At 36.7% G+C, this 72089-nt stretch overlaps 1 protein-coding gene and 1 pseudogene across 1 annotated transcript in view; both read left to right on the forward strand.

Annotated features, from left to right (window-relative positions):
• Positions 1–25807: 25807 nt before the first annotated feature.
• On the forward strand, positions 25808–50974 carry LOC149174964 (translocase of chloroplast 120, chloroplastic-like; annotated as a pseudogene).
• A 20009-nt stretch (positions 50975–70983) lies between these two features.
• LOC149174965 (cysteine-rich receptor-like protein kinase 24) overlaps positions 70984–72089 on the forward strand; it is a 3093-nt gene continuing 1987 nt past the window's right edge. Inside the window, exon 1 of the mRNA XM_089421017.1 lies at positions 70984–71912. Within this exon, the coding sequence (XP_089277143.1) occupies positions 71318–71912 (595 nt within the window). The 5' untranslated portion in view covers positions 70984–71317. The remainder of the gene's footprint in view (positions 71913–72089) is intronic.

Here is a 72089-nt window from a genome sequence, read left to right on the forward strand (position 1 = left end):
GTATATGTATATGTATATGTATATGTATATATATATATATATATATGTAATATATATATATATATGTATATATATATATATATATATATATATATATCTATATATATATATATATATATATATATATATATATATAGAGATATATATATAGAGAGAGAGAGAGAGAGAGAGAGAGAGATAGATATAGGTTGATATAAATTATGTTATTCCACATTAATATCTAAATATTTATGGTTGAGAGAGAGTAATCTTTTTTAATATCTTCTAGGTTAATGCCAACAACAAATTGAGTGAGCAATATGATTATTGATATTTTATAATGCTTTTAATTAAAACTAACCAAATAGATATAGTCAATTTTGCTTTTAACAACAAACTTAATGAACATAATGAAAGTTAGATAATTGATATTTTATAAGGCTTTTAATTAAAACTTATCACATAAGTATATTATTTTTGTTTTTAATAATATTTGAGATTGTTTTTATTTAAAAACTATTTCATTTTTATTTTAAAAAGAACATATGTCAACTCAAGGTTGAGCAAAGAAAAGAAATCACACATCTTCCTGAAACGAGAGTGTAGAATGCATCTTAAAAAAAACCAATAATTTTTAAAGTATTAAAAAAATTATATTTTATAAAAATTAATATTCAAAATAATATTACCTTTATAAAGTAATAATTTTTTATAAAATTTTAAAATATAATTTTTTTATTTAAATTTTCTAAAATATTGTTTTGTTTAAATAATTTTTCTTAAATAATAATTAATAAAAATCACAAAATTACTAAAAATTAAATTTTTAAATAATACTAATATTTATAATTTTATTTTTACATCTAACTTTTCCATTAGCCAATATTTAAATTTTCAATCAAGATTCGACTCAATAAAAATAAATAAAAAATCACTAATTTAGTAGCCCTCAGTTAGTGAAAACATTAAAATTAAAATAAAAGTGGCTGCCAACGCATATCAACTTTCTGTGTCCCCATAAATTTTATAAAACATAAATAAAAAATCACTATTTTAGTAGCCATTAGTGAGTGAAAACATTAAAATTAAAATAAAGGTTGCTGCCAACGCATATCATCAGCTTTGAGTGTCAATAAATTTTATTAAACATATTTGCCTCGATTTTCAAAGACGGATGAGAATGGTGATAAGAAATATAATCTATATAAAATGTACTTTTATATATTTAAAAAAAATTAAGAATTATAAATAATAACGTATGTCGATGTAACATAGTTTATAATTTATCATCATTCAATTAATGTTTAAAAAAAAATAGACTAAGCCAAAAAAAATTACTATATATACTATAAGTTTTAATAAAATTAACTAATCTATCATAATATGAATTAAATGATGTTCCGGTGATAAGGTATTTTGTTAAGACACTTTGTCATTATTTAAAAATGTGGGCAAAATCCGAGTCATGTTAAACTCTCATGAGTCATCTTAAGACTCACATAACCTAGCAAAGAATAAAAAAATAAGTTAAACTAGCATTTGCACCACATGTTGCAAAGAAAACTCCATAAGGCAATGGTATAGGAAACAATAACATACAAGAAATAAGTCAACATTTTATGCAATTTTGTTTCTTTACTAGTGTTCCTTTTTTATCATAAACTGTGTTTCGTTTTTATCATGAACTAGGTTCTATTATCTAACAGATCATCTTCATTGATTTTTACACTTCATTGATAAAGTACAAAATGAGAGTCCTCGCAAAGTGGAGAGATGGTATCATATACAAAATCAGAGTCCTAGAAAATTTTAGATTTATACCTTGTTATCTTAAATTTGTGGTTATGCTGTCAATGATTCAAGCCATTTCAACAGAAACAAAGTTGAGATTTATAACTTGTTATCTTAAAATTGTGGTTATGTTGTTCATGATTCAAGCCATTTCAACAAAAACAATTTGAGTGGATCGATTCCATCGGGGGTTTTCCATGAGACTATGACCCTTTAATCATGCATAACTAAGTATTGTGAGTTATTCATTAAGATTTCCTCTTGCTTGGAGGGCAGGTAAGGTGCACAACAATATAGTCTTTGTGACGTGGAGATATTCTAGTCATAAAAAAGAACAGTGAAAATTGAAGCCATTTACATAGATACATGGTTAACCATGGTCAACCATAGAATTTCACTTCTTTTACATCTATGCATCTTATTTAGATTTGTCTATTCCATGTCGCCATTATTAAGCCATTTACATAGATACACGATCAACCATGGTCAACCATAGAATTTCATTTCTTTTACATCTATGCATCTTATTTAGATTTGTCTATTCCTATGTCACCATTATTCCTCAATTTATGCTTTACGGCGTTTCTTTTGCAACATATGGTGCAAGTGCTAATAATATAACTATGTAAAAAAAAACTTCAGTGTTTGCTAGACTTTTCATTGCCATCTTTAATGTTTAGTGGACTATCCAGTGTTTGCTAAACTTTCCCTTACCATCTTTAATGTTTAGTGGACTATCCAGTGCCATTCAGATTATATTTAGTGAATCCAAAACAATCTAACTTTCAAAACACCTCATCTAAATTTATGGAATAATGATTAACTAACTGCTCGCAATTTTATATATTTTAATATAAAATTATGGAAAAAACATTTCATTAAAAATGTAACGAAGTTTTCAAATTTTCGATGACGTTCCTAACCATTAAACTATAAAATTTTAGTGTGACATTTCATTAGGTTGGCAGAGAAAGAACATCATTAACTACTACTCGATCATTTTTATATTATGATTGTTGTGTCATCCACGTGTGAACTCAACGTCATTGACAAGGTTCCACACAGGGTGGTAGTTTTCGGCAGTGCCACCCATATGGATTGGTGGGTGGAGATTCCCGCTATCACCCCTATGCACTATTGACCTTAAATACTTTTGTCATCATTTGATGTGTTTACAATCATAGAAGTCATATCAGTGGCCTTAATTCAAGCATTCGCTGTCCCTGCAGCATTAATTATTTCTGTTCTAGTAAATGTAATGCATGGGCTTACCATAGTTTTTGAATATATGATTGGGTGTTTCATAAATTTGTTTATTGCATTAGCACTTGGGTGTATGAGCTTCATTCAGGAAGAAATCAGTGCTATACTGAGACTGTTGGGTACTGTGTTTGCTGAATTTTTAGATTATCTGTGCACTACCCTCCATGCATTGCAGACCTTGTTGGGGAAATCCTGTGGAATGTCATAGAGATGTTGGTTCAGTCACTATTGACCATATTGAACTATTTAGTAGATGCAGTGGCCTCTTTTATAGGTAGTTCATAAGGCTATGGAATGATGTAACTCTATGGAGGTCTTCATCAACAACTTATGAATTTTCTATAATATATCACAAATAACTTGATGAAGGTTTTCATTTGGATTCAAACTAAAGTTTGTATATATGGATTGCAATCCTTTGATTGGCCTTCTAGCTCACAGAATCGATCATGAAAATTTGATCCTTTAAATATAAGGATATGCACCAGCTTTATTTGTTCCTAGAAAGCTTTACTAGGCTGGTCCCTAGTCTTTGAGCTGCAATTTCAATGCCTTACTAGGAAGATAAGGACCTGCACCATATTTCGTTCTTGCTCTTTTGCAGGCCTCTATTGGTGTTGAATGCTATGATTACAATCCACGGAAAATCATTGGGTGGGCCCTAAACAATGTAAACTTTGAAACGGGAACTGATACTGTTACCTGTTTCGTAAAGATAGCAAAAAAGTGACCTGATTTTGAAAAGGGGTGATGCGGAACACACAAGTTTTTTTTAGAGCATAGTTGTTGGCACTTTAATTTTTTTTATGTACATTGCGTTTTAGAATGGTAGTGATTTTCATGCTGATTTAAAAAAGTGGTAATTCTGCATCAGACCCCTTTTTTAAAAGACCTATTTTTTTACTTCAAATTTTCTGATGTATGAAATGTAAATAATTATTTTGTAAATTTAATAATTTTTGAAGTGGTCATTTTCTTCATATTTTTTTTTTTTTAATTTTAATTTTTTTGTAGTGAGGTTTTTATTGTTTTGCGTTTCTAAATTAGAAGGTTGATATTTTGAATATTTGATATTCTACATATTTATACATCCTTAATTTTTTCAATCCACATGAAATAATTGTTTCTAAAAAACAATATTTTTTAACAATGGACATAAAAATAACCATTTTTAACATAAATATAACTAAAAATCTACACGTTTTGATAATTTTTTGCTAGAATTGACACGTCAAAATCACAATTTTTATACGAAAATTTTAACTAAAAATGGTTAAATAATAGTTTTTTTTATGAATTTCATGTCAAAAAAATAATAATAATCACTTTTTTTTCAAAAAATAATGATTATCTTAAAATTTAACGTGAAAATCACATATTACAGATATTGAACGCGTAACAACCTTAATTGAGTGCTTATTCTTCTCATAAAATATCAAAGTCAAAACATTATAAGTATAACTACTTAATAGTTACAAAAAATGAGCTTGATTTCCAAGCATAACTTAAATTTAATCAACAATGTCGCGTAATCCAAACTCTTCGTCTTCTAGAGTTGCATCATTGTCTTCTTCCACAATATTTTTTGCTTCCTTTTGCTCATTTTCCTCTTCTAATGGATCTTTGATGTTTGCAAATCTCCCAATGTATGTCTTTCCAAACATTCCATGTAATGGTAGCTGGGGTGCCTTTGCCTTTTTTTGCCACACGTGATTCACTAAAGTCCCCTTTCTTCAACACAATTTCTTGCATTCCATCTGGAAGAAATTGAAGAGCATTAATTATTTGGTGAATGAAATTGCATCGTATTGGATCTTTTTCAATTGTAATGAAATTTCTTCCTTTTTTAAGGCAACATGCTAGTGTTGTACCTAATTACCAAGCACAAAAGAAATAATGAAGTAAATTAGTACAATGACATATTAATTAAAAAATAACATATTGAAATTCAATTCCATATAATAAAACTTACCTGAGCCAGAAAATAAATCCAGAACCCAATCTCCTTCATTTGAACATATGTCTATAAGATAGTTAATCAATAATTGTGGTTTTTGATAAATGTTAACTATCTCTCCTTTTGGTTCTTTGTCTTCATATGTTAGTTTTCTTACAATAGCATCATAAGTCAGTATTTGGCTATGACTCTTTCTGTCTACCCGATTAAAAATCATAGACATATGGCTATGATCTTTTATCCAACTATCAATATGAATGAACTCACAATCATTTATAAATTGTTGATCTTCATGGTTAAGAAGATTTGACTTTTGCCTGCAACATGAAATAATAATAGTTCACTTAACATGTACATAAATGAATTTTTCAACATTAATCAAATATACATTTTAAACGTCTTACCATGTAAGTTGCATCCTTGAATTTGTTTTCCCCTTGAAGCTTGACAATATCATTGCCAATTGTGTGTCTGAATGAAATGTCACAAATCTCCATAATGGTGATGACGCGACTTCTACAAATCCCGCAACCACTTTACTAAAAGCTTGATAAGTATAAGGGTCACTATCATAGTCAATGTTTGGAATATTGAAATCATGGGGAATATCTGCAATAACTAGGACGTAATCCCTTTTAGGTATGAGTTTAGCAATGTCTTCACAATCGCCTTGTATTACTTGATATTGAATAGTGTCTAGCCCATTCCAAATGAAATGATTAAGAGTTGGATCAAGTTAAACATTCTTAATACGTTGCTTCCTCAGTTTTCAATCTTTATTTTTCAATAAAGATTTTGAAACTATCTGGTGCTCCATTATCATCCTTCCTCATATTTTATAAAATAAACAAATATATGTGTAAGTTATAAATTAAAAATAGTACACAGATGAATAAAAATGAATGTATAAATCAAGATACCTTTTTAAATGCAAGATAAAAATCTTTTAATGTTGATGTAGAACTTGAATCTGGATCGTTGCGTACAACATCATCCCAGCTATCTTAATTCAAAAATCTAACCATTTGTTCTTGAATTTTCATGTAAACTTTGTGACTGCATAGATAAAGTAACAAAAAGTTAATATAATGATATGTATAACAAATACTACCAAGAACAACATGTTTTATTTAAAAGAAAATTATAATCTAGAAATAAATAAAAATAATTCAACAAACTTACTTTTGAAATTCTTGAGACATTTCCTCCAATGATAATTCCCCTGACCTCACACGAGATAATATTGTTTTGAAATTTTTTTCATCTTTCACTCCTTGCATTGCTCTCCAAGGTGTGATAGTCATATCATCTAGAAGCTGCTTCATTTCAGGAGCTGATTTACTGCTGCTACATATCAATGGCTTAGACTTTTTGACCCTCTGGTTTTTAATGCTAATGTCTTCCCACATGCTAAAAATCTCATTAATCAACTTCCAAACATCTCTAGTTCTAAATGCCAATTGGAAAATGTTATCAACACCTCTGAATAAATCACTAATTTTGTTGCCTTTTCCACCTTTTGAATTGGTTTTCTCTTCAATTTGATAGCCTATTTCCATACAACATTCCTTTTGAAAATCTGCAGTAACATTTATCCTATCCCCACCACATTTTTCTTGAAATTCACTATGAATAAATCTAACCCTTTGGATGAAAATCATAGATATCCTATATTCATTATCTGAATTATGATCCCATGCCACTAACTTTGCTTCTGTATCTAATAAACTAGCATAAGTGATACATTTCATTGTTTCAAAACATGGGTTATTAGGATATTCCTCCATCAATTCTCTTTGAGCTTCTACATAATGGTTCCCCCCAAGCACATAATAATTGTATTCAAAACATTTTGACTTATCAAATGCTTCTTTGTTGGGAACTTGAAGTGGATCAACAAGAAGCACATAACTAACCACATGAGCATATGGATTGTACCTCATCAATGTCTTCAAGTTGTGAACATGCAGATGATGTGGCTTTCTGACTTGATATTGACATTGTTCTTCACTTGCCTTATAGGTTTGTCTGACATTAAGCTGAAATGTATGACCACTATCAATTAAGTTTCTCTTTGTCAAGTTCTGTCAAATGGCATTTTGTTTTGTTTTGGTAATGCCATCCTCTAAATTAGCTCCTGGTGTAATGATTTCTCTGCTTTCTTTTGAAGTTTCACTAGGTTCTTGACTGCTGGTAATGACTACTTCAAAATCTTCAACTTTACTTTTCTTCCTCATAACATTCTCAACAGATTTATTCTTGGGAATTGTTATTTTTGGTCTTTTATGGCTCTTCTTGGTTCCAATGTCATCTTTAGTAACGGCAACATATGCTTCACTGTCAGTTTCAACTTCATCATCCTCAAAAGTAACTTGTCTACCCTTGCTAGATTTATCCACCAGAGGCCTTTTTTTCTGATCCTTTCGATGTAGTTTTGTAGCATCATCAATTACTACATTTTTATTTTTCTCCATATCTTCTTCTGACACTGAGTAAAAGCTGCTCACAACTTTCATGATATCATGCTCTATGAAATGAATGCCTCACAACTGAATTGAACAACTTTCAACAAAATTCTACCAAACAAAATATCATATGTCAATAAAAACAAAGTTAAAAAAATATAGAGAGACACTTTCAAGAACGCAAAATACAAAAATAAATAACAATACTTATGATGTTTTGTTTCATCTCATTTACGATTTGTTTACACAACTTTGTAGATACCTCTCTCATGTCATACAATGAATATGATAGTCTATATTTAATCCTTCATGTGACTTGGGAGATTTTGTAAGTATGTAAACAACTTCAGTGTCCGGTACAGAACACATATCTATGACTCTTCCCATCACCTCATAAATTCCATTATCATTCGATATATCAGTATATAGATATATATTCACATTTTGGCTTTCTCTTTCTTTCACATACCAGACTCTTGATGGAAATTTCACCTATTTTGAATTCTTCTAGTCTGAAATAATCTTCTTATCATTTGAAGCACTTGAAAGATTTGTAGCCATGAGCTCAGGTGGAGTTCGTTCACCAATGTTTTTTGAAGATGCACCCTTAAGAGTCTTTGGTCCAGAAAGATTCATAGAAATCTTCTTTTATGCCATTCCTGAAAAATAGAAACACATAAATCAGTAAATAACAAAAATATATTAACTTAAATTAACAACAAAAATATATCATAAATTTTTTATTTGTATAATCAGATAATTGAAATTAAAAAAATATTAACACTAAGAAATTGCCTGCCACCCCGCGCGGGTAGGTGGGTCATCGGGGTGGCGCGGGGGAGGCTATGGCAACAACTTCTACCATTTCTCCCCACATTGATCTCCTTCTCTATCTTCAATCTACCCCTCAAGGGGGAGGCTAAGGGGTAGATTGAAGACGAAGAAGGAGATCAATGGGGCGAGAAATTGTAGGAGTTGTTGCCACAACCTCCCCCCCGCGCCACCCCGGTGGCCTGCCTGCCCACGTGGAGGCCGCCAGAGTGGTATGGGGAGCTGTCATAGCCTTCTCCCTGCACCACCTAGGCAGCCTGCCAGGCGGGGTGGCATGAGGGGGGCTGCGGCAACAAATTTCACCATTTCTCCTGATATTGATCTCCTTCTCCGTCTTCAATTTACCCCTCAGTGTCCCCCTTGAGGGGGAGATTGAAGATGGAGAAGGAGATAAATATTAGGAGAAATGGTAGAAGCCCACCGACACCACCCTGTCCATCCGCGGAGTGGCAGGTGATTCCGAGAATCGCACGACCTCCGTGGGTGGACGGGCGGGCCGCCATGGTGGCACAGGATGGGGTTGCGCAGCTCCACACTGCACCACCCAGGCGACATGCCCGCCCCTCGGGGGTGGCTAGTTGATTCTCAGAATCGCCTAGCCACCCCTGACGAGTGGGCGAGCGGGTCGGTGCCAGGCGGGTGGGTGTGTGGGCCAGAGGGCGGGTGAGGGACGGTGGGGCGGGGTGGGAAGTCGGGCGGGTGAGGGTGGGCGGCGGTGGGCGGGCGATGGCGGGGGTGGGCGGGCGGTTGAGGGAGGGCCGACCAGGTGGGTGAGGGCGAGAGGGCGAGCCAGGCGGGTGAGGGAGGGCAGGGGCGGGCGGTCGAGGGTGGGTAGGTGTGCGAGGGCGGGTGGGGTGAGCGGGGTGAGGGTGGTTGGGTGAGGGTGGGCGGGGTGGGTAGGGTGGGGGTGGGCGGGCGGGCGGGGTAAGCGGGTGAGCGTGGGAGGGGAGGGGCGGGGCGGTGTGGGTGGGCGAGGCGGGGCAGGTGTGGACGGCGAGGCGCGGTGGGGTGGGTGAGGGAGGGTGGGCGACGTGGATGGCTGGGTGGGGCAGGCGAGGGGGGATGGGCGGGGTGGGTGCGGGCGGATGTGGGTTGGCAGGCAAGGACAGGGAGGTCGGGTGGGTGTGGGTGGGCAGGCGCGGGGCGGGTGAGGGCAGGCGGGTGCGGCAGGGTAGGTGAGGGTGGGTGAGGGAGGGCGTGTTAGTTTCAACCTTTCCAGCCTTCCTCTAGTGATCAAATATTCTCTTACAAAGTGGTCTCAGAGTGTCAAGGTCAAATTTTGTCATTTCAGTGAGTCTTCAAGCAAAATTTGGTCACTAGGCATTAGGTCTAAGGTTTGCTTTCACTTCTTCTAAAGTTGTCCAAATGTCGGTCCATGTCATCATTTAGCTGAGTCTATCATCATTCATAGGGTTTTCCTCATCATGTCAGGTTCCATTGGGTCATTTTACACCTTGTTCATGCTTCAGTTGCACCTAGGTAAGGTCATTTCCCTCTACTAGGGTTTTGAAAGCTAATTTCTCTTGGATGGTCAAATCATTAGCAAAACTTGTATCCAGATGTTCATAAACCTTCCCCAATCCTTCATGTACCTTATCAAACACTTCCCATCACTGAGATTCCCCAAATTCCTCATTTTTGCACAAACCCTAGTTTCTTGCTACAACTTGGCAATTTTCTAGGTTGGGCCTGTATTTTGCTCGTTTGGACCCCTTCCCCTCGCTCGATTTCTGAGATTCCACTTTGCACTACTTCCTAACATCCCTCCCTACTACCAAAAATTTCCCCAAGAATTTAGAAGCCCCTTATCCCCTTCATTTCACTTCATTTCGACAAAATTTCTTGTTTCACACATCGGGATAAGTTTCACTCAAAAGATGTTTCAGAGCAATAAAAGATGAATTTTGGAAAACTGAGAGAGTTTTTTGTCCAAAACATGCCAAGTAAGAAAAACCTCCTTCACTTTTTACACAGGTGTCATGTTTTTAGATAAATGTAAAAAATATCGTTGCCTCAAGAGAATCGAATGCACCTCTGAAGTGACCTTGGGAAAATTACGTTTTCTCCTATCTTGGTTGGCCAAATGACTCTCTTGATGCATCAAATGATAACTAGACACAAATAGCTTTCCAATGAGCTATCATGAGCTCAATTTGGTATTGAGGAAGGCATTCAAACGTTGACTGCAACAGCACTCTGCCTTGAGGGAGCCTCATTTGGCACATTTTGACCAGTCTTGGGAGATTTGACTTTTGAAAAGGAAAATGAACTCCAAATTGAAAAGATCCAGTTGGGTTGGAAAGTAGACTCAATTTCCTTTCCAACGCGCTATCCTGCACCTGATTTTGACACCGGAAGGCCTCCAAAAGCCTCCTGCAAAATGAACTACGTAGCTGGGTGCGCGCTACGCATCAGGGTGGGCGCGCTACGCATCAGGGGCGCGCTACGCATCAGGCCACAATTTGCAATGTTATTTTGCACGGGTTCTACGCATCAGGAGCACGCGGCGTGTTGGGTGAGGTGCGCTACGCATTGAAGTTTATGCCCACACTTTGCTCGAAACACATTCAAACACCTCTTCTCACGCATCAAATCACATGTACAATTGAAGAACATGAAGAGGAGGCTTTGGAGGTAGACTTTGCTAATGCATACCTTGGAGGTGGTGCACTTAGTATGGGAAAGGTTTTCAAAATATGAAGGATATGCTTCAGGATTTCATTTTGCTGGTGACTATGTTGATACAAGGTGTCATGATTTCTGTGGTAGGCGAGAAACAAGGATAGTAGCAATTGATGCATTAGGTCATCCTGGGGAGGGACAATTCAGATATCAAAAACTTATTCGAAATTCATGGCTATTCAAATTTCATCGATAAGTTTGGTATTGACACACAACAACAATCTTGGAGCTGAAGAGGATGAAGAATGCTCAGGCAGTGACAAGAATGCTATCAGCAACAGGTTCAGTCAACAAATAGAAATTGCAGATGGCTAAGTGGGTGATCAACTACTTGGAGCAGCGCAACAAACAGCTGGAAGATGAACACACACTTTATGAGCTGCGGCAAATCCGGGAAGACCGAGGATTGGCCCGAAAGAGACCCGGTGATTTGACACCGATTGATCGAGAGTCTATGCTCATCCGGGTGAACACTCATTTGGAGAAATTATTGGCAAAGGCAAACAGAGACAAGGACATGCTTCATCATATGAAAACTCACTCTTGTGCTCGCATGCATGTTTGCAAAGCAAAAATGAAGATCCTTAAAAGGCGATTGAGCAAGGCACTTAAACGGCGGAAAAGGCCTGATCCACTCCAAATTTTGGCCCAAGCCTCTTTGACTGAGCATGGTACTTGATTGGGGACCCCCAGCCCAAATTTCAAGAAATTTGAGGAAAATTTTGTCAATTTTGAAATTTTTGTATTAAAAACAGGTTTTTGCCCTCAACGCGTAGCGCGCCGTGCGCTACCCTGAAGATGGGAAGGTCCAATTCAAGAAAGGTTTGCATTTTTCGATTTTTCATGATGAAATACACCTGCTCAGCCACTGCCAAGACATTTCATCAAGTTTTTGGCCCCCAAAAGGTCAAAAAACATGCAAAAAATGACCTTACTGCCCCTTTTTGGACACACAGGGAGCAGTCTTCGGAGAATGCACTTTTGGAGGGGAAAATGGGCACAAAATTGAAAAATTCCACTTGGGTTGGAAAATAGACATCTAGACCTTTCCAACAAGCCCACCTGAGCTCAATTTGGATGCCAGGAAGTGCCCCAAAAGTGGGCTGAAAGGCGCGCTACGCGTAGGGTTTTGGCGCGCTACGCATCAGGGTATTTTCCAAGTTTTTCATCTTCAGCTCAGGAAAACGCAGCCATTTGACCAGTTTTGACTTTTGGTGGGATTTTTCACCTTCCTTGATGTAATTAATGAAATTTCATGTTGACATGACACTTATTTACCTATTCTAGAAGATTCATTCATAAAATAGCAAAAAATTAATGAATGAATTGGTTTCCTAGCTTATAGAGGCAAGTTGTTTTGATAGCCTAGATTGTAGTGCTTTGTTTAGAATTGGTTGAAACAGCTCCTAGGATGATGAGATCGACCCCTAGAGGCAAGGGATGAGTTAACTTGCCTATATTATGTATCTTCTTAGTCATTTTCATGGTTGGACTCTTGAAGGATAAGCTTAGACTGTATTACACTCTGTATCTCTGCAATTTTGGCAAAGGAAAGACCAGGGTTTTCCAGCACTATTTGGGATTCCTATGGTTATTTGTGTTGATGGTGTGTTACTCTCATGTACTTTTAAGTTTGTTATGTGTATCATTTTCCTAGTATTCTCTTTTTCAAATTAAGCAAATGAAGTGTTAAGGTAGAATTCATGGTTTTCTATGCTCTGCCTTTAAGTTTGCTTAATATCTATGTTTTCATCTGTTTAAGGAGAACTCCTGAAAGTTTCTTTCTCTCCTTAGCTCCTCACCAGTCATACCTATCCATTCAATTCCTTTAAAGGCATCAAAACAATCACCTACCTTGCCCCAAAAAGACCTCTGCAAAAACTGTCTCTCATCCCCGCACCCAAAATTGCCTTGCCCTATTGTCCAACAAAACCCTAAAAATTTGAAATCAAACTTTCCCCATCAATTTACTAGCCTAAAATCAGTATTCTTTATAGGTCATCTCAGCCCCTCTGAAGACTTTTTGCCGAGATAGACCCGGAGAGAGCCCTCTCCTGTCCTCGTAGGGCTAGCTACGAGGCTGAGCTTGGTTTGATGTTGCCTTGAGTTTCGCCTTCCTCAGCCTGAGCCAAATTCAAGCGTTAACAGGGCTGGCGAGGTGGGCGAGTGAGGGAGGGCGGGCGGGGTGGGCGGGTGTGCGGGTGAGCAAGGGCGAGTGGGCAGGGCAGGCGGGGAGGGCCGATGTCGGTGGGCGAGGCGGGTGGGGAGGGCGGATGTGGGTGGGGGGGCGAGTAGGGGGAGGTCGGGTGGTTGTGGGTGGCTGGGCGGGTGGGGAGGCCGAGGAGGGCGAGGTGGGCGGGCGGGCGAGGAGGGCAGAGACCGGGTGGGGCGGTAGGGAGGGGGAGGCTGAGCGGGGATGGCAGCGTGGGTGGGCGTGGTGGGGGATGCCGGGCAGGTGCGAAGGGTGGGGTGGATGGGTGGAGTGGGGGAGGTTGGGTGGGCAGGGAAGGCAGAGTGGGTGTGCGGGCGGGGTGGGGGAGGCGTGGCGGCCGAGGAGGGCGGGTGGGTGGGCGAGCGGGTAGTGGGAGGCCATGTGGGCGGGGAGGGTGGGGGAGGCCGAGCGGGCGGGGAGGGCGGGGTGGGAGGGTGAGTAGGGAAGGGGAGGCTGGGCAGGCGGAGAGGGAAGAGTGGGTGGGTGGGCGGGGAAGGGGAGGTAGGGCGGGCAGGTGGGGCTGCGGCGCCCACCCCGCGCCACCCCGGCGGCCGGCCCGCCCACCCTCCAGCACAACCCCCGCGTCGGGCAAGTGGGCCGGCGGGGTGGGCACCACAGCCTCACCCGCCCCCACACCCCCTACCACACCACCCACCCCCCCCACCCCCTCGCACCCCGCCTCACTCTCCCTCACACCCCGCCCACCCGCCCACCTTGCGGCATCACGGCAGCCCGCCCACGGCTGTTGGGCGATTGAGTTTTGTCGGGCCCACCATACTCATGATAGACCTATTGATTATTTTGGCTCATAAAAAGTTTTAATTTAGAAAAAACAAAAAATCTTCTTCATTAAACTAATTTAATATGAAAATTTTCAAGTAAAAAATTTAACTTACCTTTCAATTGCGAGAATTCTTCATTGAATATGTTGTTGATAACAATGTAGCTGCTCTACAAATTCACAAGTGGAATCTAGTATATAAGTGATAATGAAATCTAGTATATAAGTGAAATTAGGGAGATGTTTTACCGTATGGTTAATGTGGGATAATTTGTTTTAAAATATGATATAGCGAATATGATAGAATTGTTTTACAGTGGGGTGAATGTGGGATTAATTTGTTTTAAAATGTATTATAAAAATTAAAAAAAACATTCAATTGTTTAGTAAATATTATATACTTTAACTATTAAAATAATTAATGTAGAAGTTGTAGTTTACAATTTTAACTTTAATGATTTATTTCATAACAAAATTTAGTTTACATGTTTCAATAAATTGTAGAATAAAATAATGAAGGGAAATAAATCTAATAAACTTTTTGGAGGGAAAATTTCATTCTCTAAGCTATATAATATCTTTAGGAGACTCTCCATTTGTATCATTCAACATCTTCTATTTGAAAGGGATGGATTGTCCTGATAGTGAAGTTTCGATTTATACACCATCAACATCTTCATCATGTAACAACTCTATTCATATTGATGAATATAGCGGGAATTCTTCCACTATAAATAGAAAATCAATTCTTCCACTTACTCCTGATCTTAAGGACTGTGAGAGCAGCACTTATGAAAGAGGGGATGGAGAATTTCAAATAAATAAAGAGTCACAAATTCCACTTAGTTCTAATTCTAAGGACTATGAAAGCAATAGTAATGATGAGCTTAATGACAAATTTCAAAAGAATGGATTGTCACGGTGTCCACTTAGTCCTAATTCTAAGGACTATGAGAGCAACAATGATGAAGAGCATGATGGTGAAGTTCAAAAGAATAGAGTGTCACGGTGTCCACTTAGTCCTAATTCTGAGGACTATGAGAGCAGCAGTGTTGAAGAGCATGATGGCAAATTTCAAAAGAATGGAGTGTCACGGTGTCCACTTAGTCCTAATTCTAAGGACTATGAGAACAATAGTGATGAAGAATGTGATAACGAATTTCAAAAGAATGGAGTGTCAAAGTGTCCACTTAGTCCTAATTCTAAGGACTATGAGAGAAGTATTGATGAAGAGCATGATGATGAATTTCAAAAGTATGGAGTGTCATGGTGTCCAGCTAGTCCTAATTCTAAGGACGATGAGAGTAGTAGTGATGAAGAGCGGGATGATGAATTTTGAAAGATTGGAGTGTCACGGTGTCCACTTAGTCCTAATTCTAAGGACTATGAGAGCAACAGTGATGAAGAGCGTGATGATGAATTTCAAAAGAATGGAGTGTCATAGTGTCCTCTTACTCCTAATTCTAAGGACTATGAGAGCAGTAGTGATGAAGGACAGGATGATGCACTTAGTCCTAATTCTAATGAGTATAAAGGTAGCAGTGACAAAGGACAGGATGTAGCATCTTCAATAAGTAAACAGACACAATTTTGATGTAGTCCTAATTCTATGGACTATGAGAGTAGCACTAACAATGCACATGAGGAAGAATATCCATTAAACATTGAGTCAAATTTTCCATTCAGTCCGAATTCTAAGGACTATGACAATAGCACTGAAGAAGGGGAAGATGAAGAATATCCTCCAAGTCAATATTTGAAAAGCATAGCTGATCATAGTGTGGATAACATTCCTCTTAATGATGATGAAAATCCTTATACAAATGATGATCCAATCATGGAGATTTTGCCAATAAATATTGTATCGAGGAGTAGGAACAAACCTTTTCCTATCAATGCAAGCTATTCTAGTTATACAAGGGGTAGAGCAGAATATCTGACGAGAAGAAGTTCTATCAGCACTCTCATTTCAAGTGAATGTTGCCAAAAAGATTGCTTGAAACATATGGATTTCAAATTTGCATTAGAGAGCAGGAAGAGATATTTGTCAATGAATAAAAGCATGCAAAATTCATATTTAGTTGGGTGCATGCAATCTACATTATCAGGTTATGATTATCATATTAGGACTTTATTTATTTGTAGAAAATCTTTCAAAATGTTTCATTCGATTGGGAATTTTCGTCTCTCAAGAATTCAAGAAAATTTGGAAAAGGATCCCACATTTTATTCAAAAGTACATCATAAAAGACAGTTTGGGCCATTATCAAATACTGCAATGTCATGGATGAAAGATTTCTTTTCAAAGCATGGAGAGTGTATGCCAAATAGAGATACAATACATATTCCAGATAATTTTTCAAGATGAGAAATCTACAACTTATACAAAGAATATGCAGAAGTCACTGAGGGACATGGCCGGTTTATTACATATCAATATTTTGTGAAGGTATGGAAGAAAGAATTCAACAATGTCCGTATTCCTAAGAAGACAAGGAGGTGATTTGCAGTACATGTGTCTCTCTTAAATAAAAAAGGGACAAATGTGAAGGGTCAGAAAGAGGTAAGCATTCATAACTTTAACTTTTAAAATTGTATAGTCATCAACCATGAAAACATATTTCCTAATGACTTTCTTTTATGTTGTGTAGATTTAATTGTCAAAGAATTTCAGGAGCATCGCGAACAACAAACAAACGAAAGGAAGAAGTTGTACAAGCATTGAAAGAAGTGTTATGATAATCCGAATAAATATTTGGGTTTGATAATTGATGGTGTGGACCAAAAGAAAACACTTTTACCACATTTTGTTCGCACACACAAAAATTTACAGGAGGAAAATTTTATTCAGTTTTAATTGGTCGGTTGTACGGTCTTCAATGGGAAAATGTTGCCAAGGGTGTACTTCATAGCTCCAAATATTCATAATGATGCAAATCTGACCATAACCATAATTCATGATGTGATTTCTCATTGGTCTGGTAATCTTCCTGAAGTTTTGTATCTACAATTGGACAATACTTGCCGTGAAAACAAAAATCAGGTTGTTTTTGGATATCTAAACATGCTTGTTGAATTGAGAATTTTTCAAAAGGTAAAGGTTGGTTTCCTTCTTGTTGGGCACACTCATGACCATATTGATCAGATGTTCAGTCGTTTTTCAGTCACATTGAGGAGGAAGGAAGTTGGGAGCTTGCCATCACTAATTGAATGTATTAAGAAATCAAACATGCCAAAGCCTACTTTTGATGTGTTGGAAGAAACTGTTGACATGCGAAGGTTTATTTTGGGATCATATGGTGAGGGGAAATGAATCGAACAACTTAATGACATTAGCTTCTGTTGACACCTAATCCTCAACGGATGGGTGAACTGGACAGTCATCAAGAAGATGAACTGATCCGTCATATTTATGTATATAAATGATAGTTAGCTAATGAATAAATCAATCAGTTTTTTCTTCCGCTCATTCATTCTGGAGTTACCCTGGCCTGACATGGTATCAGAGCACAGGTCCCAGAAATAGTTGTAACTCCTGCTGTCCTGAGAGCTGCTCAGTCCTGAGCGCTACTCTGACATTGATTCCCTGGCTCTGCCTCTGCCTGGCCTGACTGCACTATAAGCGTTTTCATTCAAGGCGGTATTGCGCTCTCTGACTGCCAGAGACTGCGCCCTCTGTCCTGAGACTGAGCGCCTCTGTCCTGAAGACTGCGCACTATCCATAATTATGCGCTGCTGAATGTGCGTTGTTCTCAGATCATGAGCCATTGATATTGAATTCACCTGTTGATATACCCTTGATAATGGTATCATAAGCGTTGATGCGTTTCTGATTTTGAATTCACCTGTTGATATACCCTTGATAATCGTATCATAAGCGTTGATGCGTTTCTTATTTTGAATTCACCTGTTGATATACCCTTGATAATGCACTGCACCACCTCTGTCGCTGCCCAGAGATGCGTTGGACCCAACGCTCATTGAGGCACAATAGTCTGATCCGCTATAGCCTACCAGTCTTCGTCCGAGCTAGCTGCTGTTTCTTTGGAGTTTTGTCTATGAATGGCGAAGTAACACCGTCTGAACCCAGTCCTACTATAATTTCGTTGTTAATTCAATAACGGCTCTCCACATCCAGAAATAGCCCTGGAGTCGTAGACATCTAGATGATCAGGCTTACATCTCGAACAATAAACGTCCACATTTTCAAATCTAAAGAAGTGCAGCAATAAGCGCAAACTGATTTCCTCTGCAAGCCGAGGGAAAGAATACGCAAAGGAAATTCATGGATGCCCGTCAACATAATACACGATATTATAACGCTGGCAAGAGCAACCTTTGAGATTCCGGAGGCTGCGGACGTTTTGCTCTCGGATTTGGTTACTCGCTTCTGACAAATTCTCCGCCTTTCTGCACCTGAGAAGCATATGCGTTGATGCAGAAAAATATACACTTGATATGCACTCCAGTACGCCCCCTCCGGGTTCTCTCCCTCACACGAACCGTTCTTCGCAGATCGTGTGGCTTTGCGATCCTCTCTGAACAATGACTTTGAACGCTGGCATACGACTGAGATGCAACACCGTGGTGCGTTGCTGAACTGTGGTATCCCAAGACTGAGATGTGAGACCGATGCCATACCAATTTCGCCTAGACTGTAGCACTCGACAAGGCAGAGACTCTGCATGAAAAGGCTTTGCAATTGTCTTCTGCTAGAAGGTATAACGTGTCCCTTAAGTTTGAGAATGCCGATATATGACAAGAGAGATGATTTTAATGGCGGTTCTGGTATAATGTTGTGTTGTTGATGTTTCAATATATATTTATGATGGCAGTTTTGAGTATTGCGTTGTAAGAAGTTTTCAAAGGGCTTATGTAAGTAGTTATAAAGGGTTTATTTATCATTCTGAGTATTGCGTTGTAAGCAGTTTTCAAAGGGCTTATGTAAGCAGTTTTCAAAGGGTTTATTTATCATTCTGAGTATTGCACATATCAATCAAAGTATTTGATATTACGCAATTTGTTACACAGTTTTCTTTTGAATGATAATGCTGCATTGAAAAGTTATCATTTCAATGCTGATGCTTCTAGCAAACATTAGAGGGATTTGAAGGCTATAACATAAGGAATTTTTTTTTTTTCAGAAGAGATATTTTTTTACAGAATGCATTCAATCATTTCTATGGTTGGGATAGTTCTTACTAGCAAGGAGAACTATTCTGAATGGTCTCGGATGGTAAAACACACCCTCATCTACAATGAGTTGTGGAAAGGAGTGTGTGTCGGAGAAGAAGACAAAGACCCTATGCAGCCTACATCAGATAAAGAACTTGTCATTTGGGAAAACAAGAACAGCAAAGCCTATGCATTGATCGCAGCATCTGTAAATGAAGAAGTAAGTCGTCATATTTCATCCTATTCCACTGCCTTTGAAGCTTTACAAAAGCTGAAAGAACTCTATGATTCACATTCTGCACTTGAAGTTGTTCAGCTCATGATTAAACTTTTCACTCTTGAACTGAAAAATAATGATCCCCTTGCTCTTGCATCTGAAATAAAGTCTATAATGCATGATATTAAATCCACTAAGGTTGAGCTGGATATCTCTCTTATTGACTTTCTCAAAGCACTCTATCCTACCTACTCAAATTATCTTGAGTCTTTACAAGCAAATGGAAATCTTAAAGACATAACCTTTGAGTCTCTTGTGAAAAAGTTTGCTGAAAGAGAGAAAGCCTTTGGAAAGAAAACAGTCCCTGAATCTTCTGAAGAGACTGTTTTCCTTGCTCATAAAGAAAAGCATCCTGCTCAAGATTCTACAAGAGGAAGAGGTGGACGAAGAGGAAGAGGAAGATACTTCAGAGGCAGGGGGGGCAGACATTCTCAAGCAGAAAAGGAAGATCTACATTGCATTCGCTGCAAACGAAATGGATCACATGATGCTTCTACATGCAAACTACGATGGGACAAAATTGAGCAGAGAAGAAATCAGCAGAAAGGTAAAACTGATGACACAGACAAAGGTAAAGCACTTGAATCCGCTCACTATATTGAGGCACAATGTAACGTTGGAGTAAATGAAGATTTGTTTAATGCTTCACTTGCTTCTTTGAAAAATGATTGGTTGCTTGATTCAGGAGCAACCTGTCATATGACTCATACGAAAGATTTTTTTGAAGATTTCACTGACAATGTTGATGGAGCAGTATACTTTGCAGATCAGTCAAAAATCAAGCCATCGGGGCTTGGCACAATCAGGCTTAAACTGCCTGGTCTTCCAGACTTTCTTCTGGATCATGTTCTATATCTCCCATAGCTCAAGAGAAACTTGTTGTCCTTGGTCCACATCCGCCAGCAAGGTCACTCCATTCATATGTTTGATGGAAAGCTTGAGGTAAGAAAGGCATCTGACCACTCACTTGTCATGAGGGGTATAGAAGAAGAAAGACTTCTTAAACTGCAAGGAACCTCTGCTCATGCACAACATTTCTCATATATTTCTCATCATGAAGAAGGTACACTTCTGTCAAGTTTATTATGGCATGCTAGATTTGGACATTTAAACTATGATAGTCTCCGCTTGTTGAAGAAAAATGGTGTTGCTGGTTTGCCTACAATTCCTAGAAAACATAAGCAATGTGATGCTTGCATTCTAGGAAAGCATAGAAAATAGTCTTTTCATGATTCACATTCAAGAGCACATAGGAAGCTTGAACTTATTCATTCAGATTTATGTGGTCCAATGCCTGTTCCTTCTGCAAATGGAAATAAATATATCATGACATTTATTGATGATTACACCAGAATGTGTTGGGTTTATTTATTGAAGAACAAATCTGATGCTTTTCAAACATTCAAGAATTTTCATAAGTGGATTGAAAATGATGCACAATCTCATATTGGGTCTATTCGCACTGATAATGGAAAATAATATACATCAAATGAATTTGAACACTATCTTCGCCAACATGGGATTAAACATCAAACAATTGTGCCTTATAATCCTCAACAGAATAATGTAGCAGAAAGAATGAATAGAACAATCTTGAATATGGTACAATCCATGCTTTTCTTCAAAAATGTAAAGACAATGTTTTGGGCTGATGCTGTTCTATGTGCTGCATATATAAAGAATAGATGTCCATCTAGTGCTATAAGAAACAAGACTCCTTATGAATTGTGGTATGGACATGTTCCTTCGGTAAAACATCTCAGGATTTTTGGTTCCACCTGTTATGCTTTAATACCAAAGGTACATAGAAACAAACTTGGTGCTAGAAGTCGTAAGTGTCTCTTCCTGGGGTATTCAAACACATCTAAAGCATACCGTCTCTATGATGAAGTAAATAAAAAGTTTGTTGTATCTAGAGATGTCATTTTTCTTGAATCATCCAAATCTGACAGTGTTGTTGAGCGGCAACTTGATCGCTTGGATAGATTCACAAAAACAAAATCATTTCAAGAGTTTGATAATCAGATTCCACATCTTGAAGGGGGGATTCCTATACTAGATCAACATGTGGAATCTTCTTCTGAAGAACAATCTCCCCTGCATGACACTCCAACAACGGATGATGCTTTAAGTGATGTAATTGATAGAATTGGGAGACTCAATCTTGATTCAGACCCATCTCAATCAACAGAGCAGCCTGGACCATCTCAGAAAGGTCCCCCAAAGTAGCTGACAAAGACACTTGAAAGTGTTCATCCTGATGAAATTGGAAAAACAGGAACCAGAAATACAAACCGACAAGATGGAGGTGATGTAGATAACTCTAATTCACCTGTTGATATGGATGTTACTTATGATTGTGAATTGAACTTGTCTACAGATTTTGAACCAACTTCCTTCAAAGAAGCTTCTTCTCATGATGAATGGAAAGAAGCGATGCAGAAGGAGTATGATGCGCTCATAAAGAATGGCACTTGGAAGCTGGTTGATCCTCCATTTGGAACCAAACCCATTGGCTGCAAGTGGGTCTACAAGAACAAGTACAAAGATGATGGCTCACTTGACAAGCACAAAGCTAGGCTTGTGGCAAAAGGTTTTGCATAGAAGGAAGGGGTCGATTATGAGGAAACTTTTGCCCCCACAACAAAATGGGCCACCATCCGGACACTCTTTGCACTTGCTGCTCAGAACGGTTGGAAATTCCATCAAATGGATGTAAAAACTGCATTCTTGAATGGAGATCTAAAAGAGAATGTTTTTATGTCCCAGCCTAAAGGATTTGCTGTGAAAGGACATGAACATAAAGTATGCAAACTTGTGAAGTCCTTGTATGGCCTCCAACAAGCACCACGAGCTTGGTATGAAAAACTAACTTAGCATCTTCTGAAACTCAACTTCAATCATTTTGATCTTGATGATGCAACTTTATTTGTCAAGAAAGTTGGCAAAACAGTTGTATATCTTGTGGTATATGTAGATGATCTTTTAATGACAGGGAACAATGAAAGCTATATTGCATCCATAAAGAAAGAATTAGGAAATTTTTTTGAAATGACTGATTTGGGCTATGTTCATTACTATCTTGGCATTGAAGTAACCCAACATCCAAAGTCCATATTTCTTTCTCAAAAGAAATACATTGGAGATTTGTTAAACAGATTTGGCATGACAGAATGTAATCCTCTTTCTATTCCAATGGAACAAAACTTGAAGCTCACATCTATTGAAGGAAAGGAATTTGAGGATGCAACAAAGTATAGACAGCTTGTAGGAAGTCTCATCTACCTCACTACTACCAGACCAGACATTTCATTTGCTGTTGGAATCCTCTCCAGGTTTATGCAAAAGCCTTGTGAGGGACATTGGTCTACTGCAAAAAGAGTTCTAAGGTACTTGAAGGGAACTCAAGACCTTGGAATCAAGTATACACAGGTGGACGACTTCAACTTGATTGGATACTCTGATTCAGACTTCGATGGAGACAAAGAAACTGGGGTATCTACTTCAGGATATGCTATGAGTCTTGGATCAGGAGCTGTCTCCTGGAGATCACGCAAACAATCAGTACCAGCAGATTCCACAACAGAAGCAGAATATGTGGCAGCAGCTGAAGCAACGAAAGAAATTGTGTGGCTCAGGAAAATTCTTGAAGATTTGCAGGTAAAACAAATACAATCAACCCCACTCATGATTGATAACACCTCTGCAATAAAGTTGGCCAAGAACCCAAAGTTCCATGATCGTACTAAGCACATCAATACTAAATATCATCTGATCCGACATCATGTTGAGGCCAAAACAATCCATCTACGTCATTGTTCCACAAACGAGAAAATTGCAGACATCTTCACCAAAGCGCTTGGAAGAGAAAAGCTTGAAAGATTCAGAACGATGCTTGGACTCACCAACATCACTTCAGATTAAGGGGGGGAATGTTGACACCTAATCCTCAACGGATGGGTGAACTGGACAGTCATCAAGAAGATGAACTGATCCGTCATATTTATGTATATAACTGATAGTTACCTAATGAATAAATCAATCAGTTTTTTCTTCCGCTCATTCATTCTGGAGTTACCCTGGCCTGACAGCTTCCAATATCAATTTCGTATCAAAAAAATTGATGGGAAAACACTAATATGGGGCAAGAAGTATTTAACTACTGCAGAATGGGCACTGTCATCAGGTTTGCAATTTTTGAAGTTCATTCTAGATCATCCAATATTTGCATCAAAAATATTGTTATTACAATCAGTTGGTGAAGTTCATAACGCACGTAGACAAAATAGAGATATAAATTATTCTGATTGCCTGGAAGAAATTAAAAAATGTATTAGATAAACATATGAGTACTTTGACATTGTTGATTCATTTTGGTGGGAGTCATTTTTCGATAATCAAAGTGATGTCATTTAAACAACAACAAATGAAGATATACCTTTCAAAAATCCATTTATTTGGCCACAAAATGTGTCGAATGAACATGAGGAAATAAACATTGTTGAACAACAACAATCTCAAGGTATTATTAATTCTTCACAGATAGAGGAAAGAGAGATGTATATTGATTCTAGAAGATCTCGTGCACAACATGAACCCATGGAAGACCTTTACAAGGGTTCAGTACAGGATATTAAGGAGGGTTGCATGATTGCAGTGCTAGCAGATGGAGATCCCAAAGGCTATCCATTCTGGGTTGCTAAAGTTATAAAGGTCTTTACAGAAAATGAGGATGTTACAAGTGTTGAAGTGCATTGGTATGCAGCAAATACACACCCATTCAATGGTGTGTATAAGCCAGAGATGGTAGTTGACAAAAAAAAATGGCGGAAAGAGAAAAAGAAAGGGTACAAATATAAATCGCCACTTCATAGACATATTAAAATTGGAGGATGTTGACATACTTATTTATGACTTCAATTTAACAAAGAGAGGAAATCTTCACTTGAAGACGACAGAGATTCTGAAAAGGTTGTTACAAGAAGCAACAATGTTGAGATGGGAGTCTGCTGAAACCAATCGTAGATCTAGAAGAATTTTGAAACCTGAAATGATGGGCATGCATGTGGACTCAGATGGGGCACTAGTTGATGAAAGAGAAGAATATAGAACATCTTCGTCAGCATCCAATCACTCATCTAAAGATGTGAATTCTGATGGTGTGCAAGAAATATGAGTGATTTTGAATAATTGTTTAAGACAGTTTATATAACTGATGTATGCATCGTATCTTGAAATAAAATTTATGATTTCCATATGGTGTTAAATGAGAAGTTATGAGGCATTTTTATGTTGTTGGATTATATGTCATAATTATGATAATTTTTATTGCTTAAAATATCTACAATGCAATATTAAATTAGAGATATAATGTATTTTTTATTCAATATACAAATAATGAGTTTTGAATTCATTTAGTGATGTAATTTTTTCATAATTCATGTTTTTTTAATTTTATAGTTGAAAAAATTTCAATTTCTTTTGTATTTAGCATGTTATGGTTGAGAACATGTTGAATTTATACTTAGGAAAGAAAAATGATATTCTACCAAAAACATTAATGTGTTTTTTTCCTCATAAAAACCTTTGTTTGGCACATAAAAATTTGGTTTTACTAGCATTTTTAAAATGTTTGAAAATTGACCCTAAAAAAAAAAAATCTTCGTTCTAGTATCATCACTTTTTCGTTTTCAAGTGGTATTTTGCATGAAAATTTGAGTCACTTCCATTTTTAAAACATGTTCAAAATTGACCCTCGAAAACAAAAATCATCGTTCCACTATACACACTTTTTGTTTTTGGCGTTGTTTTTGATGTTTTTTGGGGTTTTTTTTGCATGTTTCAAAGTTTACATTGTTCATAGCAGACACAAAGTAGAAGTTCAAATTATTTTGAATGTTATTCACTTGCAAAAGAGGTAAAAATTTTCAATTTGAAAGTAGCACTGTTTTTTTTTTTGTTGAGAAGGTTACATCAACTCCACCTTTTTAGGGTTCTTTTTGTTTTTGTTGAGAAGGTTACATTAGCTACACCTTACTAAGTTTTTTGATGATAAGTGGTGTTTCCACCTAAACTTTGAATAGAATTAAAAATTCTCCACATAGGCATCCAAAAAATTTCTATCATAGAATGTAGAGACAATGTCTCCATCCTCTGAACTTTACCCAAAAATAGTTTAAGTGGAAAGCCTCGCATTGTTTCTTCTAAACATGCACATAGAATGTAGAGACACTCTCTCCATCGTGTAAACCTTACCCAATAAATATTTTATGTGGAAAACCTCACATACTTTCTTCCAAACATGCTTGAGAAATATTGGTGAAGGTCTTAGGTTCTAACATCCCTGATAAGCTTAAATATTGTCCGAGTTCACAGCCTGAGCTGACCACCGGCTATGAGGGTTGTTAGCCTCCCGAGGTACGCATAGGAGGGCGTGTGCGTTCTCACCCTGCTTCCCTTAAGCCTGTTGTTGGTGTCATTAGTTACAGGCCAAGGTTTGAGAAAGATCCAGTAGGCAGTAATTTTGCTTTACTGATGATTGCAGTGGATATTTCAGCATCGTGCCATTACCTCTTGTAGTAAAAGCTTCTCTGAGATTTATCACATGTAATAAATTCCTCGATCCTTAAAAAATCAAAAGTTTCAAATCGACCCAGTTCAAACCTCATTTTGCAAAACTTGTAATTTGATCTATTTACCAATAATAATAAGAAAAATGGCAAATACTTTTTGGTTGAGATGCGGAAAAGAACTATAACATATTTATGTTGAAATTTTGTTTTTCTATTGTTGTGGTAAAGTTGAAACAAAGTGTATAGATTAATTAATTTATGTAGCGTTTAATCTTTAGTAAATTCAATGTTCAAATGTATGTGAAAGCTGAAAACCAATTGTGAAGGCTTGGCTAATCCTGAAAGACACCTCTATCTTCATCAAGACTCGAGACCGCGCATTATCCATGGGGATGTTAAAGAAAGCAATGTGTTGTTGGACGAGGAACTAAACCCTAAGATAGCAGATTTCGGCTTTAGCAAGACTTTTTCACGATGGCCAAACTCACATCAGCACAAGAATTGTCGGAACGTAGTGAGATTTCAATACCATCATTACTCTGTTAATGCAGATGTTTTACTCTGCTCATTTTACTTCAATAGGATTGACAATATTGTAATTGTATTGGTTGGAAAATGGGGTTTTGCATTCTTGGTTATGCGTTTTTATGATTTGGGGATTTACAATCTTGGTTGCAAATATGCTTCCTTTTCAAATAACTTATCATCTCCCATTTCTAAAACCAAATATGCTTCCTTTTCAAATAACTTGTCATCTCCCATTTCTAAATTTTTTGCCTTAATTTATGATATTCAAGAAAAGGTGGTGTTTTGCATTCTTGATTAAGCTTTTTTATGATGTGGGGATGGATTGACAATCTTGGTTGCAACTATGCTTCCTTTGCAAATAACTTATCATTTCCTATTTCTAAATTTTTGCATTAATTTATGATATTTGACATTGTACTCTGTATATGCAGCGGTTATATGCCACCAGAGCATGCTATGTTGGGGCAAGTATCTGTAAAAACTGATGTTTATAGTTTTGGCATTCTTGTCCTCGAAATTATCACAGGAAGAAAGAACACTGATTACAATTTGCCACCTGAAATGCAGATTCTTTTGGGATGGGTAAGATACAATTTCCCTTTTATTCCCAACTGAGCATATCTACCTTAATTAAGTTAAAACCATGCTATTCAGTTCATGTGCAAACCTATCAGGGATACCCATGACGATATTAAGGATGTGTTGTCCACTGTGTATATATCTGATCAGTTCATGTGCAAACCTATCACGGATACCCATGACGATTTTGAGGATGTGTTGTCCACTGTGTATATATCCAGAATGACGAAGCCTCTGTGATTATGCAGGTATGGAAGTCATATGAAGCTGGAAACATTGTGGGGATAATTGATGGAGCAATTAGTGAAACGTGCGATGAAAATCAAGCGGTGAGATGCATTCAGGTTAGTCTTTCGTGTATACAAGTCGAATCGTCACTTCGTCCACCAATGTCGACAGTTACTTCGATGTTGTCACCTGATTCCACTACGGACATACCGGATCCCAGATCCCACAAAGCCTGCACTTGTGAGTTCTCATGTTTCCCCAAATACCGTGTCTACCAGTTAAGGGTTCTCACATGCGTCTGCGTCTGCGTCTGCGTCTGCTTCTGCTTCTGCACCTGGATCTAACGCCACTGATTCCATTACTGAATTGGTGCCCAGGTAATGGTAAAAATGCAGTGATTTAACAAACAGATTTCAGTAATGTTGTGACAGTATCTTCAACCATGGCAGAGATAGCAGTACTTTCTTATATTATGTTCAAACTATGGAATATAATGATGAATTTATTTTTAAATGGACGATAAGGAATGTGAGTAATTTGATGGATTTAATTTTGGTAAAATTATTATTAAAAGTTATAAAATATCTTAAATGAGAATTATTTTATTATATAATTGTTTTATTATTTTGTCTGATATTTTTTTTATAGTAACTTTTTAGTTAGTTACATTTGAAAAAGGCAAGGAAAGGGAAAATGATGTAATTGAAAAAAATTGTGTAATGTTATATATATTTTATTTTTATTTTTTTAGGAAAGTGGAAAATGACATATAAGTTATAGATATTGTTTTATTATTTTGTCTGATATTTTCTATAGTAACTTTTTAGTTAGTTACATTTGAAAAAGGTAAGGAAAAGGAAAATGGAAAATGAAAAATGATATAATTGGAAAAAAAAACCTGTAATGTTATATATATTTTATTATTATTTTTTATGAAAGTGGAAAATAATGTATATGTTATAGACTTTTTTATTTTTTTTTATGAAAGCGGAATTTTTTTTTTAATGTTTATTTACTTATTTTTTTTTTTATATGAGATTTTTGTTAATTTGGATTTGAAAGTTATTTTAATATATATATATATATATATATATATATATATATATATATTTGTTAATTTATAAAATATATATCTTATTAATTTTTGTTTTTGGTTGTTATTTTTGTTGTTTTTTTTTATCAAACTCTTTCTTGTCTTTTTCTTCTCATTTCAGATAGTGTTGTTGTTGTGTTTTATTTGGTGTTTGGTCCTTTTGTTTTTGCTCAATAATTTTATATTTTTGGTAGGTGAAATAATGGATGTTCACAAATATTCTATGACACTCAACACATGGAAGTGGGAAACTCCAAATTCATTTAAAGTTTCTCTACATTTTCATTGAGCATGGCCAAACTTGCCAATTTGCACTTGCAATGTATACTTTTTCATTGAGAATGGGCAAGCTTGCCAATTTGCACTTGCAATGTATCTAAAAATGTTAAGTAGCAACCAAGACCTCTCTCTTTATTTCTCAATTTGGTTATCCTTTTACCAAGTGACCCTCGTGGTTATGTTTCCTCCACCTTAAATGTTCACCTTTGTCTTCTTTATTCTCAATTTGGTGGTCCTTTTACCAAGTGATCCTTGTGGTTTTGCTTCCTTCACATCGATGTTCACCTTTGTCTTCCTCTAGTGTAGGGTTGCAGATTCACAAACATTCCATGTCACTCATCTCATGGAAGTAGGAAACACCAAATTCATTCAAGCTCTCTTCACTTCTCATGATAATGTGATAATAGCACATGAGACAAATGAGCCTAGTGCTTCATAATGTGATGATAGGTTTTGTGTTGTGCATGAAAAAATAGCATGCACTTTAATGCCCATTGAAGTCAATCTCTTCAATCTAATGCGAGACTGGGATTGGATAATGTGACAATAACATGAGCCAAATTAGCATAATATTTGATAATGTGATGCTAAGGTTTGTGATATTCATGTAAAGCCTAATATCAAAGTTTACAATTTCCTTTAATCTCCATTAAGTAAAGTATTTAGACATAATGGGATATCATTTTCAAATAAAGTGATCCACATGTATCCTTTTAACTGTAGATTTGAGTTAATTGAGGTTCAATGGCCAAGTTTATTAGTTGAATCACATACTTGGTCTTTCAAGATTCAGTGGCCAAGTTTAATAATTCAATATACTTTTATATTTATATTTAATTTATTTTCATAATTGATATATAAACTGTCGTGGATATCTCATTGGCCAATTCATCACACAAATCTTCTAAAATATATTAGAAAATTCAAAATCTAGACTCTGAGGATTTATTTTTCCTTAGATTCTTGGATATGTTAATTGTTTTTATTGCATATGTATGCAAATGATAATTATGTAGAAAATAGAGAACAATGAAATAAAACTCATGAACCACAAATTAACACAAGATATAACCTCAAAAACCCTTTTAGGAGAAAACCCAACTAGAAGGTGAGGTTGTTATGCTCTTTTTCTATGCATGGAAAATAGATGCAAGTACAAAGAGAGAGACATGTGGTGCGTGGAATGCTACAATGCACAAGCCATATATATTTTCTACCTCCTCTCTCTACTCCACTCTCATCTACTCTACTCATCTATGGAACAAAATGCACTCCCATAAAATGGAATCCATTTTCCTCCTAGTGGCCCGATTATAACATAACTTGATAGCCTACTAGTGGTTAAGTTTGAATCCTTCAACTCTTAACTAGAGTTACAATATGGAGCCTTCTAAAGTATTTTTCATCGTGATCTGTTGGAAATCCTGTTTTCCATGAATATGGGGGATGAAATGTCATCCTCTCAAATTATGGTGGTCAAAACAGGAAGGTCAACTTCCAATTGACATAATTTTTGCATAGAGACTCCAATTGAGATGATTCTTATGTGATTGGAAAGGTCTATGTGTCTAAGGTTCCATGCTAAATTAGTAAAGTTTTACTAGTCCCATCAAACTGCTTCTACAAGGTTTCTAGACCCCAATTTTCCAAACTAGGTCCCATTGAGAAAAATGGTCCTTTGCACAGGAGGGAAGAACATAGAGATGATAGAGTAGGACGAGGGGGGAGTAAGCTCATTGGGCTAATAGTAGGGGGAGAGAATTAGAATTACAAGGAGGTTGAAGTGAGGAATCCTGCTACAAAAACTAAACCAAAGAAGGGAGCAAAGAAGCGATAACCAAAATTCTAGATTGGAGAGATCAGAGATACCATGAAAAGAATCCAATCCTAGAATGAATTGTAGGGTTTGTGAATTAAAAGCCAAACCAAAGTGGTAGAGCACCTTGGGATAGGGGGATGTGACATAAATCATGATTGAGAGCCAAGATTCGAGAGGGTTAATGGCAAATGTGAATCTCATGGATTACAATGTGCTTGTTGCCTGGAGGTTGTGACTTTGTATCACTAGTCCACTGATACATTCTCCATGTTTTAAAGGCATCAATAATTGATCGTAAATTTCCTTGAGCGAAAGCATAAGATATCCCCCTTTGCATGAAATAATGGTGATGTCCTCAGCCTCATAGAGCCACTAATTCATGTGTGATTCTTATAGAGTGAAATCTGCAAATCCACAGGCAATCCATCATCTTTCGCATGATTGAGTCTGATGGCATTAAGTTGATAGCTTTCTCGGAATTGGGATGGTGAGCTTGCTATGTGGGCTTCTAAGTTTGGGCATCCTGCCACCCTTTCTTATGATGATGGAACATCCTTATTGACTAGACACTCCATTGATGCACACCCTCAGTGGTGGAAGGATGTCTTCCAACTAAAAAGTGCATGTTATATATATATATATATATATATATATATATATATATATATATATATATATATATATGTATATATATATATATATATATATATGTATATATATATATATATATATATATATATATATATATGTATATATGTATATATATATATATATGTATATATATATATATATATATATATATATATATATATATATATATATATATATATATGTATATATATATATATATATATATATCTATGTATATATATATATATATATATATATATATATATATATATATATATATATATATATATATATATATATATATATATATTATATATATATATATATATATTCTTTATTTGAGATGATGGATACATACTACAAAATTGAAAAAAATGGTTAGTCTAGGTGGCAAGTTGTGTGAATTGAACATTTTATTTAAGGTATACATGAAAGAAGGAAAAAAAATGCACTCATTGGACATCTAATTACTATCCAATACATCTAATTATTATACTCAATGATGTCTTAGTATTAAGGTACAAGGAATCCATTAGAGATATTGAGTGGTTAGAGCCAACCAACTTGTGGTATATAGATGATGAAGGTCAAACTAATTTTCCCACAAGTAAACTATATTTATTACATCGAAAAGAGAATGAGGACACTATAAAAGAACTCAATGAAGGAATTGCATCATGCATAAGAATGTGGAAGACACCATCAATAATGAGGCTTACCTAATTGTCATAGAGAAATGGAATAATAAGGTAGAGTATTAAAAAGTGTTCTTAATAGTTTTGAATAAAATTTCAATGATCAGATGATAGTGGACACAATTCATTCATCTTCCAATGAATATTGACTTAATACAAGGAAAAAAACAAATGTCATGTATCTCAAGTATTATGAAGGATTTTGAAATGTAATAGGCAAACTAATATATGTTAGACCCAAGTGCAACATGGAAATCTTATTGAGAATGTTGAGGAAATACATATACGATTCCCACTAAATCATGAAATGAGGATAGATGGGAGATTATTTGGATGGAAATCATCACCTCGGGTATCTACTTTGCTAGTATACATAAGTCGATTCTTAGTGTTAAGGTTGATTGGTGAAGCCTAGATCGTGGAATTACATGGAAAAACTGTTAAAATAACATTGGGTACCAAATCCCTAGAACATAGAACTTGTATATATTATAGTTGATGCCATAATTTGGGATTAAAGAAAAAAGAAATAAACTTTCATGATCAATATAAATAAATGTGTTGTAGATGGTGTAGCTCATGCATATGAGGATACCATGACATTAGGTGGAAATGATTCATCAACGAAATTTTATTCTTGGAAGAATAATTAATATTTATGTAAAAGAAACTTTTAATGTTTGTTGTATATCATTTGTGGGATTCATATTTCTTTTTTTGTTAGTCTAACCCGCGGGGATTTGAACTTTGAATCTCATGATTTTACATATTACTTCATAACAAGGTGATCGCCAATTGAGCTACACCTTGTGGGCTTTTATGGGATGCATATTATTCTTTAAGGATTTTTAAATTATTTATGGATATATAATTTTTTTCTTCTAGCTTATCATATAACTATTAATAATTATATTTAATTATTTGAAGGTAAATAAATACAATGTGTTGTTGAAACCTAATATTTTGTTAATTTTTAGGGGTTGTAAGAGGAGGAGGGGTGTTGTAAAGCCTCGAAGGAAAATTGGTTACAAGTCATGCATGAAGGTTGGGAAATATGACTGATGACCAGGTTGAAATGCATGACCTGTTACAAGGTCTACTTATACCCAAATCTATTCAAGTCACATAGATTGTTATCCTTGGGGACTCACTTATTATTATTCAACATCTTTAGAATGGAACTTGGCAAAAAAAAATCACTTGGATAATCTACTAAAGAGAATCACATTATTGTTGGATGGACTCCCTCATAAATATTTCTTTCATATCTGAATAAATATGAAAATTGAACCAAATAAGAGAGCTAACCGAGCTTACCAGCTCTAGGTTGGGAAACTCAAAGTTAATGGTTTGTTGATGGTGTTGGAACTGCCAAAATTCAGGGGGTCTCCCCAATATGAAGTCCCAATTAGACCTCACACCATTTGGAGTAGGGGCCCCATCCAGAATACCTCTGGTTGTTAAAATAGTGGGTTTTAGTGGTATGCCTTGGTTGCAATAACACATAGAATGATGTATTTGTGACTTTGTGATGATTTAAGTGCAATGCATGAAAGGTTTTAATATGACGAAGGGAAAGTGAGTGAGCCCCTTAGAATCCTGTGATAGTACGCAGCTAGAAAGGAACACATGAGCATAAAAGGAATCATAAGTTAGCCTGCAAAACAGTTCACAAGATAAAAATGATTTAAATATAAAATGTCATGCATTCAACAAGATTCATACTAATGCAAACGAAATAGTTCATAAGCATTAATGTAAATTGAATAACATAAATTTCAAACATGAAAAGAATAGTCCTACTATATTAACAACATATGCATGAAAATGTGCCAGCTCTGCGCTTTTATTATAAGTGAATATCCCAAACATACATATATAATTGCCAAACCACTAGTCCCAATAATGGAACATGAATCCAACACCTACTCCTCTAAAGAAAGATATTCCTTCTATGCTAAGGAGAAGCCAAGGCTCTCAAGAAAACTCCCAAGCTTCTGATCCTAAGAAAAAATCTCGACCAAAAGCCTTTTACATGAGTTAATGAGGGTATATTTATAACAAAGGAGATGACTAATCATCTCCCCTTTGTGACTCTTGGACTTCCCTCATGACTCTTTCACTTCCTTCAACCATGACCTTTGGACTTCATTACAAAATGACTCTTCACATTCCACAATTGACACTTGGAATTTCACTTACAATTAATTACAAAAGAATATTACAATATACTCATACCCATATAGGAAAAAATTGGGTAGAGTCAACTAGAAAACCTAATTAGACAAAATAAGTCAAGCTTGAGTTTTGGGAAACTCCAACTCAACGACTTCAACTTGTAGTTCCTCAGTCACATAGTAGTACCAAGCTTTGTACTTTGCGATGACTTCCCAAAACTGTGCGATGGGATCAGGATAGAAGCAAACTCTAGCCTCCATTGCATTAGGATACACTAACTTGGAACCAATCTAAGTTTCCTTCTTCAACAGGAAAAACATGGTATTGATCTAGACATGGCCACCAATGTACTTCTACATATTTTGCTTATTCACCTCTATATCTTCCTTCATGGCAATATGCCTTTGCTGGTCCAAGTATTCTTCAACCTCATGCCTCACTTTGTTCCTACCTTTGGCTTCAGTGAGTGAGACAACTAAAGGGATCTTGTGTGACTTCACCATGAAATCCACACTATTTTACAATCATGTGTACGAGGCCTGAATGTTGGCGATGAATGAATCGAGTTGTTTATTACTCTCGATAAGCATTCGAACCTCTTCTTTCTCTAACTCAACATGTTTCCTTGTCTTCTTCACCAACTCAGGAGTTGCCCATTTTTGCTACCTTGCCCACTCATGCATGGTATAAATTATGACTGTATGAACAATGTTGAGAGCTTTAGCATTATCTTTACACTTTAGTTTCATGTCGCGCAAGCAGGCAACTTCTTTATGCATGGTGACAAGCTCCTCCTAGAGGTTTCTCATTGTCTCTCCCAATGATGATACTTCACCAAGTATGGCTGCCTTAGGTTCTTCTAGATATACCTGTGCGGGATATGCTTTCTGGACCTCTGCTTGGTGTTGTTCCTCTTGTTGCCTTGTTGCCTATAAGTTCTTTTCCATCTGTCTATTCTCGGCCATGAGATAGTTTGTGTTTGACTTGGTAGCACCTGCAAAGGCCAAGTTGGTTGCAGAAATGGCTTCTGGATTCCTCTTGGTATCTGTCATAATCACCCTTTCTATGATGTATGAAGGATATGTGAGATTGTCTTAAATGTGTTTCTTTATCGCTTGTAAAATCTTCTTATCAAGCTCGTTATAAGTTAGATCATACGTATCCATGACCGGACCATCATAAAGAGGAACAATTTGCTCTTCTTTGTTCATAGCTTGCTCAGTCATCGGAGGAGGGGGAGACTAAATAGTGATCTTTTGTGTGCTCAACGTGAGATCAATATCTTGGTTTTGCTACTCCAATTCCACCTCCATATCCTAGATTACTATTAGATCTTCAATTTCTTGAGAAAGTTCCTTATCCTACAATTGCTTGCTCTCTTTTTCCAGCAGCCGACTTTGTTCCTCTTCCACAACTTGCTTCAGTGATGCTTCTTATTCTTCTTTCTTCTGTCTTTCTTCTTCTTATTTCCTTTGTCTTTTTTCTTGTTATTCTTTTTCTTATTCTTCCTTCCACTTCAATTCTTCCTCTTGCTTCCTATGTTCTCTCTTTCTCCTTGCTTCCATGGTCGCTTTCATGATGGTTGGATTTTCTTTCTGTTTGCGGATTTGTTCTTCTAATGGATTGTGCACAACCTTCTACTTCCCCTTTTCACACACTGGGTTGCACCTCACTGATGGTTCTTCTTCCAGAGTTGCCTCTAGCTCCATAGCAGCATGTGATGTACCTGTGAAGCTGATTGGTTGGCGGGGCTTAGAGGCATTCTAACAATTCTTTATCCTTTCCTCCTCGGGCATATAAAAGGTCCCACTTGGCCATTGCAAAAGAATCTTTGCACAGTGTTCTTTGCAAACATTCCTAGGGTCATACAGATTGTAATCCATTCGACTGAGTGAAAATCTCTTTATCTCTTTGTTTTTGGTGTCAGCAACCTTCAGATTCTTGATCTCGTACACTCTGATTTGCAAAGGAGGAGAAGACCAAGGTGATTTCTTCTTCCTCTACAACAATATTGATAACCCTATGGAAAGATAATAAGAAACTTCTTGCATGAATAGTTTTTCAGTGGCATACCTTGGTAGAAGATGTGGAGACTTCTAACCCCAAAACACTCTGAGGTAGGTACCATACGGTGAGGAAAACCAATCTACTAATTTTGACACTACTTCCATTGCCCCACGTGACATGCAAGGTGACTCTTCCTCAAATATCATCTTGTACAATGGAATGAGGAAGTGATTCGTCAGCTTCTCCATGACTCCTTTGTGGTTGCAATCCGAAAGAAACTTGCAATAAATGTGCACAACAGGTTCCTTAGGTTTCCAAGTCCAACCCATGCAAGGAAAAGAGTTTTGAGAAAAAATTTCATCCAACAAGTAAGCATACATGTAGAACTAGGCTTGCTTACCCTTAGGAGGGTTCTTCGCATTATTTTCATGGGTCCTCAACTTTTGATCCAACAAGTCCGACCAAGTAAATGGTTTTCCTTCTTTCACAACCTGATGTAGCAAGAATTCGCATCCTTCAGGAAATGTCTTAGTATGCTTTTGGCCATAGAGCCGACAACATAGAACTATAAAGTACTGAAATGCCTCCCTAACATATCCAGTCCTGTAAGTGTTGTTGGGTGTCTGATGGAATTTGGATGGTTCTTTCTCCCAGCCTTTAATAACATCCTTCATGCTCAAGTAGTTGGTGGTCACATAGAATTGTGAATCCATGTAATGTTATGGTTGCGGTAAATGATACATAGAGTGAAAATCGTGCGCCATAAAAGAAGCAAGCCTTCGTCCATTGGTACTGTTGAGAATCATGGTCCTTGCATCCATATGTGACAAATCTAGTTGATGATGTCTACGCATAAAAAGGTTGAATACCTACACACAACCTTGTGTAATATTGACTTTTGGACATTGATGTAAACCTTCCTATCTTCAATATCTTCTTTGAAATTGCTTGTTGTGTAAACGTCTTTCACTTTGTGTCATCTAATATTCGATTCTTTCTTGATGAATCGCTGAGTGTTGGAGAAAATTGGCATAGTCACAGGGACATTTTCAACAATATCATTGTTGCTACTTTCAGTGGTGTCCTTTGAGATAGATCTCTTAGGAACCATAGTAACAGTAACTGACAAAGAGAAGTGCTTGAAAACTGTAGTACCTATTGGATACCAATGAACTCATGGAAAACATAAGTTAGCTCAAGAAAAACAACCCTCAAAACAAGATCAAGACAACAGCCATAATTCTGAAATGTATAATTGTGTAATCCCTAGACTGAAGGGAAGACGCTGAGCTTAGGAACTACACATTGTGTAGTCTTAGCAAGAAAGGGAGAGGCTTGAGGCTTGAGACTACACAATGTGTAGTCTCAGCCTAGGCATACTGAGGGAGAGATTGCGCAATCAGTGGTCAAGGGTGAGGCTTGAGCCTTGGAACTGGGAAATGTGAAGTTGTGAAAGCTAGGGATTGTGCATTGCACAGTACCAGAGGCCAAGCACAATGCTTCAGACTTAGAGTTTTGAAATGCACAGTGGAAGAAGGAAATTGTTGACCAAGTAAGGGCAGATCTGCCCCGGAAAGAGATGGGAAAATGATAGGTTTGAGTGATAGTGAAATCAAGATTGTAGATATGAGTATGGGTAAGGTATATTAGTGAGAATTGACTGCATAAAATTGACATGCAAAAGGAAAAACAAACATGCACAGCGAGGCGTCATAATAACGACCATTAATGGGAAAAAACAAGATGTTGATGTGACACTTGTAAAAATGAACGATAGACTTAACCAAAACTTGTACAAGTTAATATGAGTTAAAAATACATCTAATATGATAAGAAACAAGAAAAATAATTCACATAACTGAAATGACAAAAAGTGACAGAAAAAGTGACAAAAATAAAAACTCCCGGAAAAACACTGCAAACTTCACCGAAGGCTCCTTGATCTCCTTGGGAAGGCTAGAGCTCCAAGATAGAATGTTAAAATGAGATCTAGCGGCATATATTATATAGATCTAGGCTAGGCTAAGGTTTATAATGCACATGCCTAAAATCAAGGGAAAAACGACACTTGGTGGAAAGTAAAAAATATCAACTTGTGCCACTCTTCGAGAAACTAATTTTCCACTCCCTATTTTCTAGGGATTACCTTTTTCCCTTTTTTCTTTTTTTCTTTTTCTAGACACTGACCATTCACACTGCCAAGAAGGATTGCACAATTTCTAACCTCAAGATTGGCTCCATAATCTAAGAATGAGTAAAATTTTGGAGGGTGGTTGTAGCAGCTACAATAGTTGGCGACACACTTGTAGAACTCCAACTGTCTGTATGGGTCTTAACTCATGTAAACCAGGTCTAACTCTTCAAGAATTATTTTTCGTTTCATTGATCACCATAGCTTCTTTACTCAGCTCAAGTTAAAGATATAGTCCCTACCTTTCTATTCATCGGTGACACACTAACAAAAACAAGTCACACTCAGTTGTTTCGATTGGGGATGGGGAGTATATATATACACAAATGAAAAGTAATTTCCAAAGTCTGGGTTTTCATCTCTGATGTTGCTTCGCTACTAGCAGGCCTAGAAATACCCTAGCGGAGTCACTTCAAGGACACAAAAATTGCTCCATTTCCATTGAGCCTGGACAATACCCCAACGAAGTTTCTTGCTTCACCTCCCTGCGTAGGAAGGATTTCTCTTCTTTTGCCCTTTATTTATTTTTCTCATTTTATTCATATAACTATGCATTGACACTTATTGATTTCATGGGGCTGAAGAGAGATCCTGACTTATTGAGAGAAGAGGAGGTTTTTCCTTCATAGAAGTTTATTCATACACCTTTGGAATGCAATTCAATTGTTGAAGTTTCCTCCCCTTCTTACTCCACTCGACTTAGTTGACAAGGAAAACCGACCAATCATTAAAAAGCCAATTAGAGTAGGTGGAACTAGTTATAAATTCAAGCATCGTAATTCCACTAAGGTTTTCTCTGAGAAAAAAGATGTTTTCCATCAGGGTATCATCGAATAAAAGGTGCAAGGCCCATGCAAGGAGAGGGAATAAAAGATAACCAAGTATTGACAGTAGCACAAATTCCTCTTGAACTTCAACATGCTTGCTTTAGAAACCAAACACAGTTTCATGCAAAATTTATTTACAACGAAAAGGAAAGAAAAGGATAGGCCAAAAAAACAATCAAAAGAAAACCAAAAGAAACAAACAAACAAAACTACCCCTACTCCTAAACTAACCAAGAATAGGCCAGGCCTACGTAAAATGAAACTTCCAATGTAACCATTGAAGCATCGAATGACCTATATAGGCGAGGGAATCAATAGCAGGATAGATTTTTAGGAATAACATCCAACCAAAAAGAGAAAACATTAAATTCTTCAATATCCGAAGTCTGAAAATACAAGTAGAAAAATACAACAAGAAATCACATGTGAAACATTTTGCTAATTCATTGTGGTGTTCATGCATATTGCAACAGGGTGTTGTGCTAAAACATTCCTCCAAAATTTCGATCTTGGCTAACATAATGAAATTGGAAAAATTTCATTCTCCAAATGATCTTATAAGGTATGACTCCTCCAATGATTGAGCGACCGAATCATGCAAAACAAATGGAGGATGTGAAACTTGTGAAATAGATTCATTTTCAAATTGTACGATCAACTAATGAGGATTCTTGAGAGATAAAGTACTATCCTGACCATGATTGGAACTAGCATCAAGACTCCGATAACCTTTCACAACCATCAACGTAGGCTAAAGTGCCTCGACACCTTGCGGCAGTTCTAATACATTGGAAGCTATATCATAAAAAATCGGTGGCTTAGAAAAATTGACAGTAGAAAACGTAGAGTCATGACTAGATGATTTAATGAATAAATCACTACATCTATGATAAAAAATTCCATCATCAAGAAGTAAGGCATCCTCATGATCTGATGAATCATAGAGAGGAGGATATTGAAAACAAGAAATTTCTCTCTTTGTTTCCTCAAAATGATCAAATGATGGATTGGAGATATTAGGAAGAGAATATTTTTCCTCTCCATGTTCAAATGTAAAACTGAAATTCCATGAGTCGCGAGTGTGATTAGAATTAACATTGTCATAAACTATTTCTTCGAAAGATACAACAGGTATGACATGATCGTGTAAGATGTCAAGATAATGAGGGAGAGGTGAGAAAAGAGAAACATCAAATTGCATTCTAGATTCTTGTTTAGAAATTGAGAACCACACATAGTCATCATAATTGATAACATAAGTTTGATAGTAAATAATAACTCTGTCCTAAACTTGATCCCCAAGAACATTAGAAGAAATGATTGAAATGGGTGGACATAAAAAATCACAATCAAGGGACCAAAGGAACCAAAGGACGGAGGTTGAAGAGAAAGAACATCACTTTTAAAATTAAATTCACAGTCAGAACATGCTCTTAAATTTTGAATATGTGGGGTGGGAGAAGATGGTGGTAGATCAACAGATGAACTCTCAAGTTCTCCAACCCCAACCTACGTAAATAGAGTTTTTTGAGGAGGAGAAGATGAGGAGTCATTTGGAACAACAACTGCATTCATCGCAAATTTAGGAGCTCCATAACCAGTGTATGTTGGGAGACTTTCGAAGGATTCATATTCTGTTGGATCCATCGAGATATGAATAATAAATTCAAACTTCTCTTTCACGAAATTCCAATCAATATCACCTTCAAAAAATTCGTAACAGAAATGAATGAAGCAACCGTGAAAATTGTTAAGAGATTCATGAAGTGCTTTTCTAAGATGCATGATTTTCTTGTAAACAGATTTATAATCATGCATATCAAATGCATGGTAGATATTCTTAACAAGATGTTCACAAGAGTGAATAGAAGCGGTTGGCAATGTGTAACACCATTATTTAACGTGTGCTTCGAATGTAAGGACAAACAACCTACAAGTAGTATCCTTAAAATGAATTTTGTAATGAGTGCAGAATTCAAGAAAGTGAGTGGTGTGCTCGAGAATGGTGTTGCACCCTCGCCATCGAACTTCATATTTGACAAGTCATTAATTATCCATGCAGGCACTTTCAAATTTGCAGTTCTTGAAAAACATGTCAGGGTTAAGATATGGGAAGAAGCCATTTAAAATAAGGAATGTTCTACAGACTTCACGGGCTCAGCTTGTAATCTAGCCCTCCTTCTAGCGCCAGAAATGTTGATAGTGTTGGACCCACCAACATTCAGGGGGCTCCTCGATATGAAGTCCCAATTAGACCTCACACCGTTTGGAGTAGGAGCCCCATCCAGAATACAAGCTGGTTACCCAAATAGTGGGTTTTAGTGGTATGCCTTGGTTTCGATAACGCATGTAAAATTACGGAGCTAGAAAGGAACACACGAGCATAAAAGGAATCATAAGTTAGCCTGCAAAATAGTTCAAAAGATAACCATGATTGAAATATACAACAACACGCATTCAACAAGATTCATACTAATGCAAACGAAATAGTTCATAAGCATTAGTGTAAATGAAATAACATATATTGCAAACATAATAAGAATAGTCCTACTATATTCACAACATATGCATGAAAACATGTTGGCTCTAGGATTTTATTATAAGTGAAAGTCCCAAACATACATATACAATTGCCAAGCCACTAGTCCCAATAGTGGAACATGAAGCCAACACCTGCTCCTCCAAATAAATATACTCCTTCTATGCTAATGAGAAGCCAACGATCTCAACAAAACTCCCAAGCTTCTAATACTAAGCCAAAATCCCGGCAAAAATCCTTTTACATGAGTTATGAGGGTATATTTATAACAAATGAGATGATTAATCATCTCCCCTTTTTGACTCTTGGAATTCCCTCATGACTCTTTGACTTCCTTCAACCATGACCTTTGGACTTCATTACAAAATGACTCCACATTCCACAATTGACACTTGGAATTTCACTTACAATTTATTACAAAACAAAATATTACAATATACTCATACCCATATAGGACAAAATTAAGGAGAGTCAACTAGACAACCTAATAAGACAAAACAAGCCAAGCTTGAGTTTGGGGAAACTCCTACTTAGCCACTTCAACTTGTAGTTCCTCAGTCACATAGTGGTACCAAGATTTGTACTGTTCGATGACTTCCCCAAACTGTCTGATCGGATCAGGCTAGAAGTGAACTCTATCCTCTATTGCATTCGGGTACACTGTCTGAGTTTCCTTCTTCAGCAGGAGCAACATGGTATTGATCTGAACAAGGCTGCCAATGTTATTTTGCATATTCTTCCTATTCACTTCTAGATCATCCTTGGTGGTGATCTACTTGAGCTAGTCCAAGTTTTCTTCAACCTCCTTCTTGACCTTGTTCCTACCTTTGACTTGGGTGAGTGAGACAATTGAAGGAATCTTTTGTGACTTCACCATGAGATCCACACTGTTGTACAATCATGTGTATGAGACCTGAATTTTGGTGATGAATGAGTTGAGCTATTTGTTACTTGAGATAAGAATTTTAACCTCTGCTTTCTCTAAATCATCCTATTGCCTTGTCTTCTTCATGAACTCAGGAGGTGCCCCTTTATGATGCATTTCCCACTCATGCATGGTAGCAATGGTTGTATGAACAACCATGAGATATTTTGCATTATCTTTACGCCTATGTTGCATGTTGTGAAATCAGAAAACTTCTTTGTGCATGGCGACAAGCCCGTCGTAGAGGCTTCTAATTGTCTCTCCCAATGTCGATACTTCACCGAGTATGGATTCCTTAAGTTATTCTAGATATACCTATGTGGGAGCTTCTTTGTGGACCTCTACTCAAAGTTGTTCCACTTGTTGCCTTGTTGCTTGTAAGTTCTTTTCCATCTGCCTGTTCTCGGCCATGAGATAGTCCATGTTTGACTTGGTAGCACCCGTAAAGGCCAAGTTGGCTGCAACAATGACTTTTGTATTTTTCCTGGTATCCATCACAATTACTCTTTCTCTTATGCATGTAGGAGATGTGAGATCGTATGGAAAGTGTTTCGTTCTCTCTTTTACAATATTCTTCTGAAGCTCATCATAAGTTAGATTGTACATATCCATGACTAGACCATCATCAAGAGGAACAAATTCCTCTTCTTCGTTGGGATCTTTCTCAACCGTGTGAGGAGGGGGAGACTGAATAGTGATTTATTGTGTGTTCAGCATGAGATCAACATCTTGGTTATGTTGCTCTGGTTCCACCTCTATACCATGGATTACTATTAGATATTTAATTTCTTGAGCAACTTCCTTATGCTACACTTGCTTGTTCTCTTCTTCAAGCAGCCGACTCTTTTCCTCTTCCTTGGCTTGCTTCAGTGCTTCTTCTTCTTCTTCTTCGTTCTTCCATATTTCTTCTTATTCTTTCCTTTTTCTTTCTTCTCGTTGCTTCTATTCTTGTTCCTCCTTCCACTTCAATTCTTCATCTTTCTTCCTATGTTTTGTCTTTCTCCCTGTAGTTATAGCTTGTTTCAAGATGATTGGATATGCTTTCCATTTACGGCTCTATTATTCCGTTGTATTGTGCATAACATTTTTATTCCCCTTTTCCCACACTGGGTTTCACATCACTTATGGTTATGCTTTTGGAGTCGCCTCTTACTCTAGAGCAGCCTATGACGTACCTGTGAAGCTAACTAGTTAATAGGGATTAGAGGCATAGTAAAATTTCATTATCCTTTCCTCCTTGGGCTTGTAAAAAGTCTTGCTCAACCATTGGAAATGAACCTTTGCACAATGTTCTTTGCAAACATTCTTGGGATCATATGGATTTTAATCCATTCGATTGAATAAAAATTTATCTATCTCTTTTCCTTCGGTGTCATCAACCTCCATATTCTTGATCTCGTACAATCTGATTTGTAAAGGAACAACAGGCCAATGTTTTTTCTTCTTCCTCTACAATGATAACCCTGTGGAAATATGATAAGCAACTTCTTGCATGATCATTTTGTCTGTGACATACCTCAGTAGAATATGTGGAGACTTCTTACCACCAAACACTTTGAGGTAGGTACCATCCAGTAAGGCAAACTAATCTACTAATTCTGACACTACTTCCATCTCCCCACGTGACATGTAAGGTGGCTCTTCCTCAATTATCATCCTGTACAATGGAATGAGTAAGTGATCTGTCAGCTTCTCCATGACTTCTTTATGGTTGCAATCCAAAATCAGCTTGCAATAAATGTCCATTATAGGTTTCTTGGGTGTCCAGGCACAATTTGTGCCAGGAAAAGAGTTCTGAGCACATACTACATCCAACAAGTAAGAAAACATTTCGAACTTGGTTTGCTTACCCTTGGGAGAGTTCTTGGCGTTATTTACATGTGTCCTCAATTGTTGAGCCAACAAGTCCAACTAATTGAATGGTTCTACTTCTTTCACAACATGTTGTAGCAAGAATGCCCAGCCTTTGGGAAAGGTCTCAATACTCTTTTGGCCATACATCTAACAACATAGAACTATCAAGAATTGAAATACCTTCCAGATAGATTTGGTCTTGTAAGTGTTGCTGAGTGTTTGGCAGAATTTGGATGGCTCTTTCACCCATCCTTTGATGATATCCTTCATGTTCAAGTAGATGGTGACCGCATAGAAGTGGGAATCCATGTAAGATCTTCATTGCGGAAAATGATACATAGAGTGAAAATTATGCGCCATAAAAGAGGAAAGCCTTCATCCACAGGTACTATTGAGAGTCATGGTATTTGCACACATATGTGACAAAATCCAGTTGACGATGTCTGTGCATTAAAGGGTTGGATACCTACATTCAACCTTGTGTATTCACAACATATGGACATTGATGTAAACTTGCTTGTTTTCAATATCTTATTTGAAATTGCTTATAGTGTAAAAATATTTTACTTCGTGCCATGTAATGTCTGAGTTTTTCTCGATGAATAGTTGAGTATCGGAGAAAACTGTCCTAGTGGCAGGGACACTCTCTGTTGGAACAAGTTTTCCCCTTCATTGATAAGAATGACATGTTGAATGATGTGTCTATCATAAGTCTTCATATCATCGTATGTCCACGCAAATACGTCTCGGTACTGTTTGAATAGATGAATAAAATCTTGTCGTTCTTGAGGATAAAAACATGTACCAAGATTGACATACTTCAAATCCTCTTTGGTTCCCAAATTGATCTATTCATGTGACAACATTGAGGTCTGGGTCTTTGTGTTCACTGGTCCTTTGAATCAATTTTGTAATTCATAAAGATTCTCAAGAGATACCACACCATTGGGCACAGGGCTCCATTTCAATGCTTTAACTACTTCCTACAAAGCCTTATCATGCTCATCTTCGTCAATATATGCATCCTTGAACATGTCCGCGTTGGCCATGAAGTGCAGTATCTGTTGCTGATTATCATTAAATACACAAAAATTAGTTATGTTGTCGTGCACCGATGGCTTATAGATAATTTCAATAGAAAAACCATCTTTTAATGGTGACATGTGAGTAGATGCATTGGATAATAAATCGGTGGCAACATTATGAATCCTAGGAACATAAACATTATTAAATGCTTTAAAATATGAAATGAGTTGTCATACCTCTTGTTGGTAGTTTTTCAAAGTAGGTGAAACAAAGTGAATGTTTTTCCATACTTATCGTGTAACGATCTTAGAATCACCAATTACCTTAAGTACCTCTACCTTGAGATCTATGGCTTTCTTTAACCCCATAGCAAGTGCTTCATATTCAATGGTATTTTTTGTGCACTCGAACTCCAAGCGACATGACAGAATGTACCTACTATTCTAAGGGTCATTAAGAACACAACCAGCTATGGAACCATCTTGGGACTTAGAACCATCAAAGTATAAGGTCCATATATCAGCTGTTGCTAGGCTTATTCCTTCACATAGATGCAATGATCATGAAAACAAATACAACACGTATTCAATAAGATGAGCATCAAAGCCACTGAAATAGTTCAATTGCTTTAGCACATGTGAATATTAGCATGCACCACAACATCCAAAGAATAGTCTCAAAACATTCATGATATATGCATGAAAATTTGTTGGCTTAATAGAGCTTTGAATATGAGGCGAAAGTTTTAAGATACATTAATATATTGAATACCATTAGCTACAATAGTGGAGCGTTAAGCCACTTCTTTCTCTCCAAAAGAACTATCTTCCTCTATAATGCTTGGATGGAGAAGCCAAGGTTTAAATCCATCCCCTAGAGTAATGAGGCATATTTTATAACCAACGGAATGATATTTCATATCCTCGTGACTTTTGAACTTCCTCGTGACTCTGAGACTTCTAATATGACCTTTGGGCTTCTATGACTTTTGAACTTCTAAGTGACCTTTCAACTTCTATGATACTTTTGGACTTCTCCATGTGGCTCTTTTGTCCATATATGACTCTTGGACTTGCACATATTGGAATTTACAATAATTGTCAAAATTACATCATAATTTCCACATCATCACGTGACGACAATATGACAAGTCAACAAAATTAATGACTTGGACTCATGGTGACCTGTACATAAGTTCTCTAATCGGTGACAACACTGCTACTATGTATTCAATATCTGCAACAAATCTTACATTATTGTAGCCATCTACCCTCTAAAGGGTCTTAAAAAATCTTGGAGTCTTCATGAGTCACTTTGATCATCAGGATCCATTTTCTTTCAACTGTCGCAACATGGTGCCTTTGTCTTCAAGATGTTTCCTTGGGTAATGATTCTCATCATATCTCCTCACAGATATTTTCCATGCTTCATTGAACACTTGCAGATGTAGATCACTCATGGAAAGAAAACATTACCCCAAAAATATCTTATTTTATCATGCTTCATGTGATATTTCTTCTTGTGGATCCACAGGTGCGCCAAAGGGGGGAGAGAGAGAAGGTTCTAGGCGTAGGGTACAAGAACAAGGGAATGTAGCATGATTTTTCATTGACGGTGCACTAGGAAGGAAGAGACAAGATCAAAAGGAGGGTGTATGGCACAACAACAAGGAACAATAGAAGGCCTCACTACCCACTAAGAGTGTGCGGTGTGTTTAATTGGAGACTAAAAGCTTGACTAGGCATAGGGCATAGAAACAAGCAATAGGGAGAGGGTCTTGATGAATGAAAGTGTGTTGTGTGCTGGACGAAGGATTTCTAGGCATAGTGTGTAGTCACAATTGATAAGGGGGGTTCCACTAAGCCTTGAGAATGTCCAGTGCACTCTCATAACATAGAGTGTAGTCTTGCAAAATTAGAAAATTGTCTAAGTCTGGGAGGGTGCAACCTTGAAATATACAATAAGTTAGGATAAAAATAAAGTATGACACATATAAAATCATAAACAGAACTTAGAGAGGACCCAATACTAAGAATTATACATTAAATTCCAGTTTACAAACATTCTCCAAGTAGAACGTACACAGTATGTGCAGTTACGACCAAAAGTGTCGTTTTGTGACGATAAAGTGTACTATGACCCTAAAGTGAACTATTGTTACTCTTGATGATGCAAAGACACTTAGAAAGGAACATGGACACTTAGCGTATGTGAAAAAACATGAAACAACACTTAACGACTAAAAGAAACACTTCACATGATAAAGGGTAGGCTCCAAAATTCGAATATATCAAAATTTAGAGGGTGTTGTAGCAACGACAATAGGAATATACTCAGAGATGGAAAATACTTAAGGAGATTCATTTTCCAGTCTCAGAGACAACACATAGGTCTTATAGGGTAGGACCCAACTCTTTTTGTTAGGAGCATCCAGGAGAACACTATGTATGTTAAAAAGAATGCAATTGAGGTGGAGATAATAAATGTTACCAATGCTCATGAATTCATTTTGTAAGTTTACTGAAACAAATATTTAACTACAATTACTCAATAAGCTTGTGAATGTGGAACCTCGGACACAAATTCACCGACTGACGAGTCTATAGATACTGCAGGAGAGAATGATTTATTAATACAAACATGTACAAATAAAGCGAAAATTCCAACAATTAGGCCAATGGAAACATAAGAGAGTGTGGTCAAGGAGGGGCTTGTTTTTGAAGAAGAAACTACAGTAAGCACAAAATTAGGTAAAGAGAATTTAGAAGGTGAAGAACATGGTGCAGATGAAAATTGAGATAGAGGGGAGTCTAATGAAAGAGAGTGGGAGAAGGTGAAATCAGGAGAGAATGTACAAGATGAAGGTGAGTAATAAGAGACAAAGATTGCCATGTCAACCAATGTTGATAATGATATCAGAGAAACTATTCGGGGTATGGAGGCACTAGCTTCACTAGTTGATGGATACTTACCAAATCAATAAATTAAATATTCCAACAAGGAAGAAACTATTGAAGAAATAAAATACAAAAATGTTGAAGAAAATATGATATTCCATGATAAGATTAATAAATCTCAAGTATCATTTGAATAAATGGGTGTGTAGGTTGACAAGAACTTGGAACTTCCACTGAATAATTATGAGGAGTTGTTAGCCAATGAAGCTATTCCTTTGGATATTAAGGAAAATGTAGTCTTGGGGGAGGAGGAGAAGTTAGAAGATGAGATTCAACTCAGTGATTCTATGTCTGATAAAATAGAATAGAAAAGAAGCCTATGACAAATGAGTTAGAGGTTGACTTAACAGGTGATGAGATGGAGGAAGATGAAAAAGAGCAAGACACGAGATTTTCCTTTACTATAGTAGTAGTTTCCAATACATGTTCTGAAAACACATCTACAAGCAATTCAAGATTACATCTTTGAGCTTGCCCAATAGGCCTAGGAGATGCAACAGCATTACCAGGGCCCACTCCTCATGTAGTGCATTAGTCCAGAGAAAATGGTACTTCAACATCTCACTCACCCTAATTCATGGAGGATCAACCTATTGAAGATGATGACAATAATGAAACCTGTGAGAAGCTTTAGATGATCAAAGTGATAATTTTGTGACTTGCTCATAGATTATGTCAAACTCCACATAATGTTGTGGTTGCACAGGTCTTTTATTGGCTTGGTATGGTAGAGCAGTTGAGGGAAAACAAAAATTCCAACAGAATTGGAGCCTTCAAATTTAATGGAGCAAGTGTAATTGTATAGAAACAAGAGGTGTTCGCCAGGAGGACCTTGATTTCACCTATACCATCTTGGTACTTGTGAATACTGGAGTTGGTTAGAGTGCAACCATCAATTCATTTTTTGATGAGGTGAAGTCTAGAACAAGTGTGTTTTTGAATTAGGAACAAAGAAGGAACAAGAGATTGTAGGAATAGTTCAAGGCATTAAAATTAGGGTAATTGATGCACCCGGGCTTCTAGCTTCTTTTTTTGATCAATTCCAAAATGAGAAGGTTATAAAATCAATCAAGTGTTTTATCAAGAAGATACCCCTAGATATTGTTTTTTACTTTTGTAGGATGGATATGGAGAGTAGGGATTATGGAGGTATGTCATTGTTATGCACTATTATAGAATTTTTTGGCTTAGGCATATGGTTTAATGACATTGTAGTCTTAACCCATGCCACATCTGCACCACCAGCTGGGTCATATAGGGCTCCTCTGAGTTATGATATGTTTGTAGCCCAATGCAACAATATGATTCAATAGGTTATTCATGAAGCGACTGGAGACATGTGACCTATGAATCTTGCATCTCTATTGAAGAATCATTCTACTCATATGACCAATAGTGGGGGGGGGGGGGGGGGGTTTGAAGCCTCATTTAATACTGTGTCTCTTTGCTACTAAAATTTTGGTTGAATAAAATGCACTCCTAAAGTTTCAAAGACAACACACCCACTAAATTATTTAGTTCTTGTCCTAAGGTCCCGCATTTGCCTTTCCTCTTGTCTTCACTTCTGCAGTTAAGACCTCAACTAAAATATCTAGAATAGAAGTTAGGAGATTTGGATGTTTCAGATGAGGACTTGGATGAGGCTTTTGATACAAAAGATGAATTAGAGTATGATAAGGTTCCTCCATTTAGTTGTTTAATAAATTATCATCTAGATAAGTTGAGTAAAGAGTGGAGGAAATCATACTATGATGAATTTGAGTACAGGGAAAAGTTTTTTTTGAAAAAATAGTTGAAAGAAAAAAGGCAATGTTATATATTTATGAAAAAAATGGTTGGAACTGCCAAGGAGGGAGATGAGGAGCATGATAGAAACATGGAAGAGGATTATGTTGGTCTAACATCCCTACTTATACCAATGCCAGATATGGATTTACCACCATCTTGTGATGTTGATTATCCCACTCACAGATATCGATATCTTGACACCTCCAATGAGTGGTTTGTGAAAACTATTTTGGTAACTCATGGTTGGGACCATGAAATTGGTTATGAAGAATTGAAGTTGGAGAATATGTTTTTGATTCACAATAAAACCACTGTCTCAATTCCAGGTCAAGTTAAAAATGACAAAAAGGAGGATAATCTGCAAATAAGGAGAGTGGAAAATGATTTTAGCAGGACCTATCCCCCTAACCAAAGAAGCACTAGAGTCTTCATATTACAACATCGGGTAGTCTGTATCTACTATGCATCAACTATGTTGCATCAAAGACTAAAGGGCGTTGGGGTTTCACTACTAAGATGAGGCACATCTATCTCTTAATTGAGGTAGCTCAGGTCATGACTGCAAGTGTGTGTATTGATAGGATGCTTTCATGGTTTCGGTCTAAAGGTGTAGTAATCAGTTCTAAAGGAGGATAACTTGTGATACTAAAAGTTCAAGCCCTAAGGAGAGAAATTGGTGAGGTGTCTTGTGGAGGTTGTTTGCAGCTCATAGTTAGCATGGAGAAGTTCGTGGAGAAGGAGAAAGAGATGACCACTAATGGTCATGACAAGGGCTTGAGTGAAAGTGACAAGATAATGGAAGATGCCAAAGTGGACGTAATAGGGAGAAGAAAAGATGAGAGATGAATATTTTGACAGAGAGACGGCTCATTTAAATGAGAGACATATTTTGATGGACATAATGCTACAAGAGATGGAGAATGAAGATCATAGATGCAGATGGGATCTAAATAAAGATATTCAATCACTTTTTACATAGCTACATGTCAGGAAATTCAGGATGAATTTGAGGCACATGTTGAGTGTTGAGTTGAGAGATGAAGAGCTCAGATCTACTAAGTATGATGAGGAAGATAAAGTTCACTATTCAAAACTAGAGCAAAGAACATTCCTTGAGGAGAATGATAAGGAAGATGTTTGTATAGATACTAAATGAGAGTCTCATAAACTATGTAAAAATTTTAGACCATCTTGGATATTTGAAAGCAAATGTCTCAAATGAGGCTATAGGGCCTTGTGCTTTTAAATCTAAACCATTGTGTATGAATGTTGGTCACAGGAATGATGAAGGTGTACAATAAACTACAAATTTCATGAGAATAGCAGGGGAAGAAGGAGATCCTTTCCAAAGTATTGGAGAAGGACATGATATAATAATTTCCATAATGGGAGATTAGGAAATATTATCTCATAAAGGAAACTAGAAGAAGATCCATACACAATGAGAAGAATTAATGATGAAGACAAAAAAATAGTATAGGAGGCCTCATATTTCAAAAGATGACAGATTGTATGTTAATGTAGGTAATGAGGATGGACACACTACTTAAAACGAAAAGGAGAAGTAAAATTTTATCCAAGGAGTTCAAGGGTAAACGAATTTAGAAGAGGATAGAAAATCCTTAGAGATTGTCTCAAAGGAATAAGAAGACAAGGGAGTTGCTTCTCAAAATCTTAGACAAATAGAGATGGGTTTGTTTCCTAAGAGCAATTGAAAGAATCCCTACTTACAATCGATAAGGATAGCCATGAAAAAAAACAAGAGAATCCATGCAGAAGGCGGAGAATAACAACCACAAAAAGATGTTACAAAAAGAAGCAAAGATGAAGGATTGCATTGTGAGGGTATCCCCATAAAGTGTAGAAATTATGGTGTAGATTTGCAACTTCTCATGAAATTTTAATCAAAATCATAAGACACAAACCCACTCTACTACTTTGCAGAATTCAATTCATAATTTAGAACATCAATCACAAGCATGCAATGAGAAATAACACACATGCACACAATACTTTTTCTTAGGAAAGCAATCTGCTACAAACCCCAATGTCTGCTTGCATTAGTCTGATGAATAGAGATGTATTACAATTTTGTTTCTCAATTGAGCACAACCTACAAGTGAATAACCTATCTCTCTGATCACTTAGAATCTCTGACCCAAACTTAGTCAATTTATGCCTCTACTTGAGCCCCTATTTCCTTACGCAATTCCTTGAGAAATTAGGCCCCTATTATTTATGGATTTCTCTAAAACGGATTGCATAATTACCAAGGTTGATCACCTGACTACATGCAACACTTGTACACTCAAGACTACTCTACAATTGATGTTACACTGCCTTGGAATCTCCACCACTGCTGGGGAACCCAAATTCTCTAGATGAACTAGCTATTTTGGGTTGATTGATTAGTTAATTGGATGATCATTTAGTTTGACTAAAGTCCCACTGTACAACTAACCTTCCACTAGTTCCTCCAATAGTTGAAACTAGTTTAAATGAAAACAACTTAAGATAATTGACCTTAATTGCTACAAATTAGCAATCACACATGCTTAACTAAGCTCTAACTTATCCAACTTGAATTTACTAATTAAAATGAGTGACACAAGTCATGTCACACAAGTTAACTGCATCCAATTTTTCTGTTGATGTGGAAATTCGATTTTTCTCAATTTAATCAAGGCATTTAAATCAAATTGAGAATTTCTTGCTACATTTTTCAACACTCCCTTTGAGTAACAAATGGATTATCAACCACCCCTATTATGAACCTATGGAACTCAAAATTCCCTCTTGACAAGGCCTTTGTCAAAAGGTCAACATCTTGTTCCTCTATCGAAATGTATTGTAGCAACATTATCCACCTCTACACACAGTCCTGTAAATGGTGATACCAAATATCTATATTCTTTGATCGATCGTGAAATATAGGATTCTTAAAGATCTTAGTGAAACTATGTGTCAGGCCAGGCAGTAACTCATAAGGCAAAAATGATTCGTATGTACTATTCCATCAGGTAGGTCTTCATTATATACATGAGGGAGAGATTGTTCAGTTCATCTCCCGATGACTGTTCATATTTCTTATTTATCTATTTACATAAATTCACCCAATCACAAGGATTAGGTGTCAACATTACCCCCCTTAATCTGAAGGGATGTTGGTGAGTCCAAGCATCATTCTGAATCATTCAAGCTTTTCTCTTCCAAACACTTTCGTTAAGATGTCTACAATTTTCTCATTTGTGGAACAATGATGAAGATGGATTGTTTTGGCCTCAACATGATGTCGAATCAGATGATATTTAGTATTGATGTGCTTCGTTCGATCATGGAACTTTGGGTTCTTGGCCAAATTTATTGCCGAGGTGTCGTCAATCATGAGTGGAGTTGATTGTACTTGTTTTACCTACGAATCTTCAAGAATTTTCCTAAGCCACACAATTTCTTTTGTTGCTTTAGCTGCTGCCATGTATTCTACTTCTATTGTGGAATCTTCTAGAACTGATTGTTTGCATGATCTCTAGGAGACAGCTCCTGATCCAAGACTCATAGGATATCTTGAAGTTGATACCCCAGTTTCTTTGTCTCCATCGAAGTATGAATCAGAGTATCCAATCAAGCTGAAGCCGTCCACCTGTGTATACTTGATTCTAAAGTCTTGAGTTCCCTTCAAGTACCTTAGAACTCTTTTTGCAATAGACTAATGTCCCTCACAAGGCTTTTGCATAAACCTAGAGAGGATTCCAACAACAAACAAAATGTCTAGTCTGGAAGTGGTTAGGTAGTTGAGACTTCCTACAAGTTGTCTATACTTTGTTGCATCCTCAAATTCTTTTCCTTCAATAGATGTGAGCTTTAAGTTTTGTTCCATTGGAGTAGTAAGAGGATTGCGCTCTATCATGCCAAACCTGTTCAACAAATCTCCAATGTATTTCTTTTTGAGAAAGAAATATGGACTTCGGATGTTGGTTACTTCAATGCCAAGATAGTAATGAACATAGCCCAAATCAGTCATTTCAAAACTTTTCCCAAATTCCTTCATTTATGATGTCCGGTTGCATGGTTCCTCATTTTGGCTGTGCTTGTTTGGGCCATACAAACTTCAGTTTGCATACCATGTCATAATCGATCCCATTCCCATTCTGTGCTGAAAACCTTTTTTGCCACCTCATAATCGATCCCTTCCTTCTGTGCAAAACCTTTTGCCACAAGCTTAGCTTTGTGCTTGTCAAGTGAGCCATCAGCTTTATACTTGTTCTTGTAGACCCACTTGCAGCCAATTGGTTTGGTTCCTAATGGAGGATCAACCAGCTTCCAAGTGCCGTTCTTTATGAGGGAATCATACTCCTTTTGCATTGCTTCTTTCCATTTATCATGAGAAGCAGCTTCTTTGAAGGAAGTTGGTTCAAAATCTGTAGACAAGTTCAATTCACAATCATAAGAAACATCCATATCAACAGGTGAATTAGAGTCATCCACATCACCTCCATTTTGCTGGTTTGAATTTCTAGTTCCTTTCATTCCAACTTCATCAGGATGAACACTTTCAAGTGTCTTTGTCAGCCACTTTTGGGGGCCTTTTTTAGATGGTCCAGGCTACTCCGTTGATTGAGTTGGGACTGAATCAAGATTGAGTCTCCCAATTCTATCAATCACATCACTTAAAGAATCATCTGTTGTTGGAGTTTCATGCGGGGGAGAGTGTTATTCAAAAGAAGATTCCACATGTTGATCGAGTATAGGAATCCCCCCTTCAAGATTTGGAATCTGATTATCAAATTCATGAAATGATTTTTATTTTGCGAATCTATCCAAGCGATCAAGTTGCCGCTCAACAACATTGTAAGTTTTGGATGATTCAAGAAAAATTACATCTCTAGATACAACAAACTTCTTATTTACTTCATCATAGAGGCGATATGCTTTGGAGGTGTTTGAATACCCCAGAAAGATACACTTACGACTTCTAGCACCAAGTTTGTTTCTATGTACCTTTGGTATCAAGGCATAACAGGTGGAACCAAAGACCCTAAGATGCTTTACCGAAGGAACATGTCCATATCACATTTCATATGGAGTCTTGTTTCTTATAGCATTAGATGGACATCTATTCTTTATATATGCAGCACATAGAACATCATCAACCCAAAATATTTTCTTTACATTTTTTAAGAAGAGCATGGATCGTACCGTATTTAAGATTGTCCTATTCATTCTTTCAGCTACACCATTCTGTTGGGGATTATAAGGCACAGTTGTTTGATATTTGATCCCATGTTGGCGAAGATAGTTTTCAAATTCATTTGATGTGTATTCTTTTCCATTATCAGTGCGAATAGACCCAATATGATATTGTGCATCATTTTCAATCCATTTATGAAAATTCTTGAATGTTTGAAAAGCATCATATTTGTTCTTCAATAAATAAACCCAACACATTCTGGTATAGTCATCAATAAATGTCATGATATATTTATTTCCATTTGCAGAAGGAACAGGCATTGGACCACATAAATATGAATGAATGAGTTCAAGTTTTCTATGTGCTCTTGAATGTGAATCATGAAAAGACTGGTTTCTATGCTTTCCTAGAATGCAAGCATCACATTGCTTAAGTTTCCTAGGAATTGTAGGCAAACCAGCGACACCATTTTTCTTCAATAAGCGGAGACTGTCATAGTTCAAATGTCCAAATCTAGCATGCCATAATAAAATTGATGGAAGTGTACCTTCTTCATGATGAAAATTGTATGAGAAATGTTGTGTACGTGCAGAGGTTCCTTGCAGCTTGAGAAGCCTTTCTTCTTCTATTGCCCTCATGACAAGTGAGTGGTCAGATGCTTTTCTTACCTCAAGCTTGCCATCAAACATATGAATGGAGTGACCTTGCTGGCGGATGTGCACCAAGGACAACAAGTTTCTCTTGAGTTGTGGGAGATATAGAACATGATGCAAAAGAAAGTCTGCAAGACCAGGGAGTTTAAGCCTGATTGTGCCAAGCCCTGATGGCTTGATTTTTGATTGGTCTGCAAAGTATACTGCTCTATCAACATTGTCAGTTAAATCTTCAAAAAAATCTTTTCTATGAGTCATGTGGCAGGTTGCTCCTGAATCAAACAACCAATCATTTTTCCAAGAAGCAAGTGAAGCATTAAATAAATCTTCATTTACTCCAATGTTACATTGTGCCACAACATAGTGAGTGGATTCAGGTGCTTTACCTTTGTCTGTATCATCAATTTTACCTTTTTTTTGGTTTCTTTTTTGCTCAATTTTGTCCCATGGTAGCTTGCATGTAGAGGCATCATGTGATCCATTTCTTTTGCAGCGTATGTAGTGCAAATATGCCTTTTCTCCTTGAGAATGTTTGCCCCCGTGCCTCTGAAATATCTTCCTCGTCCTCTTCGACCACCTCTTCCTCTTGTCGAATCTTGAGCGAGATACTTTTCTTTATGAGAAAGGCACACAGCCTCTTAAAAAGATTCAGGGGCTGTCTTCTTTCCAAAAGCTTTCTCTCTTTCAGCAAACTTTTTCACAAGAGAGTCAAAGGTTATATCTTTGAGATTTCCATTTGCTTGCAATGACTCAAGGTAATTGGAGTAAGTAGGATAAAGTGCCTTGAGAAAAGCGATAAGAGGAATATCCAATTCAACCTTAGTGGATTTGATATCATGCATTATAGACTTTACTTCAGATGCAAGAGCAATAGGATCATTATTTTGCAGTTCAACAGTGAAGAGTTTAATCATGAGTTGAACAACTTCAAGTGTAGAATGTGAGTCATAGAGTTATTTCAGCTTTTGTAAGGCTTCAAAGGCAGTTGAATATGATGAAATATGGCGACTCACCTCTTCATTTATAGATGTTGCGATTAATGCATAAGCTTTGCTGTTCTTGTTTTCCCAAATGACAAGCACTTTGTCTGAGGTGGGCTATACTGGTTCATTATCTCCGTCTCCGACACACACTCCTTTCCACAACTGATTGAAAATGAGGGTGTGTTTTATCATCCGGGACCATTCAGGATAGTTCTCCTTGCCAGTGAGAACTATTCCCACCATGGATATGATTGAATGCATTCTGTAAAAAAAGACTTCTTCTAATAGAAAAATACTTCTGCCAATATACAATAAAATTGTACTTCTTGTGGTAAGTTTTTTTTTTTTACATTTCAAAAGGACATTTTCTCCATGTACAGTCTTTGTCTTTAATGAAAATATAAAACATAGATCAACTATGCATTCTCAAATAAATTTCAAATTTCATCCTCATCATTTTTCTGCAACATTCTTGAATTGTTTTACATGAAAAGGCAACAAAGCTATCTGAATTTGGTCTTCACCAATCTAATCTCAACGTATATACTATAAAACTTCAATACAATACATGAAATATCCACACTAGAAGTAGCACTCAACTCCACCTATCACTCAAGATTCATGTCGGATTCATCTTCTTTGATGTCGGCCCCCTTATATGCTAACCATCATATATCTCTCTCTCTCTCTCTCTCTCTCTCTCTCTCTCTCTCTCTCTATATATATATATATATATATATATATATATATATATATATATATATATATATATCCACACTAGAAGTAGCACTCAGCTCCACCTATCACTCAATATTCATGTCGGATTCATCTTCTTTGATGTCGGCCCCCTTATATGCCAACCATCATATATATATATATATATATATATATATATATATATATATATATGACAAAATGAAATCTGATATCAATATCATATGTAGTTCTGAAAAATATACCATATGTTGATGCAGAGAAGAAAAGAACAGCGAGGAGCACTTGAAAACAGTTCAAATCTCGTGAACTCAGTGCAATTTTATGTGAAAAACTTCAAAGAATCATTCACGCAGCAACGTTCTTCAGGTCAATGGGTGAAGACCTCGCAACAAACAACGAACCCTTCGATATTGGGAGACCAACAATCGACGTCCCTCTGAGCACACATCGAATTGCTGAAAACAGTGCCATTTCTGCTGTGGGGATTACGGTTCAAATGGGATTCAAACCAGATTCCTACCATAGAAATGCTCGATGTGAATCAGCTTCTGAGCTTGGTCAGTTGGCGAACGTTAAAAAAATACCAGAGCATATACGCTTATGACTGGAAGCTAATGACTGGTATCAGTAAGAATCACCTCAGGGAAAGAGCTCTTTAATTTGCATATTAGTGTCTCAAAGACCAAAGACTAAATCGATCAAAAGAATAGAGAGACAGACATAGAGATTGGAATGATTCCTCAAACGGACTATATGGGCTGAGGATAATGGCGAAAAACGTTTATGCACAGTCCAGAGAGCCAGAGAGTGCTAATTGTATGGAGGATTAGTGCAGGCAGTGTTAGAAGCAGTTAATTATATGGAGGAGCAGCGCAGGTAGTGTCAGGAGCAGCTAATTATATGGGCAGCTAATTGTATGGAGGAGCAGCTCTTCTATATGGAGAGTAGACTAGGGAGTTACAAGGGACATAAGAGCTAAAAAAAGGAGCTGGCTCTGATACCATGTCAGGCCAGGCAATAACTCCATAAGGCAAAAATGATTCGTATGTACTATTCCATCAGGTAGGTCTTCATTATATACATGAGGGAGAGACTATTCAGTTCATCTCGATGACTATTCATATTTCTTATTTATATATTTATATAAATTCACCCAATCACAAGGATTAGGTGTCAACACTATGATTATCAAAGTAGATCACAGTTGGATCCATAATCTAACCAAACAATCCAATAAGTATCTTTCTTATCGATATCATCTCACATGATATTAGACTTGTAGCCATGTATTCTTATTCTGTTGAGCTGAGCGCCACATATCTTTGCTTCCTGTTGTGCCAATAAACAACTATGGACCCAACACTAAAAAATCCACTTGATGTACTCTTTCATTTTGATGGACTCCCCACCCAATCAGCATTTATGAATCCACACAACTTCACTCCCTTCATTCATTTATACCATAGTCCAAACCGGGTAGTGCCTCTGAGGTACCATAAAACATGCTTAGATGACTTCCAAAATAATTTGTTTGGCCTAAACATAGCTTGGCTCAGTTGGTTGACTACATAGCACATATTTGGTCATGTGTTCACAAGATACATCAGTGAACCCACTAGCTACCAATAAATGGTAGCATCCACTTCCTCACTTGAAGTGGCATCCTCCTTCCTCTAGTTGATCACTAGAGGTGTCTCGAATTATTAAAAATAAAAATAAAAACTCAAATTATTAAAAATAAAAAAACAAGATTAAATCAAATTATAGAAAATATATTATAATTTTTTTTAATTAAAAATTAAAACTACTATAATGCTATGCCTATGGTTAATATTGTATTTTGACAAAAACATAATTTATAATATATGATTTAGTTAACAACTTAAAAAGTGAGATGAAACCTAAAAATAAGATGCATTATATGAATGTTAGAAAGTAAGACTCTAGATGCATTGTATAAACTTGCGGATATTATGGAGCTTCAACATGGGTAAGAGTCTAGCTTGCAACGACTTTGGCGCATCCAAAAGAGTTGACTGCATAAGTCGACCACCTCTTAATTCTTGATTTTGACTCCGCCATGGAGCAGATCTAATCGGACTCTTCTCTTGACCCTATGAAAATCTGATCGAACTCTTCTCTTGACCCTGACTTCATCAAGGGGGCAGACACGGCAACCAAGAAAATCTGATCCAAATATAAGTATGATGGTTTTTCGTTTCAAAGCCCAAAAGCTCAAAGTTATGAGCGTATTACCAACTCCAAGATTTATTTAATTTATTATCAAGTTAATACCAGAGAGATGTTGTAACCTAATCTAATATTAATAAAAAAATTTAAGAGAGAAAAAAAGTAATAATTATAGTTATCAATATAACATTTATAGTTAATAAAATATTTTAATTCGATTAAATTATAGAAAATAAAATAAAAAATTAATAATTATAAGAGATAGAAAAAGGATTAATAATTTTAATTATCAACAGAACATTTATAATTAATAAAATATTTTAAGTTTATTAAATTACATAAAATAAGATATTTTAGTTGTTATTTTTGTTGGTTTTTTTATCAAACACTTTCTTGTCTTTTTCTTCTCATTTCACATAGTGTTGTTGTTGTGTTTTATTTGGTGTTTGGTCTTTTCGTTTTTGCTCAATAAGTTTATATTTTTGGTAAGTGCAATAATGAATGTTCACAAATACTCCATGACACTCAACTAGCTGAAGTGGGAAATTTCAAATTCATTTAACATCTTCCAAATTCATTTAATGTCCCACTACATTCTCATTGAGCATGGGAAAGCTTGCCAATTTTCACTTGCAAGATATCTAAAAATGTTAAGTAGCAACCAATGCCTATCCGTATTTCTAAATTTGGTTAACATTTTACCAAGTGACCCTTGTGGCTATGTTTCTTCCACCTTAAATGTTCACATTTGTCTTCTTTATTCTCCATTTGGTTGTCCTTTTACGAAGTGATCCTTGTAGTTTTTCTTCCTTCAACTTGTCTTCCTCTAGTGTAAGGATGCAAATTCACAAACATTCCATGTCACTCATATCATGGAAGTAGGAAACAACAAATTCATTCAAGGTGGAAGTAGGAAACACCAAATTCTTTCAAAGTCTCTTCACTTATCATGATAATGTGATAATAGCACATGAGAGAAATGAGCCTAGTGCTTGATAATGTGATGATAGGTGTTTTGTTGTGCATGAAAAAATAGCATGCACTTCAATACCCATTGAAGTCAAGCTTTTCGATCTAATACGAGACTGGGATTGGATAATGTGACAATAACATGAGCCAAATGAGCATAAGATTTGATAATGTGATGCTAACATTTGCGATATTCATGTAAAGCCTAATATCAAAGTTTACAACGTCCTTTAATCTCCATTAAAGTGAAGTATTTAGACATAGTGGGATGTCATTTTCAAATGAAGTGACCCACATGTATCCTTTTGATCATAGATTTGATCTAATTGAGGTTCAATTGCCAAGTTTATTAGTTGATTCACATACTAGGTCTTTCGAGGTTCAGTGGCCAAGTTTAACAATTCAATATACTTTTATATTATATTTAATTTATTTTCAATATTTTATATTTTCATCATTGATCTATAAACTATCATGGATATCTCATTGGACAATTCATCACAATAAATCTTCTAAAAGATATTAGGAAAATCAAAATCTAAACTATGAGGATTTATTTCTCCTTAGATTCTTCGCTCTGTTAATTATTGTTTTTTGTGTACGTATGTAAATGATAATTATGCATAAAATAGAGAAAAATGAAATAAAACTCATGAACCACAAATCAACACAAGATATAACCTCAAAAATCATTTTAGGAGGAAACCCAACTAGAAAGTGAGGTTTCTCTGCTCTTTTTCTCTACACGGAAAGTAGATGCAAGTACAAAGAGAGAGACTTGTGGTGCATCGAATGCTACAATGAAGAAACCATATCTATTTTCTCCCTGCTCTCTCTACTCCACTCTCATCTACTCTACTCATCTATTGAAAAAAATGCACTCCCATAAAATGGAACCCCTTTTCCTCCTAGTGGCTCGATTATAACACAACTTGATAGCCTACTAATGGTTAAGTTTCAATCCTTAAACTCTTAACTAGAGTTACGATATGGAGTCTTCTAAATTATTATTCATCATGACGAGGTGGTTAGCCCCTTTTCCATGAATAATAGGGGATGAAATGTCATCCTCTTAAATTATGGTGGTCAAAACAGGAAGGTCATCTTCCAATTGACATAATTTTTGCATATAGACTCCAATTGAGACGATTCTTATGTCATTGGAAAGGTATATATGTGTAGGGTTCCATGCTAAAGTAGTAAAGTTTTACTGGCCCCATCAAACTACTTCTACAAGGTTTCTACACCCCAGTTTGCCAAACTAGGTCCCATTGAGAAAAATGGTCATCTGTGCAGGAGGGAAGAACATAGCGTTGATAGAGTAATACCAGTGGGGATTCACAGGGGATTAAGCTTATCGCGCTAATAGCAAGGGGAGAGAATTAGAATTACGATGATGAAGTGAGGAATCTAGCTACAAAAACTGAACCAAAGAAGGGAACAAAGAAGCGAGAACCAAAATTCCATGTTGGAGAGATTAGAGATACCATGAAAAGAAGCCAATCCTAGAATGAATTGCAGGGGTTTTGAATTAAAAGCCAACCCTGAGTGGCAACACACCTTGGTGTAGGGGGGCAGAGTGACTTAAATGATGATTTGAGAGACAATATCCTAGAGGTTTGATGGCAAGAGTGAATCTCATAGATTGCAATGTGTTTGTTGCCTAGAGGTTGTGGCTTTGTATTGCGAGTCCACTAACACTATATCCATGTTTTAAAGGGTTCAATAAATGATCATAAATTTCCTTGAGAGGAATGATGGATACATACTACAAAATTGAAAAAAATTGTTATTCTAGGTGGCAAGGTGTGTGAATTGAACATTTTATTTAAGATATACATGAAATAAGTAAAAAAATGCACTGGTTGGACATCTCATTACTATCCAATACATTTAATTATAATACTCAATGATTTCTTAGTATTAGGGTACGACGAATCCATTAGATATATTGAGTGGCTAGAGCTAACTCACTTGTGGTATATAGATAATGAAGGTCAAACTGATTTTCCCATAAGTAAACTATATTTATTACATTGAAAAGAGAATGAGGACACTATAAAAGAACTAAATGAAGGAATTGGATCATGCATAAGAATGTGGAAGACACCATCAATAATGAGGCTTACCTAATTGTCATAGAGTAATGGAATAATAAGGTAGAGTATTGAAAAAGTGTTCTTAATGTTGATTTTTCATAACATCGGATGTGCTCTAGCCATGAAATTTGGTGGAGAGTCTAAGGCACATGAGATCTCCAAGACCCAAAAATCATTTGGACAAATTCCACCCGGATGAAGAGATATTAAAATAATTAATAATTTTAATGGTTTTGTAAGTCTAAACTTAGGAAAATAAAAATATTAATGTGTATTAATATAAAATGGGTGAGAAAGTTATAAGTGACAAGGATCAAACCAGATCTAATATTAGCCCTTGATTAGGGACATAATCTCGGTCGTTGAATCGTCAACAGGAAAAGCATAAGAGGAGGCTTAAGGGTCAGTTGGAGATACACCAAGATAGATCAAGAATTGGATTTTCTAGGGTTGGGTTTGCTGAGGAAATCGAGTTAGAGATCAGTTGCAGTGAGGGGAAATTCAGCAAGGGATTTTGATCCAAGGCTGAAGAATACATAGCAAGAGGCAGAAAAGTGTCGGGAGAGACATCATAGTCCAAGAAGGGCTGATGCCGAGGCCGTAGGAGCCAGCGAAGAGGATGCAGAGGGCCATAGGGGCTGACGCAGAAGTCATAGACGCTAACGCGAAGGACACGGAGGGCTTCATAGGCAGCACTAGGAGATTCTGTGGGGAAAACTGGGACTTGATCAGCAGAGCTTGAGCCAGGAGAGGGTGGCACAGTTCCAGAGTGGGTGACGAGTTCCAAAGCACTGCTTGGAGTAGCTTTCGCTATTGAGCACAAGGAACAGTCAGAGTCACTATGGGGTTGATCATTCGGTTGTTGATTTTCCGAAATATCTGTCTCGGGATAGAGGTAATACTTCCGAGGACATTCTCTATTGGGTGAGCCATTTATGGCACCCTAGTTGTATTCACGAAATCTGCTTAATAATAAAACCATATATATGCTACACCAGTTTTCCCGCAATGGGTTTTTCCAGGGACAATTGTCCAAAAATAATGGTGTCCCTTGTGTTATTGTTTCTGTTTACTTCAGTGCATGATCTGTGTATCTGTGAAGGTTGCATTTATGCTTACTTCGATATTTATGAAATTAAATAGCTTGTTAATGTAAAGAACGAGTAGGAGATAGTAAACCAAAAATTGTAGTAGGGGCTTATGATGTGTTAGACTCTAAAATTTTCACATGGTATCAGAGGGATTGTAGATTAAGGAGGACTGAAGACACTAGCCAAATAAATCTATGAATTTGCAGCAAAGAAGTAGTTGTCTCGAGAGACAACTTTGTTCCAGAGCTGAAGAGGTAAGAGGAAGAGTGACGCAGTGTTGAGAGGGTGATGTTGAGGCTCACGCAGAGCCTGCGTCAGCATTCTAAGACAGGAGAAGGGCTAATACAGAGGCAGAGTGGGGCAGAACAGGCTTACGCAGAGCCACTTCATCTTTCTGAGCTAGGAAGGATTGACACAGTTGGTTTGGAGGAGAATATTTAGCCCAAGCCGTGATTGCGCAGAGCCTGAAGGGCTCAGATTCTTTAGTTTTTGCGGTTAAGGGAGTTGTGCAGATTGTGATTTTAGGAGATGGTGGGACATTGTTTCTACCTATGTAGAACAATGTTTAAGGGGGCTGAACCAAGTTAGAGGGAAGCACTACCTCGACAGATTTATAGCCTAGAAATCTAGATCTGAGTTGCAGGGGAAAATGAGGTTTGGAGAGGAGTGATTCGACAGTTGGTCGGAGGATTTCCAGGAGGGAGGTCGAGACTCAGAGGGAGTCTAGAGAAGAGGAGTAGAGATGGTAGTAAACGGATTGAGGGATCAAGACAGATTGGATGGGGCTTCCAATTTTGTCATCTGGAAGGCCAGGATCTTGGAAATCCTGCATAAACATCACATCAAGGACTATGCCTTGAAAACCATAGTTGTCCTAGTTGACCCGAATGAAAATGAGAAGTATGAGGAGGCCGAAGTGAAATCGAAATGCATGATTGTAGACGGGGTCAAGGATCATGTCATACTGCATATTGTTGAGAAGAACACAGCAAGGGAGATGTGGCAAATGCTAACCACCTTATACCAGGGCTCTTTCGTGAAGCAGAAGATGTTATTAGAGAATCAACTAAGTTCACATCAGATGCAAAAAGGAGAAGAGATAGATTTGTTCCTTCTTAAGTTGCAAGGAATTCGTGACCAACTTACTTTCGTGGGGTCTACATCGAATCCAAATTTTATAGTCAGGACTGCTCTGAATGCAGTCTCTGAAGACTGGGAAACATTTGTCCAAAGAATTTTGGGCATAGCGACCTTCCCTAGTTGAGAGGAGATGCGAGCAACTCTTCGACAGGAAGAGATCGGGAGGTTGACTAAGGCATGAAGTAGTGGTAAGGGAGTTCAAATCAAGAAAGAGGAGGAGGAGGATACAGATCTAGGATCTGCGGGACAGTAGGGGGTTCAGAAGAGGAAGAATAAAGATATCTCCAAGGTCAAGTGCTTCAACAGTGGGTAGCTGGGATATTATGCCTCTCAGTGCCCTAGGAAGAAAGGCAAGAGAGAAGCTTCCGACTCAAAGGTTGTTCCAGCAAAGGCAGAGAAGGATGTCGAGACAGATGATGATTGTGCCATGAGTGCTCATGCACCTTTAGAGAAGAGGTTGGGATACATTGAGTTGTAGTTGAGAGGACTACAGACGAGGGGGAGGATCCTGTAGGTACCTAAACTATTGGATCAAATCCGGCTACGGGAGCCCTTAATGACAGTAGCATGATGACATGTGTTGGGTGGAGCAAGGTGTGATGGAGTGACACAATAGTGTTTGAGTGCAGAAGTCTGTAGCAGCACAGTGGAGGTTGCAATAGTGCGAGAGGGGCAGAAGAAGTTGCAGTAGCACAGTGGCAGCAGAGAGAGCACATGATAGCAGCAGAGGTGGCTTCAACATCACGAGGCTTCTAGACTAATCGAGATGTCAGTATTTGGGGGAAGTCAGTTACTTACTTCTCGGTAACTGAGTTGCAGTGCAACAGTTAGCAGTGGTAGTGCTATGGGCAGCATGTTGAGAGGGAGCTGCAGTATAGATGTAGCAGTGGCAGTGGCAGTGGTAGTGTCATGGGAAGTAGTACAGGAAGCAGCAGTGCAGTGGATGTGGGGTAGCAGGTCTAGCATCAGCACAGGAGGACCGATGCGGAGGATCAATGTGATGCTTCTATGGTGAAACATTACTAGAGCACATTCGTCGCTAACAGGGAGTGTTTATTTTTGGTGGCATCGGATATGCTCTAGCCATGGAATTTGGTGGAGAGGCTAAGACACATGAGATCTCCAAGTCTCAGAAATCCTTTGGACAAATTCCACCCAGATGAAGAGATATTAAAATAATTAATATTTTTAATGGGTTCCTAAGTCTAAACTTAGGAAAATAAAAATATTAATGTGTCTTAATATAAAATGGGTGAGAAATTTCTAAGCAACGAGGATCAAGCGAGATCTAATATTATTCGTTGATTAGGAACTTAATCTCAGCCGTTGAATCGTCAATAGGAAAAGTATAAGAGGAGGCTTGAGGGTCAGTTGGAGATACACCAATAGAAATCAAGAATTTGGTTTTATGGGGTTGGGTTTACTGAGGAGATCAAGTTAGAGATCAATTGCAGCGAGGGGAAGTTAAGCAAGGGATTTCGATCCAAGGCTGAAGACTACATAGAAGAGAGGCAGTAAAGTGTCGGGAGAGACAACGCAGGACAAGGAGGGCTAACGCAGAGGTCGTAGGATCCAGTGCAGAGGATGCAGAGGACTGTAGGGGCTGACATAGAATCTGTAGAGGCTGACGCAGAGGATGTAGAGGGCTTCAGAGGCAATATTAGGAGATTTTGTGGGGCAGATTAGGAGCTGATCAACATATCCTGAGCTGGTAGAGGGTGACACAGTTCCAGAGAGGGTGATGCAGTTCTAGAGCAGTGCTTGGAGTAGCTTTTGTTGACCAGCACAAGGCACAGTTAGAGTCACTATGGGGTTGATCATCTCGTTGCTGATTTTCCAGAATATTTGTCTCTGGATAGAGGTACTACTATCGAGTACATTCTCTATTGGGTGAGCCATTTTTGGCATCCTATTTCTATTCACAAAATCTGCTTAATAATAAAACCCTCATATATGCTACATCAATTTTCCCTCATTGGGTTTTTCCGGGGACAATTGTCCAAAAATAACGATGTCCCTTGTGTTATTGTTTCTGTTTACTTCAGTGCATGAACTGTGTATTTTTGAAGGTTGCATTTGTGTTTACTTCTATATTTATGCAATTAAATAGCTTGTTAATGTAAAGAACAAGTAGGGGATAGTAAAACAGAAATTGCAGTAGGGGTTTCTGATGTGTTAGATTCAGAAATTTTCACACTTAATAGTTTTGAATAAAATTTGCATTGATCATATGATAGTGGACATAATTCATTCATATTCCAATGAATATTGACTTAAGACAAGGAAAGAATCCCTATTCTTAGCATAAAAAATGTCATGTATCACAAGTATTATGAAGGATTTTTAAATGTAATAGGAAAACCAATATATGATAGACCCAAGTGCAACATGGAAATCTTATTGGAAATGTTGAGGAAATGCATATACGATTCCCATTAAATCATGAAATGAGGATAGATGGGAAATTATTTGGATGGAAATGACCACCTCAAATAACTCCTTTGGTAGCATACATAAGTCAGCTATTTGTGTTAACGTTGATTGTTGAAGCCTAGATCATGGAATTACATCGGAAGACTATTAAAACAATATTGGCTACCAAATCCCTAGAACATAGAACTTGTGTATATTGTAGTTGATGCCATAGTTTGGGCATAAATAAAAAATAAAGAAAAATGAGGATACCATTACATTAGGTGGAAATGATTCATGAATGAAATTTTGTTCTTGGAAGAATAATTAATATTTATGTAAAAGCAATTTTTAATGTTTGTTGTATAACATTTGTGGGATTCATATTTATTTTTTTGTCGGTCAAACCCACGGGGATTTGAAATTTGAATCTGATGCTTTTACATATTAATTCATAACAAGGCAATCGCCTATTGAGCTACACCTCATGGCATTTTGTGTATAACCTCGAAGTAAAATTGGTTACAAGTCATGCATGCAAGTTGGGAAATATGACCAATGACCTAGTCGAATTGCATGGTTTGCTGCAAGTTCTTCTTATAGAAAAAGTTGTTCTAGTCACAAAGATTGTTATCCTAGGGGACTCACTTATTATTATTCAACATATTTAGAATGGATCTTGGCAAAAAAAAGAAAGAGTTTTTAAATGAAGTTAAACTTGGGGCCGAAATTCAACAAAGAAATCTTGTATGCCTACTGTGTTGTTGCGTAGAGAGACCAGAAAGATTGTTTGTCTTTGAATACTTACCCAATAAGATCCTTGATCAAATTTGATTCGGTGAGTGGCTTTCATTTTATTATGAAAGTAGATGGAAAATTAAAATAATTATTGTTTGAACAAGGATATTCAGATTATGCCAAATTAATTAATGTCATGCATGGATACATACCCAATCAAATGCAGCTAGCTTGATTGGGGGAAGCATTACAATATAATAATGGGAGTAGCTCGTGGGCTTCTCTCTATTCATCAGGACTCAAGACCGCGCATTATTCATCGGGATGTTAAAACAAGCAATGTGTTGTTGGATGAGGAACCAACCCTAATATAGCATATTTCGGTTTAGCTAGGCTTTTCCCTGATAACCAAACTCACATCAGTATTGCAAGAGTTGTTGGAACTTAGTGAGATTTCAATACAATCATTACTCTCACACATTGTTAATGCAGATGTTTTACTCTATGTTGATTTTATTTCAATAGGATTGACAATATTGTAATTGTATTTTTTTAGAAAAAAAAAAAAAAAACGCTACCTTTTTGCATCTTTTTGTATTAAGAAAAGAGTATTACATTGTCTAGGTTTTTTCTTTTTCATTTACTTATAAAAAAAACTGATTTGATTTGTCTAAGTTATTAACCATTTAGTAAAGGACCGTTAAGTCACTTTTGCTTAAATTACAATTTGACCATCGATGGTTTGGTTACTTTTGCTTTAAATACAATTTGTTAAAATTAATTTACAATATGGATTAACTTATAAAAAAATATATCACTATAATTTTTATATAATTTTTGGAATTTGAAAATTATACTAAATTGAGATATTTTATTTTTTGAATAGTTGTGAAGGTATGATAAATTTTAAGTATATTTTTTATTATATGAATATAAAAGATAAACTTTTATCATTAAATTGATTGGAAATGAAAGTAAAGATTTATATTTTTTTGTTTCTTAAGTTTTGAGTCATGAGATGATTACACATTTAATCTTTCTTTTGAGAAATTATGATTCAAGGGCATTTAAGTCATCAAAATCACTTGAAGATTGCACATGGCTTGGCCACAAGGCTCTTAACATAACTTAACCTATAAAATTTCAAATGAATAATTTTCACATAATAGAATGTCTTAACCATACACCCAATAACTGTCATAGAAATAAAAACTCATATTATTAAAAATAAAAATAAAAGATTAAATAAAATTATAGAGAACATATTCTAATTTTTTTTAATTAAAAATTAAAACTACTATAATGCTATCCCTATGGTTAATATAGTGTTTTGACAAAAAACATAATTTATAATATATGATTTAGTTAATAATTTAGAAAGTGAGATGAAACCTGCCCATGAAGCTTTGGATTGACGGTAAATAAGTGCATTGTTAAGGCACAAGTTACTAGTTCAAATCCCCTGTGAGTACTTACCTACCAAAAAAAATAAAAAATAAGATAAAATCTAAAAATAAGATGCTTTCTATAAATATTAGAAAGAGTGAGTCTAAATACATTGTATAAAGTTGCCCTATGGCTAAGAAATGAGATAAAACCTAAAAATAAGATGCATCCTATAAGTATTAGAAAGAGTGAGTCTAGATGCATTGTATAAACTTGCGCTATGGGTAAGAGTTGACTGGATAAGTCGACAACCTCTCAATTCTTGATTCTGACTCTCAATTCTTGATTCTGACTCCACCATGGAGTAGATACCACAGAAGAACTCTTGTGAAAATCTGGTGGGACTTTTCTCTTGACCTAACTTCATCAAGGGGGCAGACACGGCAACAAAGAACTCTGATCGGACACGGCAACCAAGAAAATCTGGCCTGTGGGTAAGAGCCTCGCAACGACTTTGGCGCATCCAAAAGAGTTGACCGGATAAGTCGACCACCTCTTAATTCTCGATTCTGACTGCACCATGTAGCAGATACCACAGAATAACTCTAAAGAAAATCTGATCGGACTCTTCTCTTGACCCTGTGAAAATCTAATCGGACACGGCAACCAAGAAAGTCTAGATGCACTGTATAAACTTGTGCAAATTATGGAGCTTCCAGTAGCTGCAACGACTTTGGCGCATTCAAAAGAGTTGACTGGATAACTCGAAAACCTCTTAATTCTTGATTCTGACTCCACCATGGAGCACATACCAACTCTAAAGAAAATCTGATCCATTTAAGAGTTAGGAAAAAAATTAATAATTATAGTTATCAATATAATATTTATAATTAATAAAATATTTTAATTCAATTAAATCACATAAAATAAAATAAAAAATTAATTGATCCATAATATTGTAACAGGTTTATTTACAAATTAAAAATCTTCATAATAAAATAAGATGAATCTCTATAGTTAAAATTTTTATTAAACATTATATATATTTAATTTATGTATGAATACTTTTCTTTATCATTAATAATAATAATAAATACAACTTTCCACTTAAAGTAGCTTAATTCACAATGTGAAAAGGTAAAAAGCCTCCCTACCAAATCAACACAAAGAAATACGGTTAAACTAAACATTGACCATTGAACATTGAACATTGACATGATATTATAATTCACATAATATGATAAATATAAGTCTCTGTTTATGCGACATGATATCGTTCATATAGATGAATCACTTTTGGTATGTCTGTGCAGTGCAGCTTCTCCATTGTGCGATGGCATTCAGCATCCATGGAAGAGATTCTGCATGCTCTCTCATTATCGGTATAATTATTGTTGTTGTTAATATTACACTTCATGGACAGATTTGCAACGCAGACACAGGGACGACCACATATAACTGCACTGGCAGCTCCGAATATACGAAAGGGAGTACGTTTGAGAGCAATCTGAATATATAGTGTTTGATAGCCTTGTTCAACGCACGAAGCAAACAGGGTTTAACATCTCTGAGTATGGCCAAAATTCTGACAAAGTATATGCCCTTCTCCAATGCAGAGAAGACATGACAGTCAACCAATGCTACAATTGTTCACAATATGCAACGTCTACCCTTAAACGATATTGTTCGAATGCAACTGGAGGTAGTATCTGGCCTTTTGACTGCTTCTTACGCTATGAAAACTACAATTTCACTGGGAAAATGGACAAACGTTTAGGGGCTGTTTACTTTAAGGACTTCCAGGCGTACGCCTTTGACCCAGATGTTAAACATTTCTTATACACCTTATCAGCTGCAGCAGCACTTGAAACGAAACGATCTGCTTGGGGTACTATAGACTTGTCGCCTACAACACTTTACGGCCTGGTCCAGTGCACTAGAGATATATCCAGTAAAGACTGCAAAACATGTCTGTTAGACGCAATCGATTCCATATACACATCCTCTGTATATGGAGGAGTTCAGTATTGGAGTCAAAGCTGCATATTTCGTTATGAAATATATCCTTTCTTTAATCTAAGTGGTAGAGGGATGAAGGCTTCAAAGAAAACACCCATAATTTTAGGGGTTGTGGGTGGCTTGGTTCTCATGTTAACCCTATACCTATTCGCAACTTGGAGAAGAATGAAGTTTGCCAAATTGAGAAGCGGTAACGAAGGTAATGGTGCCACACGATTCTCTGAGCTCGTAGGTACTGCATGTTATTAAAAGGTAGCACATACCCCTAACCCATCTAAACCTGGGGTTTGGTAGCTTCGCCTTCTCGCGCTTTGTATTTTTTTTCCAGTCGAAAAAAATACATCATCTTTCATACATAAAAGTGATTAAAATGGAT

Source organism: Pinus tabuliformis, chromosome 4_1 (assembly GCF_031772625.1).
Source record: "Pinus tabuliformis cultivar Carrire ecotype Pingquan chromosome 4_1, CPIR1, whole genome shotgun sequence".
Classification (NCBI taxonomy): domain Eukaryota; kingdom Viridiplantae; phylum Streptophyta; class Pinopsida; order Pinales; family Pinaceae; genus Pinus; species Pinus tabuliformis.